This window comes from Rhinolophus ferrumequinum, chromosome 18 (assembly GCF_004115265.2).
Source record: "Rhinolophus ferrumequinum isolate MPI-CBG mRhiFer1 chromosome 18, mRhiFer1_v1.p, whole genome shotgun sequence".
Taxonomy (NCBI): Eukaryota; Metazoa; Chordata; class Mammalia; order Chiroptera; family Rhinolophidae; genus Rhinolophus; species Rhinolophus ferrumequinum.
In genome coordinates this window covers 60,277,259-60,349,347 of record NC_046301.1, presented here as the reverse complement: position 1 = coordinate 60,349,347, position 72,089 = coordinate 60,277,259, and the positions used below count along the sequence as shown (strand labels likewise).

At 43.7% G+C, this 72,089-nt stretch overlaps 1 protein-coding gene across 1 annotated transcript; it reads right to left on the bottom strand.

Moving 5' to 3' along the window:
* Positions 1-30,500: 30,500 nt before the first annotated feature.
* Positions 30,501-55,133, bottom strand: LOC117038162 (zinc finger protein 883-like). The gene is made up of 4 exons (XM_033134858.1): positions 54,969-55,133; positions 35,352-35,478; positions 34,147-34,324; positions 30,501-33,740 (listed from the first exon to the last, which is right to left on the bottom strand). Exons 1-4 carry the CDS (start codon positions 54,999-55,001, stop codon positions 32,159-32,161), a joined length of 1,920 nt encoding a protein of 639 aa, XP_032990749.1. The 5' UTR covers positions 55,002-55,133; the 3' UTR covers positions 30,501-32,158.
* Between the last annotated feature and the right edge of the window lie 16,956 nt (positions 55,134-72,089).

The window sequence follows — 72,089 nt, the reverse complement described above, 5'->3', positions numbered from 1 at the left end:
CATGTGCACATGAATTGTGCCCATTTCCTAACTACTTTGCATTCTTTCATAATATTTACCCAAATATCAGTCTCCATCCCTTTTGAAATATTTCCTACAAAAAGCATGTTGGTGTTTTGACTCATTTTGCCTGTTTCTGCCAGAGTTCCAAATAGCCAAGGTCATCAGTTTTTATTTTTATTTCCATGAATGTTCATTCCTACAGCAATTGTTTATATTTTATATCAATATATGAAAATACACAGATTATCTCTTATTTCCACCATTTCATTTTCATGAAATTAAGTTATCCTCCCAATTGTTGCAGATTATTGCCGTGAAGTTAAAACCTGTGAGTCATGTGCTTAGAGGAATATTTTGACAAATAACATAGTCAAGACAAACCATTAAGAATTACAAGAAATTCTTCTTGCTCAGTTGTTAGAGAAAACCAGTCATTCAATAACAATGGCTGTTGGCACCTAACACGGGAGATACTTTTAGGTGAGTGAACATCTCTCAGGGTGAAAGGGGATATCTGCATAGTATTTGAAAATTTTTTAAAGTATATAAATTACTCCAAAAATTGAGTACCTGAAGAATTGTCATACACCAGTAAGGCTCGCCATAGCTGCACTGACCTGTCACAGCAAGGACGGTCTGTAACACAAGCGCACTGTGGGATTCCAGCACCAGAGGAAGAGTTCACCCTTCTCCTTTTCATGGGAGTCCTGCCTTTTCATATCACGACCATGAAATTCCTGATTTCAAACCTCTGTACACATGGTTCTCCCTTCTGCACACCCAGAGGGTGTTTTCCTCGTGAAGACAGGGGTCATTTGCATCCACTGCTCTTCAGAGTCTGACTCTGAAGTTGTGGAGAGATGCCCACCGTGTGCCTGTGGGAGAATATGCGTCCACACCTGTTCTGTGTCCCTTTAGGGGACGGCCAGCCACGTGCACTGGCACGAGGGGCCATGGGAAGGCTCAGGAGAACAGCTTATTATACTGAGGACCTAGAGCAAATGTCACTGCATGCTGAGGGGGGTGACAGTGGGGGAGCTGCATGTCTGAAGGGACAAGGGAGGGGTTTGTGAACAGAGCATGAGGCTGCTTCCTGGAGGTTGGTTTTGGCGTCGTGCCCAGACTCGGTGGACTTTAGTGTGATTTGTGCACCTGAGTAAGTGTGAAGGTCAGACTTAGGGAAGTCTCCTTGGGTTCAAGTGCTGTTGACAGGGTTTGTGCGTTTGAGGGTTTCTGTGGGTCAGAACTGAACTCTGAGCGAATGTCACACACACTAATACGTGGCAATACTGGAATAGCCCAAAAGTGGTGGGCGCAACCAAGCAGGTGGGGGGCAGAGAGCGGACCCATGGCAAGTACCTACAGTGCCCACATTCGTGTGGGTCGTAATCATTTGTTTGGAGCCTAAAGTGTGACACGTGAGGGATGCACAACATTTTGCACTGACATCAGTGTGAGCTCTGGGGAAGACAGACTTGCTTTAATCCTCATCCCTATGACGCCTTCCTCGCTTGTTGTCCCTGGGAACAACCTACACTCATAGGCCTCAGGTAGTTCATCCAAGGTGATAAAGTATCAACGCTATAGTGTTGGCGAGAAGTAAGTGAGTTTCTGTGTTTGATAACGAGTCACTTCATAGAAAACATCAAACAGTTCCTGATCGGTAAACATAGATGTCAGTGTTTACACTGTGAGAATGACAGGGGGGAATCTGACAACTGGAAGCTCGCCTGGCCCTCACTGCAGGGCTGTGATTTTCTCACATGGAGCAGGAGCAACTTCACGTAAGGGCCATCAGATGCAGTTCTGTGACAGCGATGGGTGAAGACACACAGAAGAACATGTTATAATCCAGTCCTCAAATGGCTAAAAATCAAACCTGAGTCCAAGTCACAGAGATGACCAAACATTGGCACTTTTTGCTAATGTGAGTGGTGCCACTTTACCAATTAGTTTTAGCTGCATCGTATTCTGCTTTCTAGAGTAGAACCATTAAGATATCCAATTGCAGGTGGCTGGATGGCTCAATTCGTTAGAGCACGAGCTCTTAACAAGGTTGCCGGTTGGGTCCCCACATGGGCCAGTGAGCTGCACCCTCCACAACTAGATTGAAAAACAACGGCTTGAGATTGGAGCTGGGCCTCCTGTGGGTGACCAGTTGGCCCAGTGGTTAGAGCGCTGTGCTTATACCACCAAGGTCGTCAGATTGAGTCCCATATGGGCCAGTGAGCTGCGCTCTCCACAACTAGGTTGGAAAAAAACAAATGATTTGACATCCTGGAAAAACACGCTGTTCCCCAATATTCCCCAATTTAAAAAAAGAAAAAAGGATATCCAGTTGCATTTACCTCCTGACAGCATCTAACCCAGAGTACGGGAACAATCCCTCGAACACTCAAGTCATCTAACGTGGGTCGAAATGCTGGACGCATTTCAAAACATGTCTTTAAGGCATATGTCATACTATGTCCTCACTGACACACCCTGCAGTCCTGCATGAGGTGAGGACTTTCATCCCCCGTGCTCTCCGTCAGTTCCCCACAGTTTCTTACACTACAGGTGACATCCTGGTGGTGTTTGGCTACAGAGCGTGGATAAAATCGTGATTTCACTCTTATTTATGTATTGTTTTATTTTAATGACAATTTTAAGTATATAAGTAATAAAAAATTTAGTTGAATGAAAAAATTCCCTGAACTTGCATGAATTTGGAACTACTGACTAGGAATGCAGAAGAATGCTGACTGTGAAATCTGTCAAATTGATGAAATTACAGCACTGATTTGAAAACCCGTGACTACACAGGGACATTTGCCTGTCACCTCTCAGCAGTGGAGGAGGAGTAGGTAACATGGCTTGTGTACAGTTTTAGATATGACCACTTTATGTGTGAGCCTTCTGAATTCCTGGCCCTCGACTCCATGTAAAATGTGGTTTCCCTTTTACTAACTTCACAGGAACCAATGGCTCTATCATATTGATCAAATACCCTTAATAGTTCAACCCAGTTTTTCTTGGAACTTCACAAACCCCACATTGGTAAATTTTACAAATGAGAACAAATGTTTAGTAGTGGATGTGATTTTCTAAATAAGAAGGTGGAGTGACTTACCGTAGAATGACCAAGAATTAGAAAAAGTTGTGTTGGTAGCATAATTAGGAATGTGTACATGTGTAATACCATTGTGTTACCACAGGAATGTGCAACCATCACCTACAATGGGATACCTGTTGCTTTCAATTTCATGTCCTTCTACATTCAAATATTAACTAGGGACTTGTGTTTCATGAGGAGCTGCCTCCCAGTTCCAGGACATGAAATAACACGGATCGTCATAAACATGGGTTTGATTATGATTTCTTAAATATAACACCAAAAGTATAAGAAACCTAAGAAAAAATTAATTGGACTTCATCAAATATAAAGTTTTTTCTGCATCAAAGGACACTATCATAAGGGTGAAAAGACACCCATGTATTTCTAAAGAACATTTTTGTAAATCCTAGTTGTAATAAGATTTTTTTTACTTCCATTTCAATTTCAAAAATGCAATCAACCCAGTTAAAAACCAGGAAAATGGCTTGAATAGACATTTCTCCAAAGATGAAATCTAAATGGCCAATAAACACATGAAAACATCTCCATAAAACTAATGCTAGGACGCACAAATCAAAACCACAAGGAGACGCTAGTTCACACCCACTAGGATGGCAAGAACCCAAACATGAGAGACCACGTGTTGTAGGCAATGTGGAGAAATTGGAAGCTTGTCAGTTACTGGTGGGAACATGAGATGGTGCAGTCACTGTGGAAAGAGCTCCCTGGTTCCTCATGAAATGACACATAGAGGTCCCCAATGACCTCGCTATTCCACTCCTCCCTATATAGAGATACTCAAATGTGTGTGCGGGAGTGTTCCTTGCGGCCCTGTTGAAAATAGCCTAATGGTGGCCCATCCCACATGTCCATCGGTGGATGGATGGATCAACAAAATGTAGCATATACCTACGATGGAATATTATTGAGGCATCAAAAGGAAAGAAGCGCTGACGGATGCTTAACTTGAAGGAACCATGAAAATATTATGCTGAGTGAAGTCAGCCAGATACAGAAAGTCACATATGGTATGATTTTATTGATGTAATATATCCAGAACAGGCACATCCACAGAGAGAAAGTATTTCAGTGGTGGCCAGGAGGTAGAGTTACCAAGGCTCTGCGGGCCTGAAAATTTGTTTTAAAAATCATGATAATACACATCCTATAAAGTTCACATTTTGAAGTGTAAAACTGGTTTTTTCGTAATTCTGTTTAAAAAAAACAAAATTCAATTGAGTAAATTTGAGTTGTAATTTGTTTTTTAAAGTGATATATGAATCTGACATCATCCTATCTATTAGGCTGGTGCAAATGTGATTGCTGTTTGAAAGGTTAAAAACAATTGCAAAAAGCACAATTGCTTTTGCGCTGACCTAATCCCACCTGGAGGGGCACTCTCACGGTTGTACAAAATGGAAGGTTTTTATAGTAAGAAGGGTGTGAAAGTGACCTAGCAAGGATCACCAATGATCATTTCAGAGCCAGGACACCTTTCCTTTGGGAGAAGAGAAGGGAAAACGTTCTTTTACCAAGCAGACTGCCCTTTCTTTTTGTGAGGGATTGGTAGGTCCCAAATGACAGATAATCTGACAGATAATCTGTGGTTGACCAGAAAATTCCAGACTGGTTAAGATTATGTTTCTGGGACAGGTTGAAACTGCAATTAGATCAGGCATTAAATCTAGGTTTTGTATCTTGGGCATTTAGCATGAGTGGTGCCATATGGGTCTGTGGTTTTCTCTTTAACAATTCACAAAGCTGTGGAACATCACTGTACAGTCGGAGAAAGGACATCTAGCCTTTTCCATTTCCAAATTGGGGACGGACTGAAAACCTGAGCTGACATAAATGTCCATGCAGTGTAACACGCACACTGAGAATTCTCAATGTCGCACCTGTGGCTGTGCTCAGAGGAGTCCTGCAGGCAGGCTGGTATCTCAAGGTCCCACTTCCCATGGGGACAAAGGACCACCGACACTGGTTTGTTACCCCAAATACCAACGTGGGGGCTTGGCCTCCCAGTGTCAAAGGTCATATGTCCTATTTGATCTTGACAGTGAATTGCAAGCAGTGATGTCCCTGGTGAGTGGCCTCATTCGTAAAGGACACCAATCCTCAGAAACCTTTCCCCTGCGTGGACCTCTGACAAAGCAGGTCACCAGGACATTCTGTGAAGTCCTGTCTTGACAGATGTCAGTGGCTTTTTCCAGGGGGTGCTCCCGCTCCAGGAGGAGGACTCAGGTGGGGCGGCCCTACCGATGGGCCCAGGACGTGTTCGCCCTGCAGGGAGCAGGTTCTGCTTGGAACCAACGTTCAGGGCCAGCTGGTCCAGGTCAGCAGAGGAGACCGGGCAGGGAAGGGCTGAGGCCTCGAACTGGCACTTCCATACGGCTCGGTCACGTGAAGTCACTCTGGGTTCATCACTGAGGCTCAGAGGACTAACTGTCCTACCAGGGAATAAAGAGGAGGGTAGAAGAACTGTCTAACAGAGGGGGAACTGTCCAATCCAGGGCAGGTAGGAAGGTGTGGCCTTTTTTCTATTCAGGGAGTGACATGTGTATTCCACAATCAATTTTCGGGTTCCAGAGTGTCGTCCAATCATATCCGGGCAGGTTTGCTCTCTGCGTTGGACGTCACTGCATGGAGTGGCGGTTGTGCAGTAACTACTAGGCTGGGTCCTGGGGGAGCTGTCCCTGGCGCTCATCGTCCCAGTCCACGGAGCCGCTGGGTGCAGGCCCCGGAGAGTCCTGAGCCGGGAGAGATGGTGAGCGCGCGGGTCCCGGATCGACCCCGTGAGCGACTGTTTTGTGACAGGATCCGAATGTAAGCAGTGCTGGGCCCGGGTGTCCCCAGGAATCTCCGACCTGGTGCCCAGAGATGGGACCCGATTTCCCTTCTGACCCTCTTGTTGGGAACCCGTGGGTCTCTACCTGATTCTGCGACTAAGTTGGGTCCGTGGTAGGAAGAGACGACCTTAGTGGGCCGTCGGGGGTGGGTGGGACTGAGGGGGGGTGGACTCGGGTTGGGGGCACTTGCCCTGAATCTAACAGGTAACATCAAATCCAGAAGATGTTAGGGAGATTTTATTCCAAAGCCTGTTGCAATACCGAGAACTTTGGGATCTCAGACCTGTACCAGTGTCTCAAATCAGAGAGAAAGGTTTTCTCTTTCTGGGTAGGAGGATGAGCAGGAAGGCGGTGTGACAGGAAGGGCCTCCGTGTGGTCAGCGCACTGTGGGCTCCGGTCAGCGGGGCCTCGTCTGCGTCTCAGTGCTTGTGCAGACGGGGTGGGACAAGGTCTGTGGGGAGGACAGGAGCCTGAGTAAAGTTTGGGTGAAAAACATGCAATTGTGATCATTTGGTCCAGCCTGTGGAAAATAAAAATCCGAATTTCCTAAGGAGAGACTTTAATTAGAAAGAAATACTGCAGGGGTGGGGAGAAAGGGCTGTTCCGAAGGGAGAGTGCTCTGACCATAGGATCTGCTGGTGTCTCAAAGGTCGGGCTTTCTGAGCATTGCTTCTACAGTAAGGAGTCAATCAAAGTAGGAAGGACCAGGTGTGGTTGGGATGGCAGATCTCTCAGGCCATCCCCAAGTGACACAGGATGATGGTGAGTGCCCCAGGACTGGGCCAGGAAGGGCTGGTTCCAACCACATGATACTGGCTGAATGTGGTGTGCGGCCTGCTTCTCTCTGGGCCCCTTCCCGGGGTTCAGATCCGAGGCTCCACCCTTGTAACAATGGAGGAGCTCCCTGATTCCTGGTAATGCCATCTTGAAAGTGTCACAGGAATGTCCTCCCTTCCACTACTATTGCGGGGAAAATGCAGAAACTCACACATTAAAGTGAAGTGAGATGGATTCAAGGATTCATTAAAGTAGTGGTGACACTTCCATAAAGGTGTAGAGTTTGTGACACTGTGATCCAGTTCCATTTCCTTTTTGTACCTGGATTCAGGTTCATGCAGCTTCTGTAAATAATGTAAAATGTGACTGTAAAAGCAAGATGTGTTCAGTTCTCAATTTATTATTATTACTATTAAAATTAAGTAACACCTGTTTTCTGAAAGAGATAAACAGTTTCCAGTTATTTAAACCGTAAAAGTGCCCTAGACTATCTTCTCCACTTTATCCTTGAACACAGGTGGAAGCAGTGGTTCTGTGGGTCCCATTCATACAAGTGATGGTGTCTTTGATTGTCCAAATGACCCCAGGTGCTTGAAGCAGGTGCATCAGCTGGGTGGGAAGAAGCTGCGCCCAAAGCTGGGTCTGGGAGGTGAAGACAGGTGCAGTGAGGTCTTGCTGGGCGCCTCCCCCGCAGGTGGCCCCCAGAGGAGCTTGTGCTGAGAGAAGTCACAGAGCCTAAGTAGGGGGACCCACCTGTACGTGAGCTGTGGGGGTTTGTGGCTGCCCTGGGGCTGCTTCCCGAAGGTTGGTTTTGCTGTAACTCAGATTTGTTGGAGTTAAGTGTGATTTGTGCGAACTGAATAAGTCTGTGAAGGTTAGAATTTGGGAATGAACCTTTCGATTTTACTGCAGGAGGGGAATTGATGAATTTGAGTTGATTTGGGTACGAATCAAACTGATTGTAGCGGTGTATTTCTTCTTTGGTGAGAATGGAAGTCCTGGAGGAGGGGGTGTTTCCACACTGAAGAAGAGAGTGGGGGGTGGGGGGATCCAGAGTTTAGTTCTGATGAGGCAAAAAAGAGTTAATAAAAGTGAGCCTGAAGGGGGCCTGCCCAGGCCTGCACCCCCTCCCCAGGACCTGCCCAGGCCTGCACCCCCTCCCCAGGACCTGCCCAGGCCTGCACCCCCTCCCCAGGACCTGCCCAGGCCTGCACCCCCTCCCCAGGACCTGCCCAGGCCTGCACCCCCTCCCCAGGACCTGCCCAGGCCTGCACCCCTCCCCAGGACCTGCCCAGGCCTGCACCCCCTCCCCAGGACCTGCCCAGGCCTGCACCCCCTCCCCAGGACCTGCCCAGGCCTGCACCCCCTCCCCAGGACCTGCCCAGGCCTGCACCCCCTCCCCAGGACCTGCCCAGGCTCATCCCCTAGAAGTAAATCAAGGTGTCCCAACACCCCAAAAATGGGGCAATAAGACCGTAACCTGAGTAAGCTGGTTCCTGACACATGCGCAAACTGCAGAAACCTGTCTGTTATTTGAACTCTAGTCTCATTACAATACAGTTAAAATAAAATAAACATTAAGCCATGGTCCCTGTGTGGGGTTTTCTGTATGCATTCGAGGGCAGAGCATGTGCAGAAAATAATGAGATACATAACCAACATATGTCAATCAAATGACCTCAGTCTATATGTCACATCTCCTGCTAAAATAACATGTTCTGACCCTTTCCTATATAAGAAAAAGTTAAACTGAAATTAGGGGCAGCTGTCTATCAGATTCTATCCTAGCAAAGGAGTTTGCTAGTATTTCTCTCTTCCTAACTTGAATAAAACCTTTGCTTGCTCTCCCACTTTAGTGACTATTGTGTGAATGCTTTTACATTCTGCACACAAATGGAGGTTAATTGCAATGACAAAAACCTTCCTGGGATTCAGGGTCCCCTCACCCCTTTCTTGGGAGGGTCCACCCTGGGCTACCTGTGAGCAGGGAGAGCCCGGCCCCCCACCTGGGAAGGGCTTTGACCTCTGACTGGGGTTCCCTTGTGCGCTGTGGGAAGCTGGCTGAGGGTCTGAGCTGGTGCATACCGGGCTGCTCTTCCCTCTTGTTCCCTGGACAGGATCTGGCTGCCATGTGACTGCAGTGACACTGTTGCACTCATTGAAGGTGTGTGAATTTTATTTTCTTGGTTGGTTTTAGGATCCCCCAGTGCTGCCCCCAGGGTGACCACTATCCCAGTTCTCACTGTTGCTCTTTGCAGCTTACAAGCTTTGTTTGGTTTTCCTCTGCTGAATTTGCAGTAGTGACTGTTACCAATAATATTACACCATCAAGGTCACACAGGGGCTTCTCGGTGGTTCCAGCACCCCATATATCCAGGGAAGGGAGAAAGGGGCGAGAAGAGGTGGGATCTAAAGAAGAGCTTGAAATCTCCAAATCTCTTTGTCCCAGTGGGTCCTTTGACCCCTGCTGATCAGAGTCCCGTCCTGGGATTCCCAAGCATCTATGGTCAGCAGTCATTGTTTGGCACAAATTTCCCCACCTCCTCAGGGAAGACTCCGAACAGGCACTGTTTTGGAGGCATCTCCAAGCCTGCGGGGAATTCCACCTGTCAGTTTAGCATCTCTACAGCAGGAGTGGCCAGCCTGAGTAGGGAGGGGGCGGGACGCTTGTCACTGTGAGGATTCCAGGTGTGCAGCAGGCATTAAAGGTAAAATGTAATCTGAAAGGACTACATTGTTATTGCTCCTCTCACGCTTTATGTTTTCTATGTCTTATTTTATATCTTTCCATGTTGTACATATCACCTAACTACTTAGTGTGTTTGAAGTTGATACTTTTTCTTTAACCTTCTTAGTAGCTTTTTAAATGTCTGGTTCACTGTGCTCATCAGATATTTGGTTTTACCTGTAAGATTTTCCCTTTCTCATAGTTTCTTCTTTCTTGTTATGGCATTTCCTTTTTTGCTACCGTAAGATTCTTCCACATTTCCTGTAAAGCTGGTTTTATGGTAATGAACTCCTTTAGTTTTCCTTATCCAAAATACTCTTTATATCTCCTTTAATTCTGAATAATAACCTTGTCGGGTAAACTCTTCCAGATTGTAGGTTCCCTTGTTTCAGCACGTTAAGTGTCCTGCTTCTCCCTTGTGGCCTGTAACTTTGCTAATAAGAAGACAGTGGACAAAGAGAATTCCGCTGAATTATGTGTGTTTATATATATATGAATTGTCTCACTCTGCTTCAGGGTTCCAAGCACTGACCATCACTGACTATCCTGCATGGGGTTTGCTTGCTTGTTGTTGAAGCAGGGGCCCGGTTGGGACCCTTGTAAAAGGAGCCTCTCTGAGTCCATGGAGTCACCTTTCCATATTCTGTAGTTAAACAATAAATCACCGCCTGTGATTTATAGAGCTCAAAGTGAGTCTGGAAAGGCCTGCCTCCGTCAGGTTGCTTGTCGTAGAGGATTACCTTGTAGCACATAAGTAATGCCCATGTGCTTGCTGATCACAAACTCTATCACTCAGCATTCTTCCCAGGCTGCTCCCATCACCGTCCTGGATTGCTGATGCCACCTGACTTAGGACAACACAGGGAGGTACCATGAAGAGGAACAGAGCTCCAGGACCGTCATGCAATCTCTGGAAGAATGCCCCGATTTTCCCTTAAACACCCTACGCTGGTCTGAGAATGTTAAGGCAGTTTTGAAGGTGTTAACCTGCTGCCTTCTCAGATCACTGGTGTTCTGAAAATAAACACTTGTTCTAAATAGCCCAACTCCTGTTTGGTCTATCGGCTGAGGCGCAGGCAGCACAAGATCCGGACTTGGTTGTCCTCCAGTTTCATTGTCATTTCCCATGAGAACATGAGCTCAGGTGGCCTAGGAATTGCGTCCAGGTCCATCTCAGCTTCCCCCATCCTCCTCACACATTGGTGAAGAGGAGCCTTGCTGAAATAGAACATGTGGGATGTTTCAGGACACGGTGGTCTTTGCGGATGTGGCTGTGAACTTCACCCGGGAAGAGTGAGCTTTGCTGGATGGTGCTCAGAGGAAGCTCTACAGAGAAGTGATGCTGGAGACCTGCCGGAACCTGGCCTCCGTGGGTGAGGACGGCTTCATCCCTCCCTTTATTTTAGGGAACGCATATTACTTACAACATTTATTTCTTACTGGAGCTAAGTGATAAACATGAACTAGGGCTTTAAGGAAACTGGTCAGGTTGAGAGGTCTGTTGGAGGAGCTGAGCTTCCTTCAGTTCTATGGTTTTAAGTTCCTTGAACTCTCTAGTTCTGACTTCCTGGTTATTAAACTCTATGTTTCTATCTCCTGTCCAATATATAAATCCACTATCTTGGATGATCATCAGAATGTGTATGTGGTTTGTTGGAGCTGCGTGTTCTCATGCTGCTGCATTCCTTTTTCTTTTCTCCACAAGTGTTTTTGGTGATGGACTACCTGGTGGATATTATTTACCAAGTCAATATTTGGAATGAAAATATGTTGAAAAAAGGACAGACGTTGTCCAAGTCTTCATGGATGCTACCTAGTGTCAAATGGCTTTTCCCTGAAAACTGTGTTTGATATATTAATCTGACTATTTATTCCTATTGATCAAAAGTCTGGGGCTCCCTGATTTTATGTGTGAACATTGTCTCCAGTGTCACTTTCGGGCTGTGAGAGCAGCTTTATGGTTTTCACCCCTGAGAAGCTTACAGTTGGATACTACACATTTGACAAGGTGATCTTGCTGCAGTTACACCCACACTTACCCATGGTCACTGGCCTTGAAGCCCAAGTGTCAGCCCCTCTCATAGGAGGTTTGGCCCTCCATCCTCCCTCATGATGACCTTTCCTCCAGGAGCAGGTCAGCCCCGCACACACTGTCCTGTTACCCAATGGCAGCTGGGGCTGTGAGGCCTCTGCTCCTGCAAACAGCAGGTGAGCCCCCACCTTTGGGAGCATAGGTTCTGGGTTGGGGGTGATATATACGGACATTTGCATCAGGAACATGAGTCAGTCTGTGTTTGAGAGGGTGATGTGTGTCATGTCCCCGGCTTCCCTGCTGGACTTGTCATCCACCCTCACTCACGTGGGAAGACGTCCTGTATCTCCTCTTGTTAGGGGAGCCTGTGGGTAGGAACATTTTTCCCAGTTGCTTCATCCTTTGTTTGCATTTTTATTGTATTTATCTGGACATCAGAATCCATTTCCTTTGAATTACACTTAGTGAACAGGCTGCCATTTTGACTCATTGTACTCATTATTCACAGAGTCTTAAAACACCGCGGTCATCATGTTTTTTAAATCTCATGTCTGTTCATACTTACAAACTTTGTTTCCATTTTTTGATCAGTATATATTATTAATAAAAACAATTCCACATATGGTCTACTTATTTTGTTATCTTTATCCCACTTTTTCATTTCCAAGAAAATAAATTATGCTACGCATTGTTGCAGATTATTTCACTCAAGGGAGAACCAGTGGATCATGTCCTCAGAGGAATATTTTGGACAGTGCAATGTCCAATGAAGAGAAAAGAGGAAGATGTAGAATAAATGATTCCCTGTCTGTTGTTGGAGAAAAGCCCATATTTTATGATATTGGTGATGAGTACGAAACCCTAATGAGGTGTCTGAAGTGAGTGACACTCCCAGGGGGTGAAAATGGCAAATACATGGTCCCACTGTTATCATCATCATCATGAACCAACACATCACTTTTAATCTTCAGTCCCTAGGATATTGTTAGGTCATCAGTGTGGACACACCCTGAACCAGGTCACAGAGCTGCCTGTGCCTGAGCGACATACGACTGGAGTTCAATCCTCTGACTGTTCTATGTGTGGAAAAGCCTGTACAGATTGTTGTTTCCTGAAGAATCAGCCCAGATCTCCCACTGGACACAACCCTCATGTGTGTGAGGAGTGTGGGCGAGCCTGTAGGTGTGTCTCGTGCCTGAGCTCTCATGTGGGAACAGACGTTGTGGGGAAACCCTGCACATGTCAGGATCCTGGGACAGCGCCTAAGACAAGTGAGGAGTCTCAATAGTAAAAATTCTTCTGAGTGTAAGAAATGTGGAAAAGCTTTCAGTTGTTCTTCCTCTTGTGAGGAATACATGAGGACACAGTGAAGATAAACTTTATGAATGTAAGGAGTGTGGGAAAGCCTTCAGTCACCAGCAATACCTTCAAATACACTCAAGAACATACTCTGGGGGAAAACCACATCAATGTAAACAATGTGGGAGAGCTTTCAGACGTTTCTACTACCTTCAGAGACACATGAGGACACATGGTGGAGAGAAACCCTGTGAATATAAGGAGTGTGGAAAAAGCTTCAGTCACCTAGCTAGCCTTCATACACATTCAAGAACATACACTGTGGACCAACCCTATGGATGTAAGGAGTGTGGGGAAGCCTTTGCTATCTTCAGGTACCTGTGTACCTGTGTAAATGCACCCTGGGGAGAGACTCTGTGAGTGTATGGAGTGTGGAAAGGCGTTCAGTGTGCAATCCACCCTTTGAAAACATGTGAGAACACACACTGGGGAGAGACCCTATGAATGTGAGCAGTGTGGGAGAGCTTTCAGGTATTCCATAATTCTGCGAGTACATATGAGGATCCACACAGAAAACTGAATACGAGGACTGTGGGACAGCTTTTCCTCATTTGAACTCTTGTTAGAACTTGAGCATCATGAAGGATATAAATCTTATGGCTAGAATCATTTGGGATGATCTTCATGACTTCACTTATTTTGAACGTGAAAAATCAGAACAGGACAGAAATCTTCTAATTGTTACAAATGTAATTTTGCCTTTGTAAGTGCTTCATTGTCAGTAGGAATCCCACTGTATTTCTATGTTTTGCTGCTGATATGACCTCTTAGGATATAATATCCCCCATGTCTCCTTTCGTCTATACTACATATATTTTGTTTAAATAATTGGATAGTTATAGAAAACTTTTCTCATTCCCATGCAGTGTCAGTGGGCTCAGGGTGATAAGTGGGTTTCGGTTTTTCTTTTCATTTTCATGTACAATACAACTTGATATAATTTTAGAGAAAAGATTGTTAGATTCTTACTTTCTATTTTGTTTCTAGGATGTGATCCTAGTGACCAGACTCACACCAACTGGCACACACTTCCTCAGACCCCTGCTGTCACCCAGATGGCTGTGGGGTCAATCACCTCTTCACTCTCCATGTCCCCTTCCCTTGACATGAAAGTAGCCTGAGCTCTGTAGTTCAGTACGGGGGATTAGAGGAGTAGGGTTACCGTCTTCTCGGTTTGTGCCTTCTTGATGAATAAACCTTTCCTTAATGCAAACCCTGATGTTTTCAGTTTCAGCCTTTCCAAGTTTTGGGCACATGGATTTTGGACCATTAACACTGTGTTGTTCTGACTCATCCTATTCTGGGGCGCAGTCTGGGAGTATCATGCAAACTGATTTTGTGGGGTCTCATTCACACTTTGGGATGGAGTCACTGTCTCATCTAAATGATCTCTGGTGCTTGAATTAGGTTCATCACCTGGGTGTGGAAAAGCTGTGCCAAACCTGGGCCCGTGGGAGGTAAATGCAGGCATCTTGCTGGGCACCTCCATCTGCAGGTGGCCTCCTGCCCCAAGAGCTACCCAGAAGGAGCTGGTTGTGCTGAGAGAAGCCACAGAGCCTGGGAAGAGGGACCCATCTGTACATGTGCTGGGTGGCTGGTCCTCTCTGATGTGTACTGTGGTTGCCTTGGAGTTGTTTCTAACCTGTTGGTTTAATTTCACCAATGTCAGGAATGTGGGAAAGCCTTCAGGTATTGCACAAACCAGCAAGTTCAAATGAGGACGTACACAGGTGTGAAACTGAACATAAGGACTGTGGGAAAGCCTTCGTCCCCTCAGAAACTTATTGTGAAAGTGAGCAAACACACTGGAGAGAAAAGTAAATACTGGAAAATTTGTGAGAAGACTTCAGGTATAGCAGTTATTTCCTAAAAGATACTCAGGCAGGGAAGATTTCTTTCAATTGTTACAAGTATGGTTTTCTCTTTATAAGTGCCTTGTCCTTAAGAGGGATCTCAGTGTATGAATTTCTAATCCGTTTTCAATATGAACACTTAAATTGATAAATATCCTCCATGTCTCTGCTCATCTTTACTACTTACTTTTTGCTAGATGGGACTTAAAATAATTATATAAAAGTATAACATTTTATATAGTTTTACATAAGACTTTATAAAAGTATTTAGTTATATAAAACTTGTTTCTTTTCCATTACAGTGTCTTTTCAACCTAGGGGTTATAAGTCCTTTTTTTTTAATGTGTGACAATATAAATTTAGATGGCGTGACAATATAAATTTAGATGACTTTTTCTTATTCTAAGTTTTCATAACTTTCCTAATATGTGATCATGATATGAGACCTGTGTTGTTGAAATTTCTTTCCTTGTGCACAACTGCAGATACTAGAGTTTTCTAACTCGATTTTTACCCTCCCCTGAAGTCTTCATTATTGAAAGCCTTATGTTTCACATTTGTTTATTTCTAGTGGATGCCACATCTGTGTTCCTCACACAAATTAGTAATTGTGGAAAGATTTTAGACGCTGACGGTCTCATCTGATTATGTTCATATTTTGACATCTGCTCATTGTGCTCGATCCTGGTTTGATATTGGACATGATGCATTGGGTTATGAAGAGAGACCTTGTAGCATGATGATGACCGCTGGTGTCCAGATGGTTCCATGAATTGTGTCGTCAGCCTGGGAGAGGTGGGAACTATATCCCATCGTCCTTCTGTTTGTGGTTCCGAGGTAAATGTCATGGGAAGAGGAAGATGCATGATGGTCATGAGAAGAGGAAGAAGCCATGACTCGCTTCTGTAGTGTCAGGTGACAGATGCCTGGGGACTCAGTGGGCCTCAGTTACAGCACATCCCTCTCACTCCGGGCTCTGCCCATCTGGAGCAGCACCAAGGAAACACATGTGTGATGGTAGTTCCCTCCTAAGCAGCACATTCCACAGACTGTTCCAGGGCCTCCCCCATCGTGGACCCTCTGGTTTGCAGGTTCACACAGGTCTTTGCATTTTCCTGTAGCTGTCTGCTGTCCATCAGGGCACTCTTTGTGGCTGTCACTTTTAGCGATCTTTTCTCATGCTGTCACCCGCCGTCATCTTCAATGCTTCTATCAATACCTGATTTCTGTAGGAGGCATCTTGTTCCTCTATACATCTGTTTCCTGCCTCCACCTGGACACCTCTAATGCTGCAGCCACAAATGCAAGAACCTTACTTCCCTGGTTGCATTGTTGAGAGGCTGCACTGACCCTGCATTTCTTGACTGTGGATACTCCTGTGATTACAAGAAGTACCTGAGTACATTTGGTGATTGAGGAAGTTTCCTCTTACAGCTGACTTCCATCTAAATGACAAACCTAGTGTGTTCAATTCTTACACATTTTTATGCAGTTCCATAGTGTTTAATTTTTTCATTTTTTATATGTAGTTCAAAACCAATGTGCATTATTGCCAAGTATAGTTCTCTGCATTATGTCTTACAAAGCTCTTATTACCTAGGTTTTCAAATTTGTTTTATCCTTTAAAATGTATTTCATGAACGTTGAGACAAGTCAAGAGTTAACAGGAGTGGGCTTGTGAGAGGCAGGATGGAACAGGCACAGAGTTAAGAGGAGCGTGCTTGTGGGCTAACCGGAATGAGCTAAACATTAACCGCTTGGCTCTGAATCCCCTGGCAGGCACCGCACCTGCAGGCTGACAAGCAACTCATATCGATCATAGGCAGGAACAGAACAGTTCCCAATCGCAACAGCCACCTCCTGCAAAGCTGACATCCATCATAGATGGGAACAGGACAGTTACCAGGAGAAGACACTTGTAACAGCAGCCCCCTTGCAAGGTGACAATCATCCTACGTCCTGCTTAGAAAAATGTAAAACCCCAGCACTCCTTCTCATCAGTGCAGCTGTCCCTACTGGGCTCTGCCCTGGCAAAACTCCCTTTGCCAGTAACTTCCAAAATCTTCCACAGCTGTCTCCATCGCACTCTGCCTCGGCATAACTCTCTTTGCTGGTATCTCTCTTACCCCTCTGTCTCGGCAGCTTTTTCTCTCTGACTGCCCTGGCAAAACTTCTTCTGCCAGTTCCAAACAGATCTCTCTCTCTCTCTCTCTCTCTCTCTCTCTCTCTCTCTCTCTCTCTCTCTCTCTCTCTCTCTCTTTCTCTCTCCTTTCAATAAATCTTTTCTTACTCTTGTAGAGTCTCATAAATCCTTTTACATTCTGCAACTCACCAGGGGTTAATTCTATACCAATACATTTTGGTGCCAAAACCCAGGAGTTCAACTGTACCTCCTCCTCTCCAGGAGTTCGATTCTACATCCTCCCCTTTGGGAATTTGACTCTGCTTCCTCCTCTCCAGGCATATAACTCTAACTCATTCTCTCCCCTGCCAGGGTTTTCTCCTGGCGGTTCTCAGGAGTCTCTTGCAGATCCCCTCCCTTGAGGGTTGGAAACTGACGTTTTAGGCTGGGGTTACTCTCCAGAGGAAATGAAAGTCTGACCTCTCTGTTGGTTGGGGAATCCCGTTGCTGGACACGGTGTGAGGCTCCTTTCTATTTCTTGGGGGACAGGCAAGTCACATTGGCTGCACTCTTAGTGGGCACGGGATGGACACGTAAACACCCCTAGGGCATCTGCCACTTGAAAGAAGTCTCCCATAACAGGATGACTTGGTAACGCTCCAGGACTCTAGGAGTAGGTCCCACCAGGTGCAAGTCAAAGACCCGCTCATTGGACAGGCTCACAAGTCTAAGACACACAGTCTCCTTCCCCACTGGATATTCCCTATAGTTCTTTTCAGGACTATCCCCATTCTTTTTTTGCTTCTCTGGATCTCCGTCGCCACCTTCACGGGTCAATGGGCCTTCGGTCAGTAAGTGATACGCCTTGAGACTTCCGTGATGTGCCAGGAATTCCAGGGGCCGGGTCTACAACCCTGGACCATAGGTGTGCAGGGGACACCCTCACAACTAATGGTCATTTCTTTCCTCTCTTTCCCCAGAGTACACGGTAATGAGCACGCTAATTCCATAACTTGGGTCAGAGACTTGTTCGGAGGCTCTTTGAGGGAACACCCCTCGGTCTCGTAGTCCAGCTATCACAAGCTCACCATCCCTAGCACCATGGGCAGCTCCTCCGTCCCTCTCAACTCTCCTCTTGGCTGTCTCTCCTCTCTTAAGAATTGGACAAAATTTGACACCTCTCTTTTCAAAAAGCTTTTTCCAACTCTCAATAACTTTCAAGACCTTACGGATAACCTGAAATATCAAGAAAGCTGCTGCTGCCACAGCCTGAGGCTGAGGTAACTGAAGAAAAAAGAGGCTCTTATAAAAAGGAACACAAGTAGCTAACCTCTCGAGCCAAACCTCCACCCTTTTGTTCCAGCCTCTTTGAAACTGTTCTATTAGGGACAATTAAAAGATCTCAGGTCCCTCCTAGACCTTCTCACAACCCACCTCTTTCCCCTCTTACCTCTCCTTCCTCAAGTCGCTCTACTCCTTCCACCTCTCCTTCAGCTCCCACTTCCTATTTTACCCCAGCTCGCAATCCTGCAGGCACCACATGTAGTGGAGCTCATTTTAAGGCGGACTCCCTGCTGCCTCTCTGGGAGTTCACAAACGGAGAGGCCAGTACAAGTAGGGTTCATGTCCTTTTCCCCATGGCGGATTTAGCTCAGGTAGAGACAAAATTAGGAACCTATTCTGAAGACCCTCCTAAGTTCCTTAAGGAATTCCAGGGCATAGCCGTGGCCTTTGATCTTACTTGGCAGAACCTTCACATCACTTTAACCACCTGCTGCTCCTTAGAAGAAAAGGACCATATCTGGGCTCTTGCCCAAAGATATGCAGACTAGCAAGCTGCTCGAAACCCAGGACAATACAGGATTGGGGCCAAGGCTATTCCCAGTCATGATCCTGACTGGAATTTTCAAGCTGGCCAACAGGGCCGGAACAGACAAGATCATATGGTCACCTGTCTTATTGAGGGCATGAAAAAAGGCATTATTAAAGCAGTAAACTATGAGAAGATGAAGGAAATTACTCAAGGTCCAGATGAAAACCCAGCCCTCTTTCAATCCCACTTGACTGATGCCCTCTGAAAATATAGTAACCTAGATCCATCTAGCCCCGAGGACATAACTATTCTTAACATGCATTTTATTAGGCAATCAGCTCCAGATATCAGACAGAAGCTTCAGAAATTAGAGATGGGTCCCCAGACTCTGCTCCCAGCTCTCCTAGATACAGCCTTTAAGGTCTTTAACAACAGGGACAAGGTAAAGAGGGAGACTGGGCACAGAGGGATGAGGAACAGGGTCAGAGAAGGGCTCAATTAATGGCCGCTGCCCTGGCCAGTGCCCTGCCCTCACAGTCTTACCCAGGTTTGGGCCCACAAGGAGAGAGGCCACCGAAGACAGGCCCAAACACCTGCTAAACTGTCATCAGGAAGGACGCTAGAGTAAGGCTTGTCTTCACCTGGCCAAGAAAATGCACCCTGGCCCATGTCCCCTTTGCCAAAAGGAAGGATACTGGAAATAGGGCTGTCCCCTCTCCCCTTGAGGAGGGAGGCCATCCCGACTCCTAAAAGACCAAAAGGATGGCTCCTCCAAAGTCAGTCACCATTGACTATGAGCAAGGCAACTGCCACCTTGAATGACGGGCCCCAGGATTCGTCCATGCTCCCCTCCTCAACATCGCAGAGGCCGAGCCCAGGATAATGCTTCACGTGGCAGGTAAGAATATAATCTTTCTTCTTGATACGGGAGCCACATTGTCTGCTCTAATTCATCACCCCAGCCCTACGCCTCCCTCCAGCCTCCTCCTAACAGGTATTGAAGGCAATCTCACCACCTGCAGACAGACCCTGCCTGTACCTTGTTGCTTGAGTCCCTTGCTTTTACACATAGCTTTCTAATTATGCCTCAGTGCCCTATACCCCTTTTAGGGTGAGATATTATGCAAAAGCTATAAACTTCCCCCCAAATATCTCCTAACCCTACTCTAATAGCTGCTGTTCAGCCTATTTTCCCTTCTCAAGCATTTAACCCTGATCTGTCTACAATACCTCCCTGGATTATAAAACAGGTCAACCCCCTTACTCGGATCAGGAAACTGTGCCCAGCACAGCAGGCACAGCGTCTCATCTAGCTCTAGTACACATTAGGCTGAATGACCCTACCTATTTTCCTTGTTAGCCCCGAAATCCCATTAGCAGGGAGGCTCTTCTCGGGCTTCAGCCAATCAGGAATGATTTCCTCGGGCCTGGGCTTATTACTTCCCAGCAACTCACCCTGCAGTACACCATTTTACCGGTCAGGAAGCCACCTGTGCAATACCGGTTAGTTCAAGATTTAAGAATTATTAATGAGGCAGTAATTAGCATGCATCCTTTAGCTCCTAAGCCTTAGACCCTATTGGGGCTAATGCCTACGGGAACTAAATGGTTCACTGTTCTGCTTTCCGCTACAGCCTCAATCTCAATTTTCATTGACTTTCACCTGTGCGAACCCCCACACTCATGTCTGCAGCCAATATAGTAGGACAGTCCTACCGCAAAGCTTCCAGATCAGTCCCCAGCTTTTCAGCCAGGCTCTAACTGGAGACTTAAAGGACCTTGCCCTATCCTCTTGCCTAGGGCTACTATCCTCTTATATGTTGATGAACTCCTTGTTTGTAGCCTGGACAAGGAAAGGTCAGCTCAATGTACAATAACTCTAAGCTTCTTATCAGAATGGGGATACTAAGTACCGGCCCCAAAGGCTCAGATTTTCCAACAGCAGGAACGTTATTTAAGATCTATCCTTTCACCTGGGTAATGACAGATTAGTACTGAGAGAAAGGAACGCATCACCTGCCTAGAGCCGCAACTACCAAGAAACAGCTAAGGACTTTTGTAGGCATGGCCGGCTGCTGCCACACCTGCATTCCTCAATTCGGGGTCGTAGCAAAGCCTCTGTATGAGGCCCTCAGGGTCTAGAGCAAGGGCCCTGAGACTGCATTGCAGATTTCAAACGCACATGTCACGTCCTTCAGAAGGCTCTCCCTGAAGCTGCTGCTTTAGCTCTCCCAGATCTCTTCAAGCCCTTCTCACTCTATATCTCGGAGAGGAGTGGAATTGCCTTCGGGCTCCTCCTCCAGGATCTGGGCTCTGATCCCAAACACAGTGCTCCTCTCTCTAAGACCTTAGACACAGTGGCAAAAGGCTGGCATCCTGCCTCAGAGTTCTTGCAGCGTTAGCCTTCCTATTAAAGCAGGCTCAGAAGTACACCTTGAATCAGCTTCTAACTGTGTTTACCCCACATCAGGCCACAGATGTCCTTAATTCCAAGGCGTCACACTGGCTGTCAAACAACAGGCTTGCCCAATATAAATCTTATTTTTAGACTCCCCAGACCGAACCATCAAACTCTGCAATACCTGGAACCCCTCTACCTTGTGCCGGATCCCTCCTCCCCAACCCAACACAAGTGCCTAGAAGCTCTAAACTTTTCCCGTGCTGCTCAGGAGGATTTAGAAGACACTCCCTTTCCAGACCCTGAGGTAACCTGGTTCAGACATGGGAGTTGCTTTATAGCCCAAGGGCAGAAAAGAGCAGGACATGCTGTTGCTTCTCCCGCTATGGTAACAGACATGGGGCTCCCCCACCCACACTTCAGCTCAAAAGGCTGAATTAATAGCACTAACCAGTGCCTCGCCCCAGCTAAGGACCTAAGAGACATCATTTATAGATTCCAAGTATGCCCGTCATGTCCTACATGCCCATGCAGCCAGTGGGCAAGGAAGGGGCTTTCTGGCTGCCCAGAATAGCCCCTTGAAGCACAAAGAAGAGGTTTCACCGTTACTTGCGGCAGTCCAGGCCCCTGCTAACGTCGCTATCATCCACAGCTGGGGCCACCAATCAGGTAGCGACGAGATACCTCAAGGAAATAATTTTTCTGACTGTATGGCTAAGTCAGCTGCTTTTTGTACAGAAGGTTATGATATCAAAACAGGGGAGCCGGACACTCTTCTCGACTCTCCTAGGCCATATTCCTTAGAGTGCCCTCACAGGCTCTGTCCCTTTTTACCCATAAACCTTACTTCCCAACCTGTCTATACCCCTAAGGAAAGACAAAAGGCAAAAAGGGAAGGGTATACCCCTTCCGCTAACCCTCAGGGATGGCACACAGACCCCCAAGGAAAACTCAATCCCTGAGCCTCTCAGCGGAAGCTTCTTTACAGTTGACATCATTCTACTCATCTAGGCGCTATGGCTTTACTTGAGATTGTTAAGCGCCACTGTACAGGGCACAATATCCTCTCAGAACTCCAAAGCATTTCTAAGACGTTCCCCATTTGCCTCATGGCTAATCTGGAGGGACACCTTTGGCCCCTTTCACTCTTAGAGGCGGTTCAAAGGAGAGGGCAGTCCCTGGGGGAGGACTGGCAAATAGACTTTACTCGTATGCCCCCCTGCAAAGGATATCGGTATCTTCTCGTTTTTGTCGACACCTTTACAGGATGAATAGAGGCCTACCCTACAAAGACCAAGAAGGTCTCAGAAGTCCCCCAAGCCCCACTCGAGGAAATAATTCCTGTTTGGACTGCCTCGCTCCTTGGAGAGTGACAAGAGGTCTGCTTCTGGGGACAGAGCCCCAAAAAGCATTTTCCAGGCTCTCGGCCTCACATAGAAAGGTGCTGGCTCAGGTAGTAAATGGCCATCGACTGTGATCAAATGGCCATCAGCTGTGGCTAGTTGGCCGTCAGCTGTAACCAGTGAGCCGTTGGCCACTAATAAAACTGCCGTGGCTTCGCTAGCAGAAAACGGGGGCTAGCAAGAGGATGGTGGCTGAGCCTGCAAGCGGCACAGTGAGGGTTGAGAATTGTGTGGCTCCTGTTTCCTGTGTCTCAAACCCAGCCGCCAGCGAGAGTAGAGTGGTATGACTCCCCTACCTATGGCTCCGTGGGTGTTCCTTTTTGGCCTCACCATGTCCTGCGTTCTTGTGTGGGGAGTGGGACCCTGCAGGCCGCCCTGCATGACACATGGCAAAGTCGGCAGGATCCCCTGCACTACACTGCTTTTTGCTCTCAGCTTACTCAGCAAGTGTGTGAAGCCCTTCAGATTACTTATCATGTACACTGTCTGGCACTCCCAGTCCTTGGGGAACGTAGACAGAGCTAATGGGCATCTCAAGAAACATCTGACTGATCTCACCCAGGAACTCCAATCATCCTGGACCCAGCTTTCACCTTTAGCACTCCTAGTCTCAGGGTCAGTCCCCACTCGGACGCTCACCTGAGCCCTGTGAACTCCTCTGCGGGAGGCCTTTCTTATCTAGACCTACTACTGGGTGAGCTAATACCAGTTGTGCTGGGCAAATCTCCCTCTTTCTTGGGGGTCCTGGTAGTGGACTTTTCTCTCACCTTTACTGGTTCCTCTTCTCATTATCCTTGGGCTATTCTGATTTGGACCTTGCCTTTTTAACCTGCTTTTCAAGTTTATCTCTTCCAGAATCGAGTCTATTACGCTAGTGATGACTTATACAAGGCTTCCCGCCCATCCCCACGAGCAGCTGTATAACCACCTTCAGTTCCTCGGATGGAAACTCTAACTTCCAGCCTGAACTCCTTGGCTCAGTTCAGTTGATACATGAGGCTGCCTGGCTTTTCTGCGGCCATCATTCCACCATCTCTAACCAGCCTGAAGCAGCTGCAGAACACTGACCACCGCCCCTTTTCCTAAGAATAGTTACCAAACCCAGAGCGGGTATTTGTTAGGCCCGTATCCTGGGCAAGATTATTTTGTAAATAAATTAGTAGTGGCTTCAACTTCTTCAAAAGAAATATGGACACCATGAAAGCTGCAAATGACTCCTTTCCATCAGGAGCAGAAGCGCTACACTTCGCAAAGGGATCTTTCTGCCATTCCTCCTTTTATTCTGCTTTGCTTTCTCAGAGAAGGTACATCAGCAGCTCAGGTTAAAGAACGGGGAAGAAGAGAAAACAAGCGTTTTATTTCAGGTACCAGCGGTTTAGAACTTCACTTAGAGCTGATCGCACCCCCATCGCCCCCGAGCCATTTCTGACAGCAACACAGCCTAGAACGCCAATCGGCAGATGCAGGCGCCCGGAGCTTTGCTGGAAACACACCAAAAGGCCGGGGAGAAGGTCTTGAGGTTTCTGTCAATGGTCAGGCAAGTTCAGTTTCTGGAAAGGGAAATCCACTCGTGGTCAAATAAGCCAAGAGCTAATTGCTAAGCCCTGCCCAGTGGGAGCTTCTTCCAGAGGATCTCAGGCATGTCTTTCAACTCGGGTTTTTCTTCCAAAAAGATGGCTGCATTTTTTTCCCCTTGAGAAGATAAAAGTAGCTCCACTTGGCAGAAATAACTGCCCTTATGAATGTGACCAAAATAGGCAAAGCAAAGGCCCTGAAACTACAACCATGTTTATGCTCTGGTGAGGTACATTTCTTCCTTTCTACCCCAATTCAACCTTCCCCTCAAGCAAAACAGAGCAGAGATCTTAAAGACTCAGATACCTTCAGGAAAATTAGCAGATCACAAATCTCTATCATTCATTATCCTATTAGTTAAAACTCTCTCTTAAAAATTTCCATACTTTCATGGCAAACTCAAAAATGATGGAAGTAAAAAGGACTTTGAAGTCTCATAAATTCTCAAAGTACATTCTGGACTATCAAAGGTGCAATTATTTTATCTACTTTTACAGGAAATTACATGTTGTCTCTTTCTGCCTATATAATGGATTAGATATCCTTCTGGTGACTATATAATGGCAAGAATTCTAGATTCATGAGCATGACTCCACCAGGGATCAGAGGCTTTATTGCACATTCCATTCTTGAGCTGGCATAGAGACAACCTTACTAGGACTCCTTTGCTACTTACTTTGTTACAGCTGCAAACTCAAGTTGACAAGAAACAAATAAACGTCTAAAGAAAGCTCAGCTCTTGGACAATCAGCAATAAAAAAAGACTTTTAATGGGCACAGCAGGAATCCCCCTCAAAGCACCACTACTAAGTAGTTCACTGAAGTGAAATTCAGGTCTGACAAGCACAGAAGTCACTGACTTTGGGAACCTCAGAAGCACCTGAGCTGTGCCCAGTGCTAGAAGTGATACAGGAAAGCAGAGCAAAGACAGTGGACCTGTGTCAGCGATGTTGGGGACATTAGTGGTGAGCCTCAGTGACAACACAGAAAGTGACCCATGTAGGGGCCGGCCCAGGGGCTCAAGCGATTGGAGCTCCGTGCTACCAAGGCCAAAGGTTGCAGATTCAATTCCCACATGGGCCAGTGGGCTCTCAACCACAAGGTTGCCAGTTCCACTCCTCGACTCCCACAAGGGATGGTGGGCAGCGCCCTCTGCAACTAGCAATGGCAACTGGATCTGGAGCTGAACCTCACCCTCCATGACTAAGGTTGAAAGGACAAAAACTTGACTTGGAAAAGCTCCTGGAAGTACGCACTGTTCCCCAATAAAGTCCTGTTCCCCTTCCCCAATAGAAAATCTTTAAAATAAAAAAAGAAAGTGACCCATGTAGCAGCAACAGAAGTGGCACAGCCCAGATCCTGCTGAGGTCCCAGTCCCACACAACACAACCCTTATCAGGAAGGGCCTCGTTTTCATATGAGGGCAGTAGGATGTGTGTGCACTGGGATCGAAGAGCTGGGAAGCTCTCTGGACAACTAACTGCTTCATGGGAAACAGACCACTGTGCTAAATGAACAATTCTGAACAACCCACTCATCAAATTATAAAGTTTGCAGAATTCATATTGCGTGAAATGATTTCTACAGCCTTTGAGGATTTTTTTTTAAGTTTTAATTTCAGCAGTTAGGAAAATTGTCATAGATTGGTGAAAATTAACATGCACATAAAGCCACCATTTGGGAAGGAAAGCAAGACCACACACACAAAAAAGGATGCAAATCAACATAGCACTGCATTTAAAAGGCATAGATATCCATTTCGTCTGAATGGTTTAGACTTCTGAAATTTGAATTCCACACATTTAATCAAGTTAATTTAACAAATCACTGAATTAGGAGATGAAAATGCAATACACTGGACTCCAAAAAGCCTTCAGAAGAGAACCTCATGCAGTCATTTTTATAAATCTGGACTCACGACACTCACATTGCCCAAATTCAGAATAGAAAAGCTTTCATTCTGAAAATTCAGAGGGCCAGAGGAACAGGACGACATCAGCTAGACTAAACTTGGCTGGTCTTTGCCAAATGCCTGTGGCCAAATGGCCTGGCTGACTCTTTTAGACCTGGTTTCGAGTATTTGTCTGAGTTTTTGGTAACTTTGGTAATTGGAGAGATTGGTCATTTAGAGAATCTGCTTTTCAAAAATGGACCTGAAGACTGCTTTGTGGTCCTCAAATGCACTGGACGTCCGTGGTGAACAGAACTGGCTGGCATAGGGTGGGGTGGGAGACGAGCAATGGCTCATTTGAAGGTGTATGAGCAACAAAATACTATTGAGTTTTAGAAGCCACTCTCACTACAAGGTTTCAATGTCATCTAAACAAAGAATAAACAATGCCAAAGCTGTAGTAAATTTAAAAGAAGAGATGTACATTTAGACATAACTTTGTAAAGTGTGAAAATAATGGATTAATACAGAATTACTTATCCATGAGATAGGTCGTTTATACAGATGATTATACAAGATGCTTGATCTTCCAAGCTTTTTTATGAAGAACACAAAAGCTGGCAAATAGTCTCACCCTGTAAATAAAGGCAAAAGGCTGCTCTCCCTCTCCTGTCACGTTGTCTGACAAACCTGGATAGTCCAGACTACAGCTCCCCACCCTGAACATGTCCACGATTCTGACCGCTTAACACCACAGACATTGCCAACTGCCCATGGAGTACCTCTGTGAACATTAGAAAATGACCTCTTCCTTCAAGATGCCTTATTTCCATGGCTCAGAAAAGGACAGTATTTGCACTGTAAATATACTATAATTTTACAGTGTATAAGTACACTATAAAAAGGACTATACATTGATTTGTTCTGCCATCTGCAGAAAAGTTATCACAGTAATTTTACCAATCTGTTGTGTTAACTATGTGAGTTGTTCCCTTAAACATGACATGTTTGTGCAGTGTGGAATCTGCGTATCTATATGGAGCATTGGACGAAATGACAGATTTTCAATTGGCAGATGGGATATGAGACATTGGGAGATGAACTGTAATGGAGGAAAAGACGATAATTAGCCTGAGGTCAGAGAAGGGGCTCCAGGTTGAGAGGATATGATTACCTGTGATACTGTAAGTGCCTCCTGCATGACCACTGCTCGCCTATGACAGAGTTCAGATCTACCTCATTTCCTTTCTGTCCTCTTCTGGAATATTCTTGTGCTGAATTCCTAATTCTACTAATATTTCAGAGTCTGTTTTTACTTCCATTTTTCATTAATTTAGCCAGATACTTCTACCTCAAAACGACCTTCCCACCTTCTAAGCCATTCACGATATTTATCTATTATGCATAAGATATGTGTCCACACAATTGCAGTAGACACTGGTATTCACATAGTTAATGTCCTGGTTAGACTATTTGCTAGTTTTCCAAAATGTCCAGTTCAGATTCCTGGTCATTTGGCTGCGGCAGACATTCTGAGCTGGAGCTCAGCAGGGCTCTTGTGAAGGAACCCCCGTTACCTGGTGAGTGAGCAAAACGTTTGAGTCAGCATTCACTCAGTGTTGCTGTCCTCATTCACTTATTTTGAAAAAATTGTACACATTGGGGGTTTCACATCTCTGGACTAATCCCTTTTGAATGTCAAGAATCTACTCTCTAGTCAGCTTGGTTTTAACAACATACCATCTTAGACTGACCACCAGCCATTGATGCATTAGTCTTACCTTCTCTTTGAGGGCAGAAATTATGTCTTATATATTTTTGTCTTTTCCCCACTACCTATCTCAATTCAGGGCATGTAAGAAATTCTCAGTGAGGACTGATTAAGAGTTTACTCTATGACAATACTCTCAAGTATCCCTCACCACAATATGAAGGAGACTAGAACCAAAATATTTGCAGTAGATCTCATAACTGATTTTGTTCCTTCAGTTGGCCATGACGTATCAGTGAGACAAAGACATATTGGATTTCATCAAAATGCTCCAATATACTAACTTAGATCTAGTGGTATAAGTAGTGAGGATTAAAATGTCCGTAAATCCGTACCTACCAGACTGTGCCCCCATCATTTCATGCTTGTAGAGGAAGTCCAAGAGAATTTAGTGGGATACAAAGAGAGGCAAATTCCTGGTGAGCAGTTATGAGGCTATGAATCAGGGGACTGTACTTTTGCTTTACCGATGTCCTGCATGATGTCTTGAGAAACCCTGCAGGGGCAGCTCATAGACCTTCTAGAAAGAAGAGCGATCCGAATATAAGGATGAAATCAAAGGAATGTTGACACTTGGTATGTAGTTCCAAAAAGTACCTGCCTAGTTGGACTCCAGGGGTCATTAGTCTCAGGAGATGGTCAGACCTGCCTCACTTTCCCGTAAGTGTGGGAAACATATGGAGTCATTTGGAAAATAAAGATACATTTGACAGAACAAAGACTTGACTTGGATTTCATCTAGCTTTCTCCAAATATATTTGAACAAGGAGCCCCCAACACCTTTTTGGTAACACTCACTAGCATCCTCCAGAACGAACACTCCATGGAATGTTGATTGGGGAGTGAAGCTTTGGAAAAGGGGGGAATGGCGCCAGATAATTAGAAGGTAGCTAGTGAAGACTTTAATGTATTTAATGATTAGTGATCAGAAATGTATATACGGGGCAGCCGGATGGCTCAGTTGGTTACAGCACGAGGTCTTAACAGGATTGCCAGTTTAATTCCCACATGGGCCAGTAAGTTGTGCCCTCCACAACTACATTGAAGACGACGAGCTGCAGCTGAGCTGCTGGTGGGCGGCTGGATGGCTCAGTTGGTTAGAGCGCAATCTCTCAACAAGGTTGCTGGTTCAATTCCCGCATGGGATGGTGGGCTACTCCGCCCCTCCCCGCAACTAGATGGAAAATGGCAACTAGGCTTGGAGCTGAGCTGCATCCTCCAAAACTAGATTGACAGACAATAACTTGACTTGGAGCTCATGGGTCCTGGAAAAAAACACTGTTCCCCAATACTCCTCAATAAAAATTAAAAAACAAATGTATATACTAATCAATATATACCTATATGGGATATTTATATATAGTTGGCTGAAATATAGGGTATAAGTTGGCCAAAATATAGGGTATAATCCATGAATTAAGGCAGCCTGAAGAATAATTTAAATGGACCTGAAACATAGCACCAAGACTTCTTTACACTTTATGACACAGGATGTAAATGTCTTCATAAAAACACACCGGTGACTCACCAGTAAAGCATCCAGTTGGTCCACCGACTTCCTCTTCTTTAACACAACCACTATGCCCCAATTGATCTCCATTATTGACCAGAATGCAACCCATAAAATCAGGCAAATACTTGGGGAGAGAAACATTTTAAGGATTTGCCTGAAACATCAACCTCAGTGCACAATGCACACATACAGTGTAACCTGTGTTTTAAGGAGGTGGATGTTTGATATATAGAAGGTAACAAGAGACCTGAAGGCACAGTATGATTGCAATGACGGAAATGTCCAAAGCACAAAGTCAATGGATCCTTTAGAGTTGAGTAATTGTATTGAGAGAGCAAATTCCAAACAAGAGTGACACAAGAGGTAAAATTTCTAGGGCAAGTTCCTTCTACATTGGAAAGTCTTTAACATGATATACTTAGAAATCTGTAGTTTCCTGAATTTGGAACAGATTCACCTGCTCACCAATGAGGAAAAAGGAAAACATTCGACTGTGAAAAACAGGAGTTAGGTTGAGTCTAGAGACACCAAGAGAAACATTAAATTGTTTCCACTCAAACTTACACATACAATTTCTATCCCAAGAATACTAAACACTGACAAAATAAATGAAGAAAAAACATGTTTCCTAACTTGTGAAATGTGACAGTCAATGGCATATGGCAAAACAAAATAAAAGTTTATTATTTTCCAACCTTAGTAGCTAAAGAGGATGTGAAAGGCATGTCTCTCATCTTTAAAAGAAAGTACTAAGAAGTCACTTTCAAAATTCCCTTTACAAGAGAGCGCTCCTCATTTTTATGATAGGCAGGACTCTGCAGTTTGGAGACAGAGAAGCAAGACTGCCCAAGTCAAGTACTCAGAATTTTCTAAGTCAAATGCTTTCCCTTCAAACATCCTCCTCCTGCTGACAGAATTGTCAAAAGAATCAGTATCACCTCTACTCTCAAACACTGTCATGAAAAAAGGATGGGAACTGAATAAAAATTACAAAACACACTAGAATGAAAAATGTCAAAATGTTCTTGATATTATTACTATAACCTCAGATTGTATAGAAAATGACACCAATTCATGAGTAAATTATTCCTCCAGAAAAGGGTATTTTAACATATCCTCTCATTAATGAAATGTAAAACATAATAATCTTTCAATTATACAACTGCGGTAAGAACATAAACATGTTCCTATAAAAACAAAGTAGAGAATGATATTGACTAAAATACATGGTTCTAACCACATAAAAAAGAGAATAAAACACTAAGTAATCACATCAAAATTAAATGTAATTTAAAATACTGGGTTCATGCCTTGAAAGCAGTCACCTATAAAAGAAAATTTACAGAAACTGACAAATATATTCATAAAAGTTTATTTTACTCAGGGACAAATCCACAACCAAGCAACACAGGGTCAGTCCAGCCTCTCCACAGTGCAACCTGCATAGGTAGTATCCTGCATTTTGCTGCAGTATTAAATGTGTCCGGGTGGAGGCCGAGAAAAGACCTACTTATAAAGGAACAAGATGCTTCCTAGAGAAATCACATAATTAGAAGTGTTGGAGATGGGGGATGACAGCATAACAGAGCAATACCATACCGAAGTGACATGATGGACACCAATGTGCTACAAGAAAATGTAGTGAACCTGAAAGAGACTCCATGATGGAAGAGCTCGTGGAAAAGTCTGAGGAATCTGCTGCCTCAGAGGGAACTAACATCAAACGTGTATTTGGTTTTTGGTTTCAAATGTTCCAGACAGACAGAGCAAGCAGTCAGAATGTTCTGTGACTCAGGTCGACTGGGTTTCCACGCATCTCTGTCTCCCGACAGTTAAAAATTGAGACTCATGGCTTCTTGACTTCACCTTGCAACCTCATGCATCTTCCTATTCTCAAAACCTCAGAAGAAGCATAATCACAAGGACTCTGGGATAAAACTTCCCACCTCACCAATGCTGACAGCACAATTTACTGGAAAAACTTGGATACAAGCTTTCATCATCATGCCACCAAATCTCTAATTGTAACTCAATGCATCACATCCCATTTCCAACCAGTGATGAACACAGTATGATATGCACTGGAAACAAACGATTATAGAATTTACATCTTTCAATAGAAAAGACAGAAGGGAAAGGTAGATATCTAGTTAGAAAATTCCACTATGTGAGACACTGGATCAAAAGAAATATTTCAACAATTCAGATCTCTACCATGATCACCAATGAAGAACATAATAAAAAGAAACAGTCATAAAACTTTTCATATAAATTATATCACGTTTCACATAAAAAAAAAAAAACCTGACTTATTACCCATGATTTGAAAACACACTGTAAAGGAAATGAGACAAGTTTTATATAACTGTACAATTATTTCAAATCTGAGATACTAAAATGTATAGCAGAGATGAAGGGAACATAGAGGGATATTTATGACCTCAAGCGTTCATATCAAAACATGAACTAGAAATTGGTATATTGTGATCACTACTGAACTACTGACACATTACACAAAAATGAGATGTTACACAAACCGAACCAAAGTTGTAACATGTAAATAATGTCCATCCTGCTCTTAGCTATCAGGTATCATGTAAGCAAAAAATTTCCCACATTCTTTATATTCATGGGTATCTCTCAGTTGTCTCTAAAGGTTGACAATGTTTTAAGGGAGACTGAAATTTCCCAATTCTTGTGTTCCGACATTTGCTGCAGTATGTGTCCTCTTAGGTGTGTGCAGGTTGTAGAACACCTAAAGCTTTTCCTCCTTGCTGACATTCAGAAGTCTCTCCCCGTGGTGTGTTCCTGTATATTTCTGAAGGGAGAAATGACTGAAGGATTTTCCACATTTACTACATTTATAAGGTTTCTCCCCATTATGCATTCTCACATGTAGTTTAAGGAAAGACTGACAATTTAAAGCTTTCCCACACTGCCGACATTCCCATATTCTCCCCCCACTGTGTGTTCTCACATGTTTTTTAAGGGAGTAGTGAAAGCTGAGAGCGTGACCACATTACTGACATTCATAGGGGTCTCCCTACTATGTGTTCCCAGATGTCTATAAAGGGATGATGGCGCACAGAAGGCTTTGTCACATTGCTGACATTCATAGGGTTTCTCCCCAGTGTGTATTCTCGAATGTGTTTTAAGACTGCATCGCTGACTGAAGGCTTTCCCACACTGCTCACATTCATAGGGTTTCTCCCCAGTGTGTGTTCTTGCATGGTTTTGAAGTATGGTTAGGTAACGAAATGCCTTTCCACACTCCTTACAATTATAAGGTTTCTCACCACTGTGAAATCTCACATGGCTTCGAAGAGAACATGAAAAACTGAAGGCTTTCCCACATTCCTTACATTCATAAGGCTTCTCGCCAGTGTGTGTCCGCAAATGTGACTTAAGACTGCATCGCTGCCTGAATGCTTTCCCACACTGCTCACATTCATAGGGCTTCTCCCCAGTGTGTGTTCTCAAATGTGATTTAAGAACACATTGCTGACTGAAGGCTTTCCCGCACTGATCACATTCATAGGGTTTCTCCCCAGTGTGTGTTATTTCATGTCTTTGAAGGGTGTATTGATAACTGAAGGTCTTTCCACACTCCTTACATTCATAGAGTTTCTCCCTACTATGAATTCTCACATGGCTTCTAAGAGAACATAAAAAACTGAAGGCTTTCCCACACACCTTACATTCATAGGGCTTCTCGCCAGTGTATGTCCACAAATGTGACTGAAGGCTGCATAGCTTACTGAAGGCTTTCCCGCACTGCTCACATGCATATGGTTTCTCCCCAGAGTGTGTTATTTCATGTCTTCGAAGGGTGGACTGAAAACTGAAGGCCTTTCCACACTCCTTACATTTATAGGATTTCACCCCACTGTGTGCTATCAAATGCCTTCGAAGAGAATATGAAAGGCTGAAGGCTTTCCCACACTCCTTACATTCGTAGGGGTTCTCCCCACTGTGCGTTTTCACATGGTCTTGCAGTACTCTGGAAATCTTAAATCCTTTCCCACACTCTTTACACACATACGGTTTTTCTCCGGTGTGGATTCTCACATGTTCACGCAGGCCTGAAGGAAACCTAAAGGCTTTGCCACACTGGTCACATTCATAGGGTTTGTCTCCAACGTGCATCCTCACATGTGCTTGAAGGGAGGAGGAACAACTGAAAGCTTTTCCACATTTGCTACACTGGAAAAAAGATTTCTTACCACGGAAGTTCTTCACGTATTTCTTGCACACTGTCTCACTACCCTGAATTAAACAGGGTTTCTCCACAAGGTCTGTTCCCACATGAGAGCTTAGGCATGAGACACACCCGCCGGCTTGCCCGCATTTTTCACACGGATGAGGTGTGTATCCACTTTGACATCTTTCCTGATTCTGAAGGAAAGAACATTCCAGGTCTTTTCTACACTTAGTGGAAAAGGGTTTAACTCTAGTTAGGCATCTCTCATGCACAGAAAGAGATGTAACCTCGTTCAGGGTGGATCCACATTGATCACCTTCATTAGCTTCATAGAGACTCTCCGGCAAAGGACTTCTGTTTAAAATATTAAACATACAATTAGGGATAATGATTACAAGTGACTTCTTTATTAATTGATTGATGATATAAGTCATTACATTGACTAATATTTGCCATTTTCAATCAATGAGTTTGTATTTGGCAATGTCTGCATTGTTACATTGTGAAAAAAGCTTAAATTTGTGGCCATGGGGGGAAATGGGAACACAACGTTCAGTGTTTCTTACATCTGGGGTTTCGTCATAGTTTCCACTGAATCATTTAGGGAGGCTCAATGTCTATACCACGTTTATGAAAACGTTCTCTTATGAAAAATTTCTGGCTACTCCATTGTTTGGGAAAATTTATATGCTTTTTATAATTTTTCCATTAATTACCACTATGCAAATATGCCCTTTGTTCCTGAAAGAGGGGCACTCACCTAAAAGGAGTCTCCTGGGTTAGGTGCCGATCTCCATTATTATTCGTCGACCGGTTTTCTCCAATAAATGATCGAGAATCAATTATAAATCTCACTGTCTTCCCCTCACTGGATAAGTTGTCATCCAAAATATTCCTCTGAGAACGTGACTTACTGGTTTCAACTTGATTATAATAATCTGCAACAATTGGGAGGATAACTTATTTTCATGGATATGAAATGGTGGGCATAAGAAAAGAGATATTCTGTGTATTCTCATATATTGATATAAAATATAGACAAATGTTGTAGGAATGAACCAACATGCAGGGCAATAAGAAAACTGACGACCTCAGCAATTGGGGACTGTGGCAGAAACTGACAAAATGAGTCAAAATTGTAACTTGCTTTTTTAGTAAATACTCGAAAAGAGAGGGAGACTGATGTTCAGATAAATATTATCACAGAGGGCAAAGTAGGAAGGAAATGGGTACAACCCATGAGCCCAAGTGCTCCCTGTAGAAAAGGACCCACAGAAAGTCTTTCCAAGTGTTGTAGGATGGATGACAGGTCCAACAAGACAGCCAGTCATGGCTGTCTCAAACACAGACTCAAACACAGACACAGTCATGCTTCTGATGTGCATGGACAAACGTCATTCCCTTATCTAGAACATGTTGCTCCCTGAGGGTTGCCACTCTCCTGCAGTTCTCAGACACACAGGCCCTACATGGAGCCTTTCTCACAGTCCAAATTGCCAATGGCTAATTGGATAGTGTGTGTGGTGCTTCCCTGCTCCTGAAGTCAAGGTCCTCATTATGGAGGAAGGAGGGCAACAAACATCCCAACAGATGGGTCATTACTTAGGTCTCTAAGACCATTGATGTTGGTCACATGTGTGATTAATTGCAGGAAAATGACCATGTCAACTGCGTATTAACCACAGTGTAACTTTCTCAGGTGTGGAAACCAAGCTGCTATCACAGCTCCACAGCAACTGGAGATGTAAAAGTAGGGAGCCTCAGACTTTTGATGGAGATTATTAATACAGTCAGTTTGATACATGAAACCATGTTTTCATGGGAAATCTATCTGACACTAGCTGTGCCATGAATGCTCATAGTGTGTATGTCCTTGTTCAAATATTCTCATTACATAGCCTTCAAAAGAAACAATAATTGTATAAAAGATTTGCCCTTTAAAATAAAAGAGATAGATATCCTCACCCACGGAGGCCAGGTTCCGGCAGGTCTCCAGCATCACTTCTCTGTAGAGCTTCCTCTGAGCACCATCCAGCAAAGCCCACTCTTCCCGGGTGAAGTTCACAGCCACATCCGCGAAGACCACCATGTCCTGAAACATCCCACATAGTCTATTTCAACAAGGCTCCGCTTCACCAATGTGTGCGGGAGGATGGGGTAGGCTGAACATCAGGGACCTGGATTCAATTTCTAGGACGCCTGAGCTCATGTTCTCATGGAAAATTACAACGAGCAAGCAAACCACATTCGGGACACTCAGTGATGGTCAGTGTTTAGAACCTGCAAAGTTTGATAACTCACATGATTAGAAAATGATGTTTCCTCAGGGGCAGCAGATTCTGGGGTAATGTAAAGACTGAAAAATGAATTCATGATTCACGTAACACAGAATGGGTTCTTGGCTGACTCAGAAGCTATTACCATATCAGGTCCAAGACCGGCAACCAGAAGGTCAGGATGTCATGAACAGTGAGATTCCAGGGCTGCTGATCTGACAGCTCTCGCCTTGGAAGTTGTCAGGGTCAAGGAACCTGGTCGAGTCCCCACATGTGCAACAGGCAGAGACACAACCACTCCCAAGATGAGAGGGACAGTGTGGGTACAGACACGGGCCCGGGCCTGGCACACCTGTTGGTAAAAGAAATAGCTGATTCCTGAAAAATCTGTAAAGCCAATAGAGACTCTGTTACAAAACTGAGAGACTGGAATTTCAGAAAATGGCTCCACAAAGTAAAATTGCTGGAAGATCTACTGGTAATAGAGACAAATGTAACGTTAACAAAGAAAACATAGCGAATCAGTATCTAGAGCAATATGGGGTGTCACCCCACCCAAAGAAATAAGGAGCTTTTTTAAACAAAAATGTGTTCTTAAAATCTATAGAAAAAAAGTCAACACAGCTACAGAAACAATGCTACTTCAACGGTGGTTCCAACAGCAGTTTAATAAGCACATAATGGCTACAAATTTTTATTCTAAATATATTTGGGAAGCTTATAGGACAATAAAACTAAAAGACTACAATATAAAGACACATAATGTAATTGAATAATGGGCACAGAATGTGAGTGCACATTTCTCAAAGAAATACAAATGGTTAATAAGCCCATGAAAGACGCTAGACATGAATCATCAAGAAAATGCAAATCAAACGAAAGCAGATTTCTGTTCACACCACTAGGATGGCTGTGCAGACTGACACACAACTGCTGGCAAGGACGAGAAGACGGCAGAACAGACACATACAAGATGGGAGCTAACGTGGGGAAGCCACTTTGGAAGACAGCCTGGCGGGTCCTCAAAATGGTGAGCATGGTGACTACGTAACAAAGCAATTCCACTCCTAGGTGTCCACGTACCCAGGGGAAGCAAGCAAACACCGACACAAAAACTAATGCAGAGACACACACAACAGCGTGATTCATCAGACAAAAAGTGGAAACAACTCAGGCTGGTCCGGTGGCTCAGGCGGTTAGAGCTCCATGCTCCTAACTCCGAAGGCTGCTGGTTCGATTCCCACATAGGCCAGTGAGCTCTCAACCACAAGATTGCTGGTTCAACTCCTCGAGTCCCGCAAGGGATGGTGGGCAGCGCCCCCTGCAACTAGCAACGCCAACTGGACCTGGAGCTGAGCTGCGCCCTCCACAACTAAGACTGAAAGGACAACAACTTGAAGCTGAACGGCACCCTCTACAACTAAGATTGAAAGGACAACAACTTGACTTGGAAAAAAGTCCTGGAAGTACACACTGTTCCCCTATAAAGTCCTGTTCCCCTTCCCCAACAAAATCTTTAAAAAAAAAAAAAAAAAGAAGAAACAACTCAAAAGTCCAAGTCCATTGGGCTTTGGGTAAGTAAAACATGGGATATTCATGAAATAAAATATATATGGCAATAACAGGAATGAAATGATGATCGTGACATGAAATCAATGAACCTTAAGGACATTACCAGGCTTCACAACAACCACATGTAGTGTACTATTATTTACACGAAATGCACAGAAAAAGCTTATCTGTAGAAAGTCGATCAACAGAAAACCTAGAACCCAAGGACAGGCCCACTGGGTGGGCAGTGAGTGCCAGTGCATGTAAGAGTCTGTGGGGGATGAAAACGTTTTAACATGAGACCATGAGGACGGGGGCACAACGCTGCGAACGCACTGAGTGTTATACTGCAAGTAGGTACATGTTTGGGTATTTAACTTCACACCTCGATTAAAGCTGTTGAAAAATAAACTCAGTAGATTAATAACATACCCCTCGCAAAGTGAGAGCTATTTTATTAAAAAACAATAGATCTTGAGCAAATAGAGACAGTGTAAAAAAAAAAAAAAACTACACATTTCAGAGATTAAGCACCTTGAGATTTTACAAACCACTTGAGGGAAGAGAATTTTTAGATTAGATGTAAACTGTACTGACACTCAATTTTGACTGTGGGGGCGGAAAGCACAACCTCTACCAGGCAATTGTCAGAACAGAGCTGTGTCAAGAATTCAACTCCATTCTCACAATGTACGATAGCATTAGACACCACACGTTGAGGGTTCAGCACCAGCAGACGGCACACACACCCCACCCCCACTTCAGAGGCCCGTCTCAAGGACAGGGTGTCACCGGTACATCTGACCTCCAAAGCACAAGTTCTCAGGACACCCTCTCCTTGAACTTGGTTACTTTGCTGGACAGGCTCACAGAACTCAGGGAAACACATTACTCACTAGGTCACCCGTTCAGTGTAAGAGGTTAGAACTCAGAAACAGGACACGGAAAAGATGCGGGGACAAGGGATAAGGGGGAGTCTGGACAGCTTGCAGGGTTGGAGAACTCATGCAGAAGTGGGGAGACAGTCACCGCCCAGGGTACGGAAGCTCCAAGCCGCTTTCCATCCATTGTCCCTGCATTGTGCTTTGGGTTTTCATGGAGGTTCCATGGCGTAGTCACGATTGTTTACATCATTGGTTATCAGTAACTGAACTGAATCGCTCCCCTTCCCCCCTGCCTGGAGCTCAGGGGTCGGGACTGAAAGGTCCCACCCTCTAATCACAGGTTGGCCCCACTGACTGCCAGCCCCATCCTCAGGGGCTTTGGAAAAGTCACCTCATCACCATAACAAAGGACACCTTCAGTACTGTCAACACTAGGAGATTCCAAGGGTTTGGGGAGCTGTGAGCCAGAACTGTGGATCAAGACCAAACACATACAGGAAACACATTGTGTATCTGAATGATGAAGTACATGTATTTCTTATACCACAACATCACAGGCCCCAACGGGTATTCGAACACAAAGTCCTTACCGGAAAACAATCACACAGTGAAAGATACTGACATTTCTAGAATCTCACGAATAACTATCCAGTCTGCCGTCACATCACATGGAAAGGTTTCCCAGGGTGATGACACTCAGATTTGCAGGTTTCCCCTGATCTTGTCAGGTTCCAGAAGCAGCTGTAGTTCCAGCAACACACAACTGCACCCTTTCGGGCATCTGGTGTAACTGAGCTAAGAGGACATGTCTTGCTCTGAGCCCCTTTCCAGGTATTAGTATGAAATGGGGGGTCCCCTCATCAGAACACCATTTACTCATCAGGAACCCTCAGGTATGAGTTCTCCTTTTTATTTATATCAATCTCTCCCACCACTGGAGGGGACAATGACAGGGCTGCACAAACCTCAGCCGTGACGCAGCACATCACACCAGGTAACATGGTGCTGACACATTAGAGCAGAGCCCGGACTCCTGACATATTTCCTGCCTCTCTCCAAAGCCCCGGAAGGAGCAGATTCCAACACCTGCTCGTCCTCACTAAGACATGTCCTGGGGGTGCTTGGCTTTCAAAATCCGCCCCCAGACAAATGCATATTAAATGAAGTGAGAGGACACCTATGCCAGGCCCCAGGCCAACATCACGGTGAGCTCTCATGAAGACACTGGCTCCATCTGTGATGCGATCTGTGCTCTGACTGGGAACAGTCTCAGATCCCCTCCCGCTATCCTACTTGGGCCACTTCAGGCAAACTGGTAAAAAGGCCACAGGTGACACACGTCATGTGACCCCGGGGTCGGGAAGGTCAAAGCTCACATCCCATCACCGGACACAACAGAGTCCCTCAGCTCTCCCCGGGCCTCCGGCAAGAGCTCCCAGCTGCCTCGATCTCCCCAGACTGACAACTGTTTTCTTATCCTCTTGGTTCCTGTGGCATTGTCCTGATGACCAAACACATTTTCCGTGAGGATCAGGGGCGGATGCAGCCACAGAGGACAATCACAGAACATAAGGGCACACGTGCACCATGGCTTTGGGGGAGGACAGGGTCCAGTGTGAGAAATGTTAAGATGAGCCTATGACACCCAAAACACAAGATAACGCAATATTGTGCTTAAAAGCATTTGTATTAGTGAAACTTGAAGCCACCTATGTGGACAGTAGCAATAGAATCAATAAATGAAAATGATACAGTCCCACCAGGGGACACTAGGGAACAACACAAGTGAATGAGCCACCATTCCGTGGGAAGGTACAGAGCTGTGAACCACAGAAAACTGACACACAATCGGACATCCAGTGTCATGCCACATGCACTCAAAAGAAAACATGCAGGAACAAATCCATTGATTTTGGGGAGCACACATGTGATCCACCTGGGGAGGCCTGTCTGGGGAGTCACTTCAAGTGGGGTGTCTGGTGTGAGGCCTGGTCCAGGTCTGGCCGGGCTGTCCTTAAAGGACAGTCACTTCAGGTAGTGTAGGTGGTTGTGCATTAGCTTGTACACTGTCTACATACACTGTATTATGCAGTTAAACACAATAAAACCAGTTAAATTTATCACAATAGCACCTTAAAGGGAAAACATCACAACACCTGAATAAATAAAAAACAAGTGAGTCCTAGTCCATGGGCATCCCCACAACATCCCTTAGCAGCTGAGGAATAGGTGGGACCCTGCGGAGTCTGAGAAAGGACACGTGAGAAAGACATGTTCACTGATGAAAATCCCACAGTAGGTAAAACACAGAGGACCAATCCTCTCTCTTCGTAGCCCCACCCGGAGTCACTGGAGACAAACACATAAGAATTGTGGCAGAAAAACAAGTTGCCCATATTCATACCTCAAAGAATTATTATGGAAGATCCATAAAGAACAAGAAACAGAATAAAATCTTCATGGAGTTTCCAGAATGCTATGACTATATAAAAAGAAATCACAATTCATTTCCAATCACTACCCACAGCAATTGAGAAATTTTTAAACATGACTATTAAAACAATTTTTTTTTTTTTAAAGATTTTATTGGGGAAGGGGAACAGGACTTGATTGGGGAACAGTGTGTACTTCCAGGACTTTTTTCCAAGTCAAGTTGTTGTCCGTTCAATCTTAGTTGTGGAAGGTGCCATTCAGCTTCAAGTTGTTGTCCTTTCAGTCTTAGTTGTGTCGGGCGCAGCTCAGCTCCAGGTCCAGTTGCCGTTGCTAGTTGCAGGGGGCACAACCCACCATCCCTTGCGGGAGTTGAACCGGCAACCTTGTGGTTGAGAGGATGCGCTCCAACCAACTGAGCCATCGGGAGCTCGGCAGCAGCTCAGCTCAAGGTGCCGTGTTCAATCTTAGTTGCAGGGGGCGGAGCCCACCATCCCTTGCGGGACTCGAGGAATTGAACTGGCAACCTTGTGGTTGAGAGCCCGCTGGCCCATGTGGGAATCGAACCAGCAGCCTTTGGAGTTAGGAGCCTGGAGCTCTAACCGCCTGATCCACCGGGCCGGCCCCCTAAAACAATTTCTGATGAGAACCTCAAAGTTATTCCAAATTTATTTTTACTGTACATCTCTGATGTAATACTATATGTGTCCACCCTTGAATTTTGGCATAAGCTCCTAAAACCCCTGTAATTGTTTTGTTCTAATGAGGGGACTCTGGATGGCTCCTGCAGGGCTGTCACCAGAAGAACCCAAACAATATTAGAAGGGTGGACTGTTTGGACCTAATCACATTTCCCAGGGAAGGCACAGGGTGGGAAATGGGTTAATATTACGTTGTTGCAAAAGTAATTCCAGTTTCGGACCGTGAATTTTAAATCATTATAACTAGGCTCAAACACATCTTTATTAATCAAAATAAGAACCATTACAATCAACACATTTTTGCCAACAACAAATAACTTATGTTTATTCCTGTAGCATAAAAATCCATCCTTCAGGATTCCACGTACTCTTGGAAAGCATTTTCTGCATCCTGCTGATTGTGGAAGCGTTTTCCCTGCAAAAAGATGTCGAGATTCTTGAGGAAGTGGTAGTCAGTTGACAGAGGTCAGGTGAATATGGCGGATGACAAAACGTCGTAGCCCAATTCATTCAACTTTTGAAGCGTTTGTTGTGCGACATGCGGTCGGGTGTTATTGTAGAGAAGAACTGGGCCCTTTCTGTTGACCAATGCCGGCTGCAGGCGTTGCAGTTTTCAGTGCATCTCATCGATTTGCTGAGCATACTTCTCAGATGTAATGGTTTTGCTCGGATTCAGAAAGCTATACTGGATCAGACTAGCAGCAGACCACCAAACACTGACCATGACTTTTCTTGGTGCAAGTTTGGCTTTGGGAAGTGCTTTGGAGCTTCTTATTGTTCCAACCACTGAGCTGGTCATCACTGGCTGTGGTATAAAATTGACTGTTCATCGCAAGTCACAATCCAATCGAGAAATGGTTCATGTTGTTACGTAAAATAAGAAAAGATGACACTTAAAACGCCAATTTTCTTGATTTTCACTCAGCTCGTGAGGCACCCGCCAATCGAGCTTTTCACCTTTCCAATTTCCTTCAATGCCGAACGACCGTAGAATGGTCGACATTGAGTTCTTCGGCAACTTCTCATGTAGTTGTAAGGTAATCAGCTTTGATGATTGCTCTCAATTGTTCATTGTCAACTTCCCATGGCTGGCCACTACGCTCCTTATCTTCAAGGCTCTCATCTCCTTTGCAGAACTTCTTGAACCACCACTGCACTGTATGTACATTTGTTAGCAGTTCCTGGGCCAAATGCATTGTTGATGTTGCAAGTTATCTCCAATGCTTTACAACCCATTTTGAACTCGAATAAGAAAATTGCTTCAAAAGAATCCTCAAGGCAGCCAGGGAAAAGAAGACGGTAACCTACAAAGGAAAGCCCATTAGATTATCATCAGATTTTTCAGCAGAAACTTTACAAGCCAGGAGGGAGTGGAACCAAATATTCAAACTATTGAAAGAGAGAAATTATGAGCCAAGAATAATGTACCCAGCAAAAATATCCTTTAGATATGAAGGAGGAATAAAGACCTTTCCAGACATACAGAAGTGGAGGGAATTGTCTAATACACAACCTACACTACAAGAAATAGTAAAGAGGGCTATTTGACCACCATCAACAGGGACAATCTATGGCAACCAAAACATAAAAAGGGGGAGAGTAAAGGCCTGTACCGGAACATGGGAATGAAGAAAGTAAGCATGCTGAAAAAAATGAAATACTCTAAATATCAAACTTTCTTTTACATAAACTTAATGGTAACTGCTCAAAAAAAATCCAGAACTGAAATATATACTGTAATAAAAGAAGAAACAGATGGAAAAATCATAGAATACCACCACACAGAAATAACAGATAACAACAAAAAGCCAAAGAAACAATGGAGACACAGTCTTACCAGGAAACTAAAGATGCAATGATAGGAAATCCTCACATATCGATAATCACCCTAAATGTAAATGGACTGAACTCAGCAATAAAATGCACAGAGTAGCAGATTGGATGAACTGCAAAAAGAAAGCAGGAAAAACTACAAATAAATGGAGATTAAACAACATACTTTTAAAGAACGACCAGGTCAAAGAAGAAACTAGAGGAGAGATCAAAAGATACATAGAAACAAATGAGAATGAAAATACATCCTACCAAAATTTTTGGGATGCAGCGAAAGCAGTTTTAAGAGGGAAATTTATATTATTACAGGCCTATCTCAAGAAACAAGAAAAATCCCAAATAAATAACCTCACGTTACACCTTAAAGAACTAGAAAAAGAAGAACAAATGAAACCTAAGGTCAGCAGAAGAAAGGAAATAATAACAATCAGAGCAGAACTAATGAAATAGAGAACAAAAGGACAATAGAAAAAAATAATGTAACAAAGAGCTGGTTCTTTGAAAAGATTAACAAAATTGACAAACCCTTGGCTAGACTCACTAAGATAAAAAGAGAGAAGACACTAATAAACAAAATCAGAAATGAAAAGGGGGAAGTTATCACGGATGCCACAGAAATACAAAAGATCATCCAAGAATACTATGAAGGACTATATGCCACCAAATTCAATAACCTAGAAGAAATGGACAAGTTTTTAGAAACATGTAGCCTTCCTAGGCTGAACCATGAAGAATTGGAAAATCTAAACAGACCGATCACCAGTAACAAAATTGATCAGTCATCCAAAAACTTCCCAAAAGCAAAATCCAGGACCAGATGGCTTCACTAGTGAATTCTACCAAACCTTCAAAGAGGATCTAATACCAATCCTGCTCAAACTCTTCCAAAAAATTGAAGAAGAGACAGTACTCCCTAACTCATTTTATGAGGCCAACATTACCCTGATACCAAAACCTCGTAAGGACAGCACATACAAAAAAAAACTACTGACCAATATCTCTGATGAATACAGATGCAAAAATCCTAAACAAAATTCTAGCAAATCAAAAGCAACAATGCATTTAAAAGATTATTCATCACAACCAAGTGGGGTTTATCCCAGGGGCACAAGGATGGTTCAACATACGCAAATCCATCAGTGTGATACATCACATAAACAAAATAAAGGACAAAAATCATATGATTATATCAATTGATGCAGAAAAAGCATTTGAGAAGATACAACATTGATTTATGCTTAAAACACTTCATAGGTATAGAAGGAAAATACCTTAACATAATAAAGGCCATATATGACAAACCCTCGGCTAATCTCATAATTAACGATGAAAAACTGAAGCCCTTTGCTCTACGTTCAGGAACACGACAGGGCTGTCCCCTATCACCTCTGCTTTTCAACACAGTGTTGAAAGTCCTTGCCAGAGCAATCAGGCAAGAGAAAGAAATAAAAGGCATCCAAATTGGGAATGTAGAAGTTAAACTGTCACTCTTTGCAGATGACATGATGCTATATATAGAAAACCCCAAAGACTCCACCAAAAAGCTATTAGAAACAATCAACGAATACAGTAAAGTTGCCGGCTACAAAATCAATGTACAAAAGTCCATTGCACTCCTATATACTAACAATGAAATCTCAGAAAAAGAAAAAAAAAATCCCTTTTGCAATTGCAGCAAAAAGAAATAAAATACCTAGGAATAAACTTAACCAAGAATGTGAAAGACCTATATGCTGAAAACTACAAGACATTTTTAAAAGAAATTGAAGAAGACACTAAGAAATGGAAAGACATTCCATGCTCATGGATTGGAAGAATCAACATAGTTAAAATGGCCATATTACCCAAAGCAATATACAGATTTAATGCAATCCCCATCAAAATCCCAATGGCATGTTTTAAAGAAACAGAACAAAAAATCAACAGATTTGTTTGGAACCACAAAAGACCCTCAATAGCCAAAGCAATCTTAAGAAAAAAGAACAATGCTGGAGGTATCACACTCCCTGACTTTAGCTTGTACTACAAGGCAACAATCATCAAAACAGCATGGTACTGGCAGAAAAACAGACACGTGGACCAATGGAATAGAATTGAGAACCCAGAAATAAAACCACATAAATATGGACAGATAATTTTTGACAAAGAAGCAAAAAACATACAATGGAGAAAAGACAGCCTCTTCAATAAATGGTGCTGGGAGAATTGGAAAGCCACGTTCAAAAGAATGAAACTGGACTGCTATCTGTCACCATGTACCAAAATTAATTCAAAATGGATCAAAGACTTAAGCATAAGACCTGAAACAATAAACTGCATAGAAGAAAACATAGGTACTAAACTTATGGACCTTGGGTTCAAAGAGCATTTTATGAATTTGACTCCAAAGGCAAAGGAAGTAAAAGCTAAAATAAATGAATGGGACTATATCAAACTTAAAAGCTTCTGCACAGCAAAAGAAATCATCGACAAAATAAAGAGGCAACCAACTGAATGGGAAAAGATTTTTGCAAACAGTGCCTCCGATAAGGGGCTAATATCCAAAATATACAAGGAACTCATAAAACTCAATAACAAAAAAACAAACAACCCAGTTGAAAAATGGGCAGAGGTCCTACAGAGACATTTCTCCAAAGAGGACATATAAATGGCAAATAGACATATGAAAAAATGCTCACCATCACTAATCATCAGAGAAATGCAAATAAAAACCACAATGAGATATCACCTCACCCCAGTCAGAATGGCTATCATCAACAAGACAAATAGGAACAAGTGTTGGAGAGGCTGTGGAGAAAAAGGAACCCGCATACACTGTTGGTGGGAATGCAGATTGGTGCAGCCGCTATGGAAGGCAGTGTGGAGGTTCCTCAAAAGATTATGAATAGAATTACCATATGATTCAGCAATCCCTCTCCTGGGTATCTACCAAAAAAATCTGAAAACATTTATACAAAAAGACAAGTGTGCTCCAATGTTCATTGCAGCTTTATTTACGGTGGCCAAGACATGGAAACAACCAAAATGTCCTTCAATAGATGAGTGGATAAAGAAGTTGTGGTATATATACACAATGGAATACTATTCGGCGGTAAGAAAAGATGATATAGGAACATTTGTGACAACATGGATGGATCTTGAGAGTATAATGCTAAGCGAAATAAGTCAGACAGAAAAAGCAGAGAACCATATGATTTCACTGATATGTGGTATATGAACCAAAAACAACAAAAGAACAAGACAAACAAATGAGAAACAAAAACTCATAGACACAGACAATAGTTCAGTGGTTACCAGAGGGTAAGGGGGGTGGGGGGTGGGAGATGAGGGTAAAGGGGATCAAATATATGGTGATGGAAGGAGAAATGACTCTGGGTGGTGAACACACAATGTGATTTATAAATGATGTAATACAGAATTATACACTTGAAATCTATGTAACTTTACTAACAATTCTCACCCCAATAAACTTTAATTAAAAAAAATTGCTTGAATTTGCTTTTTGTCTAATATCATTTCAATAGTCTGAAATAAATATAAAATAAACAGCAAGTAATAAGTCATTAGCAAAAAAACATAAAGTGAGAACTATGCATTAAAGTGATGTATAACATAACACATATATTTAAGAATGTATTCCAATATCAAATGGCAAATTTCAACAATGCAAAAACCGCAATTTCATTTGCACCAACCTAATAATTAATTAACCCCCTGATGAACTCTACTATCTAGTATCAGAATCAATGCAAACTCTAGGACCCCTGGCTGGTGTCACAGCACTGCTTGCTGTGAAGAAACGCTCCATTATCTGGTGACCAAAGCTGTCAGAACTAAAATTTCTTCATGAAAGTAAAGGAGAAAGACACAGGAAGATAATTCAAGGTTTCTCCAATTCAACCTCTAATGAAGGATACAGAATGATCACAATGAAAAAATCATAAAACCTTAATGAAAGACATCAAGTACACAGAAATGGAAAGATGGCGCATCTTCTCTGACTGCAAGCTCAATGCCACCATATTAACTCTCCCAATTAATGCACAATTTTAATAGAATAACATTATGTTCAAAACCACCATGGGGTTATTTGATTTTCAATTTATAAAAAACTACTACTTAAAAATAATCAGAAAGCAAATGTCTAAGAATAGCCACGTTCTCTACAGAACCAGGTGGATGGACTTCAGTTACAAGAGTGACGGGGACAGCTCAAGCACAGCAGGAGGAGGGACCCATGGATAAGAATGGGAGTCTGTGAAACGGAACCCTCTGTGGGGCCTGAATCTCTGCCAGCGCAGGCACTGCCCTGCGGTGGGGACGACGGACACTGTAACACACAGGGGATGAGGAATGGTTAGTGACAGGGGACAGTGAATGTCCCTGTCATCGACTTCGTGGAAAACAACCAACCTGATGCAGACTTAAATGTAGAACACTTTCAGAACCAGCTGGAGTCAAGTGATCTATGACTTCCCGGTACAGAGTTTTCTCATATAAGGAGAAAAAGAATAAGCTACAAAGGACAAGAAGGATGAATAAAGTATTAAAAGTCCATTCACCAGCACAGAGTAGAGCACTCTCTACTCTGAAAAGATAACCACACTCCAAAGAAAATGTGCGCGGTATCTGCGCGTGAAAAGGACCCCTGCCTCAAGTACCTCAGAAAACACCAGAAATCAGTGAACATGCAGCTGAATCAAAAGCGACCAAACACCTGAAAACTATTTCACAGAAGATGAAACATCACAAGGTCTGCCTCAGTCGTGATAAGTAAAAACCATGTTAGCAAGAGGAGATCTGGGTCACACACCAGAAAGATAAAAATAAAGTTTGTAATTTAGATGCAGGCACTTACTGAAAGAATGAAACCTAGGAAGAAAAGGTGTTGGGGGGAGTCAATTCACACCCTTTACCATCATTTCCTAGTAAATTTAAATTTGTCCATAATCTACAAGCTCACAATTTGCCTCTTTATTCGCCCCTTCTTCCGCCTCTCCCCTCCCCACTCTGGTTCAATGTGTTGTTTCTCAGTCTAGTCGTGTAGGACACAGCTCCCTGGCCCCTGCTGGTGTTATGAGCCTTGTGGGGGGAGGGGGGTCCTCCCCCGCTGAGGTAGTCGGTCCCTAGTGGACAGGCGGGCTGCACACAGCAGCCCATAGCAGCTCACGCCAACCTCTGGCTGCTTACGGCAGCCCAGCTCCAGGGGGAGCCGTTGTTCACAATCTTAGCTGGAGAGGGCGCAGCTCACTGGCCCATGTGGGAATCAAATCGGCAACCTCGGTGTTAGGAGCTCGGTGCTCCAACTACCTGAGCCACCCAGCCCACCCTGCAGAAACTTAAGGTGCAATTTGCACTTGGAGACAAACCCAAGAATCCCTGTAGTAACCTTGCTGACTAATGAGAAACACACTTGACAGCACCCAGGAAACACAGCACTGTAATGAGTGACTAAGCAGGGGGACCGAGCCTCAGACACCAGCACCAGCACGTGTGACACAGACAGCGGCTGAGAATCACACAGAAGCCTCTGTGTGGCAATACTGGTGTACTGATGGTAATAGTCACTCACTGGAAATGTAAGAGGCAAAATCAAACACACTGTTGGGTGATGAATGAGAAGTGACACAGGTATGAAGAATAACAGAGCACGGACAGCCAGATGGCTCAGTTGGTTGGAGCACGCCCTCTCAACCACAAGGCTGCCAGTTCGACTCCTGCAAGGGATGGTGGGCTGCGCCCCCTGCAACTAACAGCGGCGACTGGACTTGGAGCTGAGCTGTGCCCTCCACAACTAAGATTGAAGGACAACAACTTGACTTGGATGGAACTCATGGGTCCTGGGAAAAACACACTGTTCCCCAATAAAAAGCCCCGGAAATACATACTGTTCCCCAATAAACTCCTGTTCCCTTTAAAAAGTGAAAAAAAAATAAATGAATAACAGAGCAGAACAGTGGTCACCATGACCACGGGAGGGAAACAAGACCTGGCAGAAGTACCTGGAAGATGGGAGTGCTAACACCTGCCCAGGGCCTAGCTGTTCACCTGGGCAGTGAGGCCACAGGTGTTCATATTATTATTATTATTATTATTATTAAATCTGAATGCAAAAATCAAGCATCGGGTTAGAAACCGCACCAAGGAAAACACAGTACATCTCAGAGAGGACAAACCTCCCAGCCCACGTGCAGGGGGGGTCCCCCCATTCCAGGCTCTGTGGCTTCTCTCAGTATCAACCAACTCCTTCTGGGTAATTTTGGGGGCTAGGGGCCGCCTGTAGGTGGAGGTGACCTGCAAGGCCCCATGGCAGCTGCATTCACTTCCCATAGGCCCAGCTTTGCGCACAGCTTGTCCCCTTCCAGGTGATGGTCACTTAGATGACACAAGAACCCCATCACGGATATAAATGAGACTCACAGAATCACTAATTCCAATTGTGCTTAAGGTGTCGAGGAAAAGACATCCAGCCTAAGAGAAAGCTTACAAGAGTTCATTTGAGCCAAACTGACAATTGCTGAGAAGCAAAATCTCAACAGATTGAGAAAATGCTCTGCAAAATGGCTGATTGCAGCTTATTTTATATGTAGAATCAAAGGAGGATGGTTACAAGAAATCCATTGGTGGTAGATTAAGGGGGTGGGAGAAAGCAAAAACTGGGAAATCTCTAGGATTGGATAAAAGTAAATTGGAGAGACAGTTGGGTACAGGACATTTAATAATTCAATTTTACAGGACATAGAGATGGGAATCAGGAGACTAGAATAATAATGAGGAATTCTATAGCTTCCAGCTCTGGTCCAGAAAAAGGGATTACTGACATTCCAAGGACATGTTATCCTAGATGCAAAAAGACAATAGACAGGCTCACTTAAGATATAGACTGACCTTTGTCAAGGAAGCTACAGACTAGAGATGTGACTTCCTGCCATGGCCCACCTTGGTTAGGAATTTTTATGTTCATACCATCTTATGTGGTTATTTTCAGTCTCTTGAGCTTGTCAGGTTTAACATGTGGCCCCTTTTCCATCCACAAAGGATAAAGTGGGGGAAGTAATTCTAGAGGACTTTTTTGGTTTAAAAGAAAAGGAAACTGCTTAGCTCTTTCAGAAAACAGTTGTCAGTTCAGTACTAATTTCAGGTAAGGAACTGTAAATCAACTAATCAGAATTGAACACAAGTCAGTTTCCCAAGTGCCATTTAGTGTAATTTGCGCAAACCTGTGAGGACCAGTTATTAGCAGGAAGTGGGACAGGATCACAGGGTCACACACTCTGCACCCTGCATGAGTCACTACGGTTTTTATCAATGTTTTAATCCTAAGCTCAACCCTCCTCCTGTGAAAGTGTGGAACTGCATGCATTTTCCCCACATTTCTAATTGAAAATATGGTATTTTCGGTATCTGAGACACTTTCCCCCCGCTCTGTCTATGGTTCAGCTACTCAGAAAAACAAAAGTGAGAAGAACAGGTAAAGACCCAGGACCGTTACTGTTAAGACAGGGGGATTGTAATGGTGGCACTATATGTATCTTCTATTTTGAGATTTGGATCTCTGGTGTAATTTGATTTAACAAGAATAATTTACCTTGGGACATTTTGAAAGCTTTTCTTTCTCTGCTTCATTTAAGCCAGGTCTTAAAGATTCTGCTTGCTGTACATTTACTGTGCATACTGGCTTCAAAGTTTCTATTTACTTCACCCCAGGGCTGGTCAGGTGACTTGGGACAAGTTTTGCATCTGTATGGGATCCACTCCTGGCTCCAACTTAAATCTACATAACATATCCAAAGGTTGCAATAACCACTTCAACTGCACCTTCAGCCCCCCCAATGGACACAGCTGACCTCAACAGAAAATTCCACCAGAGGCAGAAGCAATTTACATCCTGGTTAGAAAATATAAAACTTGAGACCAACCGCAGACTCGAGGAATTACTTGCAGTAGTTTCCAGCAGGCTGCCCAGCCGACCCTCCTCTTACTTTAATAAATCTTCCTTCTACATTCTTTCACAACCCGCGAGTGAACAGCCAAAACAATCACCACCCTCACTAAGAAGAAGCAGACAAAAAGAATCCAGTCATTTTACATCAGCCGAAACCGGAGGCCGGAATGAGGGAAAGCTCTCAAAGCTGAGCTGGACACAGGGGAGGCTGCTCACAGGTGTCAGGTGATAATGCTGAATCCTCTGAGCCCTGTGCTCCTGGTATCACTGATGAGGGTGAAAGGAAATGCCCCTCCCTCTTCTAGAAAAGGGAACTCTGCAGGTACCCCACTTCCCATTCGATTCAGGTAAGACTCACAGCTGCCCCCACTGTTTATGGAGGACAAGGCCAGGGCCTACCCACTGCCCCTCCCCCATCACTTCTGTGCTTGTCTCTGATAAGGTGAACTGTACGTCTGCAGTGACCAGAGCAAATACTTATTGAACAAATGTTGTTTCAGCTTCTTTCCTAACCCCAGTCCTGAACTTTGGCACACGTTCACCCAGCCCCTGAGAACAAGATGGCCTCGGGACCTGCCATCCCAACCCCACCTGGTCCTTCCTTCCAGTTTTGTTGACTCCTGTCTATCAAAGGAAATACCTTTTTGCCCAGTTCTTGAGACCCCTGCAGTAATTCCTTTAAATGAAAGTCTCATGGAAGTTGGAATTTTCATAATCCACGGGCTTGCCCAAGTCATCACAATACCGCATTTTTTAAATCTAAGCTTTCCTCAGCCTTCTGTCCTCCCCGCCAGCCCCAGGTCTGAACAAGCAGAGATGCACCAGCCCCTGCTGACCAGCGGTGAGAACCTGCTCAGCACACAGACGACGGTCCCTGTCAACCGCGTTCCTGCTCACCCTCCAACCCAGAAAAGCCCTTTTCTGTCTGATCTCATTGGACAGAAAAGGGGCCACATGTTAAGCGGCCACAAGCTCAGGAGACTGAAAATAACCACATAAGATGGCGTGAGCATAAAAAATGTCATAATTCAGTGAGCCATGGTGGGAAGTCACATCTTTCACTCCCTTCATAAAGTTAATCTGTGCCTTTAAATGGGCCTGTCTATCGTGTTTCTGCACCTAAGATGACATCCTTGGAATGTCAGTAACCCCTTCTGACCCCACCCCCACCAGAGCAGAAAGTACAGAATCCCTCATTATTAATCTCGTCTCTTGATTAACATCTCTATGAGAACTATTAACTATCCTATACCACCTCTGTGAAAGAAGTACCAATCTCTCCAATTTATTTTTATCCAATCCCACAGATTTCCTGCTTTGCGTTCTCCCACCCCCTTAATCTACCACCAGTGGATTTCATGGAACCCTCCTCCTTTGATTCTATGTATTAAATAAGCTGCAAACCACCATTTCGCAGAGCATTTTCTCAATCCCTTGAGATTTTTCTTCCCCAGCAATTGTCAGTTTGGCTCAAATAAACTCTCCTAAGCTTTCTCTTAGGCTGTTTTTCCTCCACATTTCAGACACGGACATAGTTCTGGGATCAGTACCTTGTCCCTACAGACCGCCCCCAACAGCCCCGGGCCACCGCATCCGATGATGGTCCCATCACCCCTCCAACCCACAACCAAGCCGCAGACTTGGGTCGGCCCCCCCAACTCCCACGTAGCGACGGGACGGGGCGGCGGAACCTCGCCAAGCAAGGAGACTCGGGTCGGAACCCCCTAGACACGCACATGGGGACGGGGTCCCACCCTGAGGTCGAAGGGGGGGGTCTCAGGTCAGGCCCCTGAGGCGCTGGGAGATCCCGCCCGTGTCAGCTTCCAGTCTGCTTAGAAAGCAGCCACTCCCCATCTGGAGCCATGACCCACCGCGCGCGCACTCACCATCTCCGCGCCCGACTCCTGCCCTCCGCGTCCTACTCTCTGCCCCTCCAACCCGGTAGCTGAGAGCGTAGTAAGTAGAGACGTGGAACGGCGCCGGCACAGGAAAGAACGAGATCTGTGCCTCCGAGATGAACGTCCTCAGAGCGCACAATGCACCCGCCCCCCGAATATGACTGGACGGCGCACTAAGATCCCGCTCTCTGATTAGACGGAACACCAGTCACTCGCCCAGCCGGAGAGTCTCATTGGACAAGAGCTCGGCACGCACAGGGCCCTGATTGGACAGATTTCAAGCTTCTTCCGTGAACATTTGGGTTGGTAGCTCCCTGGTAACCCGACAGGTTTTCAGGATTTGTCTGGGGTCTCCACCCAGTATTACCTGATTAAACAGAGGTGCAGTCCCATGGGTCCTGAATAAAGGGCAGACAGTGAGTTCACTTGGAGGAGCCCTGCAGAAAATCTTTTTCTGATCATTAGCCTTTCCCTGCCCCACCTTCTCTGGAGACCAGCATAGACCAGTAAGGAGGGTGCAGAAAAAAACGAGCTTAGTGCAGGGTCGACCAGGCATCAACCCACAGGCCAGTCGTCCCTGCTGAGTCTTGCTCCTGAACTAGGAAGTCCCTCCTTAGTATTCCCACAAATCACAGCTTTTCACCGAATGGACAGAAGCCCTGGTGAAATACAAGGTCAGGTGTGGGCTGGTGGTAGGGTAACCATGGATCTGTTCCCTTTAGAAACATTCACTGATGAGACAAGTTTAACAGGAACGAGTTTGTGAGTTATCAGGAAAGAGGTTAAAAATTAACCACTTGGCTCTGAATCTCCTGGCTAGCACCGCACCTGCAGGCTGCCAAGCATCTTACATCCATCATAGGTGGGAACAGAACAGTTCCCTATTGCAACGGCAACGCCCTGCAGCACACATCCATCATAGATTGGAAGAGGACAGTTCCCAGGACACGACAATTGTAACGGCAGCCCCTCTGCAAGCTGACAAGCACCCCACATCCTGAATGGAAAAATACAAAACCCCAGCACTCCTCCTCATCAGCGCAGCCGTCTTCATGAGACTTTGCCCTGGCAGAGTTCTTCTGCCAGTATCTCTCTTACCCTACTGTCTGAGCAGCTCTTTCTATCAGGCTTCTCTGGCAAAACTCCTTTTGCCAGTTCCAAACAGAACTCTCTTTCTCTCTGCCTGACTTTTCAATGAAGCTCTCTTGCTTTCCCACGTTGTAGATTCTCGTGAATTCTTGTCACGCACTGCAAACAAGTGGTTAATTCTAGGCCAAGACACTCGACAGTGGCCTAACTACGTGTAACGATGGTTTGGTTTTAATCTATGATCTTTGCTGTCTGGAAGGTCAGTCCTACATCTATACCCCCACACAGGTGCTTAAGGTCAGCATCCACGGTGCTCTGTGGACAATGGGAACCCTCGCCCCCACCTGCACGAGGCTCCTCTCAGCACAGCCACAGTTGTGAGAGGCTAGAATTCTCAGGGGTGCATTTTGCCGCAAGGAAATTTGTCAGGTCAGTTTCAGTCAGTCCCCAGAAAACTTCAACATATGACAGGCTGTATTTCCTTATTTACATTGTAGTGTTGTTCTACAGCTTTGTGACTATACAAACACCACTGAGTTTTACATGTGAAACTATGAACGTTAGAATACATGAAGCGTATTTCCACTTTTACAAACAAATTGATAGGACAGAATACCATGATACCCCTACCTCCTGGCCATCACTAAGATACTTTCTGTTGCTATGGATTTGTCTTGTCAACTGAACAATAACATCGACTAGGTAGTCCGTCACCAAAAGGATTTCCTAGGGAAAAGGAAAAAGTACTGCAGCAGCATGAGAACATGCAGACCCAACGAGCCATGTGCACATTCCGCCTTACGCCAAGATGGTGGCTACGTATGTACATATATGGCAGGGAGACAGGAAGTTAGAGCCATAGAGTTTTATGAATAGGAAGTTAGGACCATACAATCCGAGGAGCCCAGCTCTATGCACACACCTCCTAGCCTGATTAATTTCCGTAATTTCCAAGTTCATCTTTCTCATTCCCACCTTCTGATCAAGATCTTTCTCCAAAAGCATCATTGATCAACAGTCAGTTCTTCTGTCTTCACCCTTTTTGTCCCTCGATGTCAGGAAGGACTTCTGGGTGTCATCTCTCATATGAGAAGGAAAGTGCGTGGATGGGGAACAGCTCATGTCCAGGGTTAACAGACAACAGGTACAGAGCTGAATAACAATAAGAATTTAAAAAACAGAATTAGAACAACATAACATAGTCTATTTGACAGATTTATCCCAGAAGTGCAAGCCTGTGGATAATGAAACAAGATCAGTATTATCTTAGTAGATCCAAGTTCTGGATAACAGGTTCAACAATCATAAAGGTTCCCCCTCTTTCACCGTAGCATAGTAAATGCGAACGATGGCACATTCCTTCCATGGAAAAGAGAAAGGTGAAGTAAGAATCAGTAGTAAGAAGAGCTGTGCAGGGTGATTCAGTCGTGTGGCAATTTATTTCCTTCAGAGGCCACCTGCTTTAATTTTTGACAGGTGTAGTTTCAGATCATCAGACAGTGTGCAGTTCCAGTCAGGTGTCGCCTTCTTTAGGTGACAAGTATATCCAAGAGTTACTCCCTGCAGTTTAGCAGCACAGGGGTTAGTCAAGGATATCTAGTTGTTGGGACCTGCACAACACAAGCCGTGGGAAGATGAGGGAGGCGGCGAGGGTTAAATTATAATAAAGAGACAGAGACTCAAATACAGTTAAATCACAGAAGACCCAGGGATTCGCAGCCTCAAGAGACTGGAGCACCGAATAGATACGACTGGGGTATTTATTGATTACAAACAAAGGAATCACATGTTTTAGGCACGGCCTGTGAAACTCTTGCAAAATTTAAAAAATACTTTTTGAGCCCAATTGTAGATCCCACAGCAACCGAAGCATATAGTCCCATGATATCTAAGGTGTGGTATGCACCTCCCGGAGGGGAGAAGGTCTCTGGTGATGAGCCATTCCATGAGCTGAGCAGTAAGGGCGAGGTCTTATCGCTCGAATGGACCTCTCACAATTAGGTGAGAGGGAGCAGCAAGAGTCAGCAGCTGCTTTTCTCGAGCAAGGGGGAAGGGAGACAAGGCTCCTTTCCATTTATTTTACAGCAGCTCATCAGGGGTCTCAACGGGGTCCCGTCTGGCTTGAGTTGTTCCTTCCGTAAGGAATCTTACTCGTTTTTGACTGCGAACCCTTCTTTTTGGAGACCAGGCGGAGAGACACGAGTCATAAAACTCTAATCCCAAAGAGGCACAGTTCCACAATCCTTCCGTTCTTAGGGAAAGGCAGGAGAGGACAAACGGTTAGGCTGCTGTGCGACCACCACATCTAGTAAAAGCCCTTCCAGCGAGGCTGGAGGGAGGTTTTTTGAGGTGTCTTTCCAGTAAAGAAAATCTCGAGGTTGCGGAGTGTGGATTGTGAGTGTTTCATTTCCCTGAAGTGCACTGTGAAAAAAGATTGTTGTACCCATTCATGATTATTGTCAATAGAAGCAATTAAGCCTTTACAGTATTGAAGTATGTCTCTTTTACCAACTGTGAATGATAAGAGCCAAGAGCCAAAGGCATCTGGTGTACTGTAATTATCTCAATAGGTGAAAGCTGGAGTCTGAAAAGGGGTAGACCTGAGATCTAAAAGGACTAATGCCAGTGCTTTTGGCCAAGGTATTTGAAGAGTTTCTACAATTTTTGCCAATTGAATTTTAATAATACCATTAGCTCGTTCAACTAAACCTGAAGATTGAGGACGGTAAAGCACAGTGAAAATGTTGTAGAAGTGGCCAAATAGCACAGACTTGCTTTAGCACCTGACCAGTGCTAAATCACTGTGGTCTTGGAGAGGAGTTCACCAAGCGGGAATAATCTTCTCTAACAGGACTTCAGCCACTGTAGTTGCATTAGCTTGCCCACGAGGGGAAGCTTCAGTTCAGTGAGAATACATACACATCATGACAAAAACGTATTTGTAACCATGAGATGGGGGAACTTTATGAAATCTATCTGCCAGACCTCAAAAGGCCCATTCAGCAATTTAAATTGTCCAGGGGCAGTGTGAACAGGCTTCCCTGGGTTATACTTTCGACAGGTGGGACACGTAAGGTGGGCACTGTTTGCATCCTTGATAATATCTCCCCACCATATTGGTCCATGAACGCTCCCATTTTGTCAGGGGACCAGTGGTTTAATGCATATAGTCAGGAGTGGGAATTTTAGAGTGTCTGGTAGCATTGGGTTATTTGGTCAAAACCAGAGCTTATTTCCTTACCAAAGCAGCAATTGTTGGATTTCTAATCTTGTTTTTCTTCTTCTGAAGCCAATTGTTGGGCTTCTCTGGCCAGTTTTTCTAAGTTACCAACTCGAGAAGCTTCTCTTTGAACCATGACAGAGGTGTGACAGCTGCTGATGCCTTAAAGGGCAGCCTTCTTAGCAGAAATATCCACCAGGTGATTTCCTTTAGCTTCCAGGGGTCAAGTTTAGAATGTCCTGGAATCTTAATAACAGCTAAAGCATCAGGGAAAACCATAGTGTCCAATATCCCTGAACATGGGGATCATTAGTAATTTGATCTCCATTGGAGGGAAGGAAACCACAGTGTTCCATACATGAAAAGTTTCCATATATGAAGTCATGAACTACTCCAAAGGCAGATCTCCTGTCAGTATAAATGCTGATAGTTTTCCCCGTGGCTAAAATGCAAGCTACAGTGAGGGCATATCATTCAGCCTGCTGTGCTGAAGTGGCCAGAGGCAAAGGTGCTGCCTCGATGACTTCAGACGGAGTTACAACAGAATAACCAGCTCATTACTTACCATCTCCATTTTGTTAAGTATGGACCGACCATCTGTAAACTAAGAAAGATCAGCTTTACCTAGAAGAGTCTCTCACGAGGAGTCAGGACGTGATCTGTGAGTGTCAGACAGTCATGAGGGGCTTCCTCAGTCTAAGAACAGAGAAAAGTAGCTGGATTAAGGTTATTACAACATGAAAGGGTTATATGAAAAGTGGTTAACAGATGGATTTCATAGGAAGTTAGGGGACTGAAAGATGCTGGGTGTGATGAGAAAACAGGAAAGCTTGTAATATATGAGTCACAACCATGGTTAGATGGGATCCCACGACAACCTTCTCTGTGGCTTTAACCAAAAGGGCAGTAGCCACATGGTTCTAAGGCAAAGGGGGGAGGGGTATCCCCGAGCCACAGGGTCCAGTTGTTGACTCTAGTGTGCGGGGGGTCTATGTTGATCCCATGTTTTTGAATGAGCACCCCAAGGGCATGTCCTTCCTTTTCATTCACAAAAAGGACAAAGGGAATCTGATAGTTAGGATGCCCAAGAGAAGGTGAGTTTATTAAACTCTCCTTTAAGGCTTTAAATGCTGTCATCCTGTTCTTCCCATGAAATTGCGTCAGGACTGTCATTCTTTAGTAGGACACACAGCGGTTTTGCCACAGGACAGATTTGGCATCCAATTTCAGCAATAGCCTATTAGCCCAAGAAAACCTCGAACTGGTGCTTAAGTTTGGGCGTTGGGAGACTGAGGAATTGCTTCATGTAGTTTTCGAGCAAGTTCCCTGCCTTCCTCCCAATCATTGGAGGTCTGCTTTTCTTAAACGTCTATCAGGATACTCCCATCTGGCAATCCTCATCCAATGTCAGGCTTGGCCTTCACCAGCTAACATATGGATTAGCTGATACAAATTCGAAAACCCAGGCTGACGGGCCGGAACGGTAATGTCAATTTCCTCAGCAAATTTGTTCCAGTCCTCAGCTACCTCGGGAATTTCTTTACACTGGCTCGCTTAACTCGGCTTGAGTCCAGGGAACACAGGAGACGTGGGCTCATGAGGATCTCCAGAGGCTTTCATTTTAAATGGGAAAGTACTCATCCGTTCTGAGGGAGGAGGAAAAGGAGAAGAGTCAAGAGAAGGTGCCTCGGGCCAGCCCAGTGGCTCAGGTGGTTGGAGCTCCATGCTCCTAACTCCGAAGGCTGCCTGTTCGATTCCCACATGGGCCAGTGGGCACTCAACCACAAGGTTGCCAGTTCGACTCCTGCAAGAGATGGTGGGCTGCGCCCCCTGCAACTAACAAGGGCAACTGGATCTGGACCTGAATGGTGCCCTCCACAAGTAAGATTGAAAGGACAAAAACTTGACTTGGAAAAAGTCCTGGAAGTACACACTGTTCCCCAATAAAGTCCTGTTCCCCTTCCTCAATTAAAAAAAAAAATTCTTTAAAAAAAAAAAAGAGAGAGAAGTTGCCTCTGGGGGGTGAACTGAAAGTGGAGGAGGCAGGAGTGAGAGACAAGAGGAGAGGGAGGCGGAGCTTGAGATAAAGGAGCAGTGGGGGGAAGGGCAAGGCAGTGCTGTAGAGGACGTGCAAGAGGTTTCGGGTGCCATTTTGTCTCTTTTTGAATTTTTAGCAGCCCTTGTGAACGTTGATATTTTATTTGGTAAATGGGCAACTTTAGATTCATAGTCTTGTTTGGAAGCCTCAAAAGTACCACTCAAAATAGGCATTCCATTTCTCTTTCTGAATTATACCACTGTTATTATCCAATTTAGTTTTAAGAAAATCAAGGTTGGGAATTTCCAAAGTTCCCCAAAGTAGCCACTGATTTTCTACATTACTCTTAGTGAGATCTGTTAAATACGATAATTTCCCACAGGTTTTAAATATATATTCAGCCTATGTCTCTGTTGGAGAGACAGTTTTAGAGGCTTAGACAGCAAAGATCCCATTTTCAATACTGGGCCCTAAACACTTCACAACTCGAGCAACCTGCAATTCTCCAGCTCACCTCGCTCTGGAACAGTCAGATCACTGAGAATCAGGCCAAAGGCTGAAAGCCATTTCCAGGGAAATAACCAACTCTCAGGGAGTTAAGTTATAGGCCGAGCTGGGGGACACTCTTCTCACTTTCTCAATGAGAAGGCACAGTCTAATCCTGGCAAAACTGTCCAATTTCAGTAGAAATAATGTCTATCCCCAAAAGGACATTAGGGGAAGGCCAGTTTTTGTCTCAAAGGACAGCTTCTGAAGAATTCAAGCCGACAGGCCACAATGGATACTCAGAGAACATAGACAAATAGGCCTTTAACGCATTCACACAGACACACACACATTTTATTTCAACAATTCCCGAATAAAGCCTGGAGAGCGACTGATGCAAAGGCGTTGGCTCAGATCCAGGAGAGAACTCACCCAAGGCCTCTAAGTCAGGGAGCAAAAAAGCATCGACCCCAATTGGCTCTGTGAGGCACCAAAGCAGGTTTGCTCACTGTTCAAAAGCTGTCAGTTTTTTTCTTCTCTGGATCCCAAACAAGCCCCCAAAAAGTTGACTGGACAAAAATAATTTTCCAGGGAGTCTGCTAAAAAGAGGGTTTATTCAGAAAAAGAAAAAAGCAAAACCACTGCAGCAGTGTGAAAACTCATACCTCCACCTAGCCACCCGCCTAAAGCATTCTGCCCCCTTCTAAGATGGCTTCTATATATATTTGCCCCCCTCCCCAAGCAGGAAGTTAGAACCGTAAAGGTTTTTTGTTTTGTTTTTTAATTTATTTTTATTGGGGAATATTGGGGAACACTGTGTTTTTCCAGGAGCCATCAGCTCCAAGTCAAGTCGTTGTCCTTCAATCTAGTTGAGAGTGCAGCTCACTGGCCCATGTGGGAATCGAACCGGCAACCCTGTTGTTAAGAGCTCGCACTCTAACCAACTGAGCCATCCAGCTGCCCCAGAACCGTAGAGTTTTAACATAAAGTCAAGACTAAAGAGTAACAGGTAGCCCAGCTCTGTCCATAGATCTCCCAACTCCCAAATCAGTTCTCTTAAAGTGTGTTTGTTATTATCACAATCAAGAAAGACCTTTTAACACACACACATGCGCACACACACACACACACACATATCTAGAAACAATTCCTGAATAAAGCCTAGAGAGCATCAAATACAAAAAGCGTTAGCTTGAATCCAGGAGAAAACTCACCCGAGGCTTCCAAATTGGAGAGGAAGCAATGAGCCAAAATGGCTCTATGTGAGGCGCCAGCAGCTGGTTGCCCACCTGCTCCAAAGACATTGGGGTTTGTTCTTCTCTGGATCCCAGCTAAGCACGAAAAATGTAGACAGAACAATACTATTGACCAGGTAGTCCATCACCAAAAAGTATTTATTTCAGGAAAAGGAAAAAGGGCTGCAACACAGCACCTGTCTGTGCAGACCTGGCAAAACACGTGCACAAATTTACAGTCCTAAAAGCAGCAAGAGAAAGACAGCTATTTACTTACAGGGGAACTCCCATAGGACTATCAGCTGAATTTTCTACACAAACTTTGTAGGCCAAAAGGAAATGACAGGAAATATTCAAAATGATGAAAAATAAAGGCCTACACCTAGATTGCTTTATCCAGCAAGGCTATCACTTAAAATTGAAGGAGAGATAAAGAACTTACCAGAAAAGAATAAGCTAAAGTAATTCATTACCAACAAGTCAGCATTGCAGGAAATGTTAAAAAGGTTTCTTTAAGCAAAAGAAAGATGAAAACAATCTAACTAATGAAGACCAGAAACACAAATAACAAAATGGCAATAACTACATACCTATCAATAATCATTTTAAATGTAAATGGATTAAATACTCCAATCAAAAGACATAGAGTAGCTAAGTGGATAAGAAAACAAGACCCATGCATATATCATTTACAAGAGACCCACCTCAGATCAAAAGACACACACAGACTGAAAGTAAAAAGATGGAATAACATATTTCATGCAAACGGAAATGAGAAAAAATCTGGGGTAGCAATACTTATATCAGACAAAATAGACTTTAAATCAAAGACCATAATTGTAGGGTGTCAGATGGGCACTTGTCTTATTAGGAAGACTACTTTATGGACACTGTAGGTGCCTGACCACTGCAGTGTACACCTGAAGCTAAAGCTGAATAATACTGAATGCCAACTATAATTTAATATATATATGTAGTCACAGGATGTGGAGTATAGCATAGGGAATAGAATCAATGGAATTGTAACAGCGATACACGATGTCAGAGGGGTAGTAGATTGGAAGAAGGGAGGTTATCACTTTGTGAGGGGTGTAAATGTCTATTATACTGTTTTGTACAACTGAAACTAACAAAAAAAATAATGGACCTGCAATCAATCAATCAATCGATCAATCAATCAATAAAAAGAAAGAAAGGCACTACATACTAATAAAGGAATCAATCCAACAGGAGGATATAACCCTAGTAAACAATATAGGATATAAATATCCTTTATTTATAATACATAAAACAGATATTGATTGACATAAAGACAAAGGTCAACAGTAACAAAATTTTAGTAGAGGACTTTAACACCCCACTGACAGCAATGGACAGATCCTCCAGACAGAAAATCATTATGGAAACAGTGGCCTTAAATGACACATTAGGCCAGTTGGATTTAATGAATATTTTTAGAGCATTTCATCCCAAAGCAGCAGAATATACATTCCTTTGAAATGCACATGGTATATTTTTCAAGATACACGACATGCTAGACCACAAAATAAGTCTCAATAAATTTAAGAAGACTGAAATCATATCAATTGTCTTCTCTGAGCACAGTACTATGAAACTAGAAATCAATTATAAAAAGAAAACTGGAAAATACACAAACACATGGAGACTAAATAACATGCTACTAAATAATGAATGGGTTCACAATGAGATCAGGGGAGAAATCAAAAGATACCTTGAGACAAATGAAAATGAAAACAATGACCAAAAATCTATGGGATGCAGCAAAAGCAGTCCTAAAAGGGAAATTCATAGCAATGCAAGCCAACCTAAAGAACCAAGAAAAATCTCAAATCAACAGTATATCTTTACACCTAAGGGAACTTGAAAAAGAACAGTAAAATAAGCCCAAAGTGAGTACAAGGAAGGAAATAGTAAACATCAGAGTTGAAATAAATAAAATAGAGACCAAAAGAACAATACAAAAGATCAATGAAACCAAGAGCTGGGTTTTTTTAAAGATTTAAAAAAATGACAAACCTTTAGCCAGACTCATCAAGAAAGAGAGAGAGAGGACCCAAATTAATAAAATGAGAAAAGAAAGATGAGAGGTGACAACAGACACCACACAAATAAAAAAAAAAATTAAGAAAACACTGGGAGCAGGTTTATGCCAACAAATTAGACAATCTGGAAAAAATGGATAACTTCTGAGAAACATACAATCTTCCAAGGCTGAATCAAGCATAAACAGAAAATCTGAACAGAGGGATTACTACCAATGAAATTGAATCAGTAATCAAGAAGCTCCAAACAAAGTCCTGGACCAGATGGCTTCACAGATTAATTTTACCAAACATTCAAAAAAGAATTATCAGGCCGGCCGGGTGGCTCAGGCGGTTGGAGCTCTGTGCTCCTAACTCTGAAGGCTGCAGGTTCGATTCCCACATGGGCCAGTGGGCTCTCAACCACAAGGTTGCTGGTTCAACTCCTCGAGTCCCGCAAGGGATGGTGGGCTCCGCTCCCTGCAATTAAGATTGAACACAGCACCTTGAGCTGAGATGCCTCCCGGACGGCTCAGTTGGTTGGAACATGGGCTCTCAACCACAAGGTTGCTGGTTCGACTCCCGCAAGGGATGGTGGGCTGTGCCCCCTGCAACTAGCAACGACAACTGGACCTGGAGCTGAGCTGCGCCCTCCCCAACTAAGACTGAAAGGACAACAACTTGACTTGGAAAAAAGTCCTGGAAAAACACACTGTTCCCCAATAAAGCCCTGTTTAAAAAAAAAAAAAAAAAAAAGAATTATCACCTTTTCTCAAACTATTCCAAAATATCCAGAAGGAGGAAAGGCTCCCAATCTCATTTTATGAGGCCCCTATTACCATTATCTCAAAACTATGCAAAGACATTACAAAAAAAGAAAACAATAGGCCTATATCCCTAATGAACACAGATGCAAAAATCCTCAACAAAATGTTAGCAAATCAAATTCAGCAATACATTAAAAAAATCATACACCACGATCAAGTGGGATTCATTCCTGATATGTAAGGTTGGTTCAATATCTGCAAATCAATTAATGTAATACACCATATTAACAAAAGATAAAAGTCATATGGTCATATCAATAGATGCAGAAAAAGCATTTGACAAAATCCAGCAGCCATTTATGATAAAAACTCTTAGCAAAGTAGGAATAGAGGAATCATATCTCAACATAATAAAGGCCATATCTGATAAACCCACAGCAAACATCATACCCAATGGGGAAAAGCTAAAACCATTCCCCTTAAGATCAGGAGCAAGGCAAGGATGCCCACTCTCACCACTTTTATTCAACAGAGTACTGGAAGCTCTAGTCACAGCAGTCAGATAAGAAAAAGAAATAAAAGGCATCCAAACTGGAAAGGAGGAAATAAAATTGTTCATTATATGCAGATGGCATGATACTATATAGACAGAACCCCAAAGATTCCACCAAAAAACTATCAGAATGAATAAATGAATTTAGTAAAGTAGCAGGATACAAAATTAATATTCAGAAATCAGTTGCATTTGTATACACCAATAACAAACTATCAGAATGAGAAATTAAGAAAACAATCCCATTTACAATTGTTTCAAAAACAAGAAAATACTTAAAAATAATTTAACCAAGGAAGTAAAGACCTGTGCTCAGAAAATTATAAGACATTGAAGAGAGAAATTAAAGAAGATACAAATAAATGGAAACATACCATGATCATGGACAGGAAGAATATAGTTTAATGTCCATACTACCTAAGGCAATATATAAATTCAGTGCAATCCTTATCAAATTACCAATGACATTTGTCACAGACCTAGAACAAATAATCCTAAAATTTACATGAAACCAGAAAAGACCCTGAATAGCCACGGCAATCTTGAGAAATAAGAACAAAGTGAGGGCAGCCAGTTGGCTCATTTGGTTAGAGTGCATTGCTCATAACACCAAAGTCGCCAGTTCGATTCCCACATGGGCCAGTGAGCTGCACCCTCCATAACTAGATTGAAAACAACGACTTGACTTGGAGCTGATGGGTCCTGGAAAAACACACTGTTCCTTGATATCCCCCCAATAAAAATAAAAAAAAAAACTAACAAAACAAAGTGAGAGGTATTATATTACCTGACATCAAATCATTCTATAAGACTACAGTATTCAAAACAGCATGATATGGGCATAAAAAGAGACAAATAGATCAACACAGAATAGGGAAGCAAGAAATAAACCCATGCCTACATGGTGATTTAATCTGACAATGGAAGCAAGAATTTACATTGGGGTAAAGACAGTCTATTTAATAAACGGTGCTGGGAAAATTGGACAGATACATGCAAAAAAATGAAAGTGGACCACCTTCTTACGCCATATACAAAAATAAATTCAAAATGGATTAACTTAAATGTAAAACCCGAAACCATAAAACTCCTAGAAGAAAATATAGGAAGTAAATTCACAGACATTACCCTTAGTCATATTTTTACTGATATATCCCCTTGGGAAAGGGAAGCAAAGAAAAGATAAACAAAAGATAGAAAGAAGTTTTATTCACAGCAAGGAAAACCATCAATAAACAAAAAGGAATCCTACCGAATGAGAGAAGATGCTTGCCAATGATACATCTGATAAGGGGTTAATATCCAAAATTTATTTTAAAAACTCATATAACACAACACCAAAAAATAAAAATAAAAAAATAAAATCCCAAACAACCAAATTAAAAAATGGGCAGAGAACATGAAGAGACATTTCTCTAAAGAGGACATATACATGGCCAACAGACAAAGGACAAAAATGCTCAACATCATTAATCATTAGAGAAATGCAAACAAAAACCACAATGAGATACAACTTCACACCTGTCAGAATGGCTATCATCAATAAATCAACAAACAACAAGTGTCAGCGAGGATGTGGAGAAAAGAGAACCCAGGGCACTGCTGGTGAGATTCCAGATTGGTGCAGCCACTATGGAAAAGAGGTATCTCAAAAAATTGAAAATGGAACTACCTTACGATCCAGCAATTCTACTGGTGGGTATCTATCCAAAGAAATCCAAATACTAATTTGAAAAAATATATGTACCCCTATGTTTATTGCAGTGCTATTCACAATAGCCAAGATATGGAAACAACTGAAATGCCCATCCATAGACAATTGCATTAAGAAACTGTGGTGTATTTATACAACATAGTACTACTCAGCCTATAGAAAAGGACAAAATCTTACCATTTGCAACAACATGGATGGACCAAGAGAATATTATGCTAAGTGAAATAAGACTGAGAAAGACATAAACCCTATGATCTCACTTATATATGAAATCTAAAGAACAGAATAAACAAGCAAACAAAGCATAAATAGACTCAGAGATATGGGGGGGGAAAACTGATGGTTGCTAGACAGGAGGGAGTGGGGATAGGGGAGAAGATGAAGGAATTAGAAAGTAGAAATTAGTAGTCACAATATAGTCATGGGGCTATGAAATACAGTATGGGGAATATCATCAATAATGTTGTAAAGACTGTATGTAGGGAGCCAGATGGGCACTGGACTTATCAGGGGGATCACTTCATAGACTGTGTAGATGCCTGACCAATATGCCATACACCTGATGCTGAAGTAGAATAATATTTAATGTCGACTACAATTAAATACACATATGGACATGGGATGTGGAGTACAGCATAGGGAATATACCAAATGGTATTTTAACAGCTATATACGTCAGAGGGGTAGGAGATTGGGAGGAGGGGGGTGGTTATCACTTTGTGAGAGGTAGAAATGTCTATTTCATTGCTTTGTATGCCTGAAACTAATAATAAAAAAAACACAGAAAAAAAAAGACAAGCGACAACAAGCCTTGGAGAGGATGTGGAGAAAAGGGAACCCTCATGCACTGTTGGTGGGAGTGTAAATTGGCACAGCCACTATGAAAAATGGTACGGAGGTTACATAAAAAAATAAAAATAAAACTACCACGTGAAAAAAAAATTACAGGCCAGAATACCATGATACCCCAAAGTCCTGGCCAGCACTAAGACACTTTCTGTCGCCATGGATTTGTCTATTCTCAATATTTCATATAATTAGAATCATACACTATGTGGCCTTCTGTGTCTGGTTGCTTTCACTCAGCTTATTTCAAGGCTCTTTTCATGTTGCAGCACGTGTCAGTGCTTCCTTCCTTTATATGACTCAGGGATATCCCATCCTGTGTATATGGTACACTTGGTTTATCCATTCAGCCATGGGTGGACATTGTAGACGTGTCATTTGTGGGATATTTGTAATATTGCTACAATGAACATTCCTGTGCACATATTGAGTGTAGCTATTTCAGCGTAGCTAGGAGTGGAGTAGCTTGGTCGTAGGGGACCCCATGGGGTAACTCTGTGAGGAACCACTGAGCTTTTCCCCACAGCTAAGAGTATATTTATATTCCCACAAGAAGTATATGAGGGTTGCAGTTTCTCTACAACCTCTATCCTGTCTATTCTGATCCTTTCCCATTTTTAACCTGGGTTCTTTGCATGTCTGCTATTGACATGGAAGTGCTCTTTCTGTATTCTGGACAATTAACCTTATCACATACGACAAATATGTTCTCCCATTCTGAGGGGTGTCTTTCACTATCCTCACAGAGTCCTCAGATGTACAAAAGTTTTTCTATTTGATGAAGTCTACATCATGGATTATTTCTTCTGCTGCTTCTGCTTTGGGTGTCACAGTAAGGGCTGTCAGTCAGCCTTGCAATTTTTCAAATTCAGAGAACTCTTAGTCAATACTCTTATACATCCTTAATCAGTAGTTCCAGGTGCTTACAAGTTTGGGTAGTTTTCTTTCCCATAAATTACTTTATTCTAATATATTTAAAACTTTTGTCAATAAAATAAGTTATTTTAATGGCTTTAAAAACGCTCTCCAGTGGATGGTGAACACACAATGTGATAGATAGATGATGTATTACAGAACTGTACACCTGAAACCTATGCAGCTACTAACAATTGTCACACCAATAAACTTTCATTTAAAAAAATAATTAGATCAAAGAAAAAGAAAATGCTCTCTAGCTGAAGACCATCAGATCACACTTTTAGTCGCTCAAAGAGAAGGTATGCAGAGTATTGGGAAGGTGTTGAGAGCACTGGGATGAGCACTCACACAGGGTGTGTCAGTAAGAGGGACATATTGTGACCTCTATGACGTTAGGACACATTTGCACATATAATGTCAAGCATTGAGACTTGTGTTAGATGACTTCACTGTTCCACAAAGTGTCCCGTTCCTCTGTATCAGATGCTGTCAGGAGGCAAACATACCTTTATGGTTTTGTGTGTGTGTATATTTCCTTTTTTTTTTATTGGATATTGGGGAATACTTTGTTTCTCCAGGGCCCATCAGGTCCAAGTCGTTGTCCTTCAATCTAGTTGTGGAGGGCGCAGCTCAGCTCCAAGTCCATTTGCCATGTTCAATGTTTAGTTGCAGGGGGCGCAGCCCACCATCCCATGTGGGAATTGAACCAGCAACCCTGTTGTTGAGAGACCGTGATCTAACCAACTGAGCCATCCGGCCGCCCCTATGGTTGGATATATTAATCGTTCTGATCTAGAAAGCAGAGAATGAAGTGCAGTTGAAACTAATTTGTGAAGATGCAGTAGTCACATTAGCAAGAAGTGGTGATCTTGGTCAATTTGACACTTAGATTCTTAGCCTTTTTAAAGACATAATTACCATGTGTTCTTCCTCTTGTCTGGACCCACCACAGTCACACAATTGACTCATCTAATGACCTTCGGGTGAAATTGTTTCTGTATTAAATGAGAAAAGCAGCAGTGACTGCCAGGCCAGCTTCCAGTTGCTGGGGCTGCCTTTGCCATTCCCATTTATGTTGTAAACATTGACATATCTGTAACTATGGATCAGAAACTATTTTAAATGTTTTCTATTGAGTGACTCAGTTATCAAATAAGTAAATTCAGTTACTTTTCAACAAAGTTTATGGCATGGATACTTAATTGCCTTCGATGAATTAACTGAGACTTACGACTGCAGAGTTTGGCCCAGAGGCCAAAACTCTACAAGAGTCACATGGGTGAAGATTAAAGCAAGTCTGTCTTTCTCAGAGCTCACACTGATGTCAGTGCTAATTGCTGTGCATCCCTCACGTGTCACACTTTAGGCTCCACACAAACGATCACAGCCCACGTGAGTGTACGCACTGCAGGCACTTGCCCACGGGTCCTCCCGCTCTCTGCCCCCCACCTGCTCAGTTGCGCCCACTATCTCGGTGCTAGTCCAGTATCACCCCCTATTAGTGTGCATGACATTCACTCAGAGTTAAGTTCTGACCCACGGAAACCCTCAAATGCACAAACCCTGTCAACAGCACTTGAACCCAAGGAGACTTCCCTAAGTCTGACCTTCACACTTATTCAGGTGCACAAATCACACTAAAGTCCACCGAGTCTGGGCACGACGCCAAAACCAACCTCCAGGAAGCAGCCTCATGCTCTGTTCACAAACCTCTCCCTTGTCCCTTCAGACATGCGGGTCTCCCACTGTCACCCCCCTCAGCATGCAGTGACACTTGCTCTAGGACCTCAGTATAATAAGCTGTTCTCCTGAGCCTTCCTGTGGCCCCTCGTGCCACTGGACATGGCTGGCTGTCCCCTAAAGGGACACAGAACAGGTGTGGACGCATATTCTCCCACAGGCACGCGGTGGGCATCTCTCCACAACTTCAGAGTCAGACTCTGAAGAGCAGTGGATGTGAATGAACCCTATCTTCATGAGGAAAACACCCTCTGGGTGTGCAGAAGGGAGAACCATGTGTACAGAAGGTTTGAAATCAGGAATTTCATGGTCGTGATATGAAAAGGCAGGACTCCCATGAAAAAGGTGAAGGGTGAACTCTTCCTCTGGTGCTGGAATCCCACAGTGCGCTTGTGTTACAGACCGTCCTTGCTGTGACAGGTCAGTGCAGCTATGGCGAGCCTCATTAGTGTGTCCGTGTCCGCAAACATGGCACATGTTGATTGGTGAATCAATGATACTGGAGAGCAAAGGCCATTCTGATACTGGTTGGAATTGCTTAGTTACAAGCTTCCTCTCTGGAAAGGCAGGACAGGTATCTTACTGACCATTTCCTCTCTCAAGTTCCTGAGGGACTAGTCACCTTGCATGACACCTGAGACCTAATGTCCCACCCAAGTCCACATGAAATACGACAATACATGCACCATGAACAAGGGCAGAGAAACATCACTGGAGGCCACCTGACATGGAGACAGAAACTGAGTTTTGTCCCTTGAGGGAAGATCAACTGAACCATAAGCAGTTTGATGAAAAGAGAAATGGACAATCCATTTTTTCCTCAAAAATAACACAAAGGACCATCAGTAGGCAGCAGCATTATCAATCACCATCCATCATGGGAAGAAACATCCTGTAGACATTCAGCAAAATTACCAGCAATGAGAAGTCAGAGATGTTTCTGTTCTGGTATTGATTTTAATTAATCATCTAAGAACTATTTGAAAACAAACACTTAGAAGCAGCATTTCCAAATATTAGGAGTTTACTCAAGGCAGTTATATCTATAAATGGAAGCTCTGTCTCCACCCTCATTCCCAAGACAGCAAAGTGCTCAACTCACCTAGAACACCGTTTGTCCCAGTTGTCCAGAGACAACCTGGGAGCATATATATCTGCCTTTCCTCCCGCATTGTTGAGCTACAGAAGCATGACTCCTGGTGATCTCTGATTGGAGACCACTGACATAAGCAATAGTTAGGAATGATTTTCAGTATTAGGAATAACCAATTTTTATTTTAAAAAGATGTCAGTTGCATAAAAATTAAGGAAAAACATACCAGAGAAAATTTTCAAAAGATGTATTTATTTAATACTATTACCCCAGAATATATATGGGAAAATGGTCGCAACCGTAAGAATTATTCCTTAGAATAGGTTATTTTAACATATCCTTTCAGTTAATGAAACATAATATAAAATGACACGTCAGTATACAATAGATTGAAAACCTGAATAAAATAGCTTTCTGAGAAACAATGCAGAAAAGTCCATTTGAAAAAAAAAAAATGCATTGTTTGAATCACATCTAAAAAATGAAAGAATACTTAGTAATCACATGTAAAAATTGAACATAATTAAACATACTGGGTTTATCACTTAGAAAGCATTCAACTATACGAGAAAATTTCCACAGCCTGCCAAATGTATTCACTGATGCTTATTTCAACCATGAAAGTATCCAGAAAAAAGAAATGCAGGGTCAGTCCAGCCTCTTAACAGTGCAACCTGAGAAGGACCTCCTGCATTTTGCTGCAGCATTAAATCTGTCCAGGTAGAGGCTGGAAACAGATCTACCAATAGAGGAACAAGATGCCTCCTATAAAAATCACATAATTAGGGGAGGCATTGCAGATAAAGGAGGTGACAGAATGAGAGAAGATCACTAAGTTCAGTAGCCTGAAGAAGTGGCCTGTTGAACATCAAAGAGCTACAGGGAAATGCAAGGATTTCTTTGAACCTGAAAACCAAAGAGGGTCCACGATAGGGGAGTGCCTGGAGAAGTCTGTGGAATCTGCTGCCTAAGAGGGAACTAGCATCAAATATGTGTTTGGTTGTGGCCATTCCAGATGGGCAGACCCAGGCATCAGAAGAATACGCTGTAACTCAGGCCCACTGGATTCCCATGCATCTCTGTCTTCTGTTGGTACAGAACATCTGAGAGTCATGGCTTCTTCGCTTCTCCCTTCCAAACGTCATGCATCTTCCCTTATTCATGATCTTTAACTCACAATGATAACCAGAAGGACTCTGGGCTATATAGTTTCCCACCTTACCCATGCTGAAACACAATTCATGGAACCACCTAGACACCAGCTTTCATCGTCATATCACAAGGTCACTCTTTGTAATCTCAATGCATCGTGCCCATTTTTCAACGAAGATCAAAAACACGGAGCAGAGGGCCGGCCCGGTGGCTCAGGTGGTTGGAGCTCCATGCTCCTAACTCCGAAGACTGCCAGTTCGATTCCCACATGGGCCAGTGGGCTCTCAACCAC

Coding starts and splice junctions, on each gene's coding strand:
- LOC117038162 (XM_033134858.1), bottom strand. CDS start 55,001: ATGATGCTTTTGGAGAAAGATCTTGATCAGAAG. Junction 35,479..54,968: donor AGAAAGATCTTGATCAGAAG/GTGGGAATGAGA, acceptor GGGATGTTTCAG/GACATGGTGGTCTTCGCGGA. Junction 33,741..34,146: donor ACCCAGGAGACTCCTTTTAG/GTGAGTGCCCCT, acceptor TATTTTAAACAG/AAGTCCTTTGCCGGAGAGTC.